Source organism: Anastrepha obliqua, chromosome 3, assembly GCF_027943255.1.
Source record: "Anastrepha obliqua isolate idAnaObli1 chromosome 3, idAnaObli1_1.0, whole genome shotgun sequence".
In the NCBI taxonomy this organism is placed as follows: Eukaryota; Metazoa; Arthropoda; class Insecta; order Diptera; family Tephritidae; genus Anastrepha; species Anastrepha obliqua.
The window spans coordinates 82,258,305-82,316,245 of NC_072894.1; the positions used below are offsets into that span (position 1 = coordinate 82,258,305).

General features: G+C 36.0%; 2 protein-coding genes across 7 annotated transcripts; one reads left to right on the forward strand and one right to left on the reverse strand.

Moving 5' to 3' along the window:
* Positions 1 to 1,568: 1,568 nt before the first annotated feature.
* On the forward strand, positions 1,569 to 49,679 carry LOC129241816 (uncharacterized). Of its 6 annotated transcripts, none has more exons than XM_054878335.1 (9): positions 1,569 to 1,657; positions 2,639 to 2,928; positions 29,404 to 29,456; positions 30,943 to 31,064; positions 39,065 to 39,162; positions 40,166 to 40,280; positions 45,862 to 45,995; positions 46,053 to 46,337; positions 46,423 to 49,679. In XM_054878335.1, exons 3-9 carry the CDS (start codon positions 29,420 to 29,422, stop codon positions 48,617 to 48,619), a joined length of 2,988 nt encoding a protein of 995 aa, XP_054734310.1. In that variant the 5' UTR covers positions 1,569 to 1,657; positions 2,639 to 2,928; positions 29,404 to 29,419; the 3' UTR covers positions 48,620 to 49,679. The 6 variants fall into 6 exon arrangements, with proteins under 6 accessions (XP_054734310.1, XP_054734311.1, XP_054734312.1 ...); XM_054878337.1 differs by lacking the exons at positions 1,569 to 1,657; positions 2,639 to 2,928 and having other exon boundaries at positions 46,423 to 48,208; positions 48,507 to 48,621; positions 49,243 to 49,679; XM_054878339.1 differs by lacking the exons at positions 1,569 to 1,657; positions 2,639 to 2,928 and having other exon boundaries at positions 46,423 to 48,208; positions 48,507 to 48,621; positions 49,435 to 49,679.
* LOC129241815 (helicase POLQ-like) lies at positions 49,675 to 57,191 on the reverse strand. Its single transcript, XM_054878332.1, has 9 exons — positions 56,051 to 57,191; positions 55,803 to 55,981; positions 55,459 to 55,732; positions 55,167 to 55,372; positions 54,955 to 55,100; positions 54,432 to 54,885; positions 53,360 to 54,241; positions 53,163 to 53,297; positions 49,675 to 50,229 (listed from the first exon to the last, which is right to left on the reverse strand). Exons 1-9 carry the CDS (start codon positions 57,132 to 57,134, stop codon positions 50,161 to 50,163), a joined length of 3,429 nt encoding a protein of 1,142 aa, XP_054734307.1. The 5' UTR covers positions 57,135 to 57,191; the 3' UTR covers positions 49,675 to 50,160.
* Positions 57,192 to 57,941: the final 750 nt, after the last annotated feature.

The window sequence follows — 57,941 nt, forward strand, 5'->3', positions numbered from 1 at the left end:
ACCATTCATAATTATAATAAATTAGGTTAGGTTAAATTACAATGTTTATCCACTCAGGCTCATAGTCCACAGTGATAAAGCAAGGGGAACTTGTCCTCATCTCCCTAGATTGGGTTATGTTGAAGCGCCGTCCCACTATGGACACACTCAGGCTCATAGTCCATTGTGATGCCGCGAAGGGAAGTTCCCCTTATCTCTCCTAAAACCAAAACCAAAAATTTTAGAAGAAAATTCAAAATTTAAGTGAATCTGCGCCTGGATAGAGCTGAGCAGTGGCACGCAAAGGGTGAGACTGTGTCTTCCTCTAATGCTAAATTTGTGCTGCTGTGCTTTTAGCATTGAGAACAATTATCGAACAATTAATTCTGCAAGTGATTTTCTTAAACATTTCTCAAGAATAAATAGCTTCCATATTTGTAGGGTAAACCAATATTATTTTCAATATTCTTGTTAGAAAATCAGTCAAAATATTGCTTGTACTGCCCAATGAAATGGCTAGGGATTCTACTAAATCTCTTTTAGTCCCTTAATGATTTTCCAACACTATATCCTGTATTGTTTCCACGATTTCTGGAGATGTTGCTGTTTTTAGACATCCTTGACGTGGATCGTCTTCACGACTTGTACGACCATGCTTGAATTCAGCAACCCCTCTTTCTATGTGTTAATTGATGGCGAAGAATCCTTATACACTTTCAACATTCGTACAAAAATTTCCTTCGCTTTCAAACCTTCCAAAAATAAAAATTCAATCACTGCACGATACTTGATTTTTTCCATTGTAGAAAATCCTGTGGCCCGCGGATACCAAATGGCTGGTAAACAAAGAATGAATGACTTCTTGAATTGAAACTTCAGATACGTTCATATGAAGAGTGTACCAACATAACAAAGAAAGATTTAGTCTAGTAGCCACACCCTCTCTTATCTTTAGTATTTAATTAGCGTATAATTTTGTATCCACTTTATAACAATTTCCCCTGACTGGTTTTTAAATAATGAAAACATCTTTAAATATTAAAAAAAATATATATATAGTATATATATTAGACATTTGTAATCGATTGATTTTTCCATTTGAGATTATCAATCATTTGCTCGTGATTTAACGCTATCTCTGGCGATCTGATAGTGTTTTCGGTAAAAATGTAGCTTACAAATAATTGGAGATAAAGAAAACAATATTAATTAAATCTACAAAAACAGTGTATTGCGCATGCGCAAAATTAACTGCAAAGCCGCTGCATAACCGGTTGAGAGAGAAAACCCACTCGGATGGCGAGAGCTGAGGGAAAAAGCTAAAATTATACTCATACGCTAACATCGCTGACTACGAGTGTAACGAAAAGCATTTTTGTATGGCTGACATGTGTGATTTGACAACAGCGCGCATGCGTACTTTGCATTAGCTCAGCTCAACACAGCGTCGTACCATTCCAATCAATTTGCATGGGAGTAAGTAAGTTTTGCTCAATTGGTATTCGGTGTCAGCAACTTCCAATGGTGGTGGTAGCAGCAACAAGTGAACATTTTTTCAAGCCAAATGGCAGTTGGCCAATCGTTGGCTAATTTAGTCTGCGCTTGAGCAGCACTGCGAACGGTACACACAATTTCAAACGAGTTTAGTGTATTCAGTGGGTTGCAAAATAAGGAAAAAGTAAATGCATAAATATATTTGTTTTATTTTTTTATTTTTCTAATTTATTGTGAACATTGTGAAAATTGCTTGAATTGAGCCCAGCATATTCATACTCTTGTGCCATAATTTTAATTTTAGTCTAAATTTTAGTATATAAAATGTCTTGAAAAATTATTCAAGCCAAAATTAATTTCGTAATCTAAATTTGGTGTCATTTGCATACCTTTGTCAGGCAATAACTTTGAGTGTTTTGCTATAATGAGTTTTCTACGTTGCCAAGTGAATCTTTGAAATTTAGTGATTGAAATATGAATAAATTTTATTTAAAAAATGTTTAAAATATAATGAAAACACAGCATAAAGATGTAACCACCTTAGTTAAAACTAAGAAAAAGCAGCAATAAAAACAGAGTGCTTAAATGCTAATACATTTCTACCGTATGGGTATGCGTGCTTTTTTATCGAAATTTGCTTGTGTTTTACGGCTACAGTGCAACATGCAACAAGAAAAGTGTCTAGTTTCGCACACAAACACATACACTTACAATAATTACTAAGCCACTAAATACACAGACACACACTACATGTAAATGTATATATATATATATATATATATATGTATATGTACATACACTATAGGAGATTGGAACAAAGGCGTGATTTTTTGTAGTGGTAGTTTCTTATTCAAGTGCTGTTGCTTGCATGCGAAATTTTATCCGTTCATGCGGATACTTTTTGCATTTGTATGCATAAGTTCGGTTGTGTTGTTGTCTTTTTATTTTCTTTTACTAACTCTCTTTAAATCGTACAAGTATTTTCCAATGCCTTTTCTTCATTGAATGCTCATTTTTGCCACGAAATTTGCTTATGTGTATTGCAGACTATACATTCACGCATATACATACATATACATGTACATGTAGACATTTTCTATACAAGAAGAAGTAAAAATATTATGTTCACGTTTTTTTTTATTACTCTTCATTTACATTTCAACAGTTGCTTTATAACAATACAAGCTAATAGAACCATTATTAAACAAAAAGACGGTAGACAATTTTTTGTTAACAGTGCAAGGAAAATGTTAAATTAAAGCTCCTACAAATAAAAACAAAACACAAAAAAAGTGCAATAACAAGTCAGGTGAAACGAAAAGCTGTCGAAAGCAACAACAGGAAGAGATTTACCAGAAAGGCAAACTAAACGTGGAGCAGCAACGAAAGACTTCAGCAACGAACTTGGTTTTGAAATACTTTTCATAAACTACGGCCATTTTGATAAAATTTCAAGTAAGTTTTCATATACAATTTTGCTCACTAATATCACGCAGTAACAAAACCCAAACACCATAATATTGCAAAACAAATTTAATGACACAATAGGTTTATTTGCATTCTTTTCGCCCACTCCCTTCATTACCGAAAATACCCGCGTTGTAGTTGCGAAAATGCAAATTATTTACCAGTAATTTTCGCCGCTTGCTGTCGTACTGGTGTTTGCATTATTTCTTGCACAACAAATACAACAGCACAATAAATACTAAACAATAAATATGCACACGCACACACTGTTAAATGCATATGTACATAAGCATATCTACATAAAAACACATTATATGCAAAGATAAAAACAATTGCAAGCCTATGTAAATTCACATAGCCACAATACCTTGCAACAAACAAAAGCACACACAAAAGAAAAAGATTTCGAAATATTTCAGGCATTGCTAATTATGCCCCATTGTGTGGCACTAACTTCCCGCCACGGTCACTCCGTCCCTCAGACTATTTCGTTCGTCTACGTTTCTCTATGAAACTAAAAACGTTCAAAAACCGTTTATTTCAAAATCGTCAGTTTTAGAGTGAAGCAAAATTAATAGCTGTAATATCGAAAACTGCGTCAGTACTTGCATACATATATGAATTCATTGGAGCAGCGTTTTGTGTCAGTTTTTGCACCAACACCAATAACGAACAGCACGTCATCATAGTTATCAAAATTGCAAATGCCTGGGGCAATAGCAACGGCGGCGGCAACACAAACCACTTTCGGCTCCGCCTTCTCTGATGCGCAACAAGAAATTGTAACAAATTTTCGCCAATTTTACTTTCAATCGCGCCGCGCTTTCCTACTCACTTTCATTTGATATTTTTCATTCACTTACTCGCTTAGACGAATGTGTACACATATCTGTTGTTATTTTAATTTTCTCTTTTCCCCCCGAGGAGTTTTCCCCCTTTTGTAAGCCTTCGCTATTGTTGTTTCTAACTTAGTCTTATTTTAATTAATACGCATTGCAAAAAGTTTGATTTTGAACGCTTCTCATAATTTGATGCACGATTGCGTAAAGGCGTTTGTACTTTTATTTTTCTTTTCACTTATATTGTAGCGAATTACAACAATAAGTGTTTAATTGAGTTGTTAAATAATTTCGACCTTCTGTACTTTCGGTCAATGTGATTTATTATAGGTAAAGAGATACATGTCTATATACATAACGAAATAACTGTTATGCGGATAGTTATTGATTTCGTTTAAATACTTTTAATGGCGTAAAGTACATAAATCAATAATACCAAATCTTATAATTTGTGTTTTTCTATTGTGTTGACTTAACATTTTTATAGAATTTTTACTCTGAAATTAAATAAGGCTCACAGTAGGAAGGTTTGTGCGGGACTACCATTCGGGAGTGCGTAGGTTCGGATCATTGTGCAAACAAAATGATAGAAAAAGATTTTTTCTAATAGCGGTCGCTCCTCGGCAGACAATAACAATCCTCCGTATGCGTATTTCTGCCATGAAAAAGCTCCTCCTCAAAAAAAGCATTTGCCATTCTGGGGTAGCATAAAACTTGCACTTCCTCCATTTTGAGAGCAATGTCCAGATGCAGTCCACAAATGGCAGAGAGGGTCGGCCAACACTTAACAAAGGCCGACACACAACATGTCAGTTTTGTGTACATATACAGATTCGCATGATTCCACTCCCTATCCATGCCTAGAATAACTTGGTGTCATCTTGAAGAACTTCCGCTTAGTTTTTTGATCAGGAATTCCAAACAACACAAGATGATTCGTCTGTGAACATAACTTTCGCCCAATCACGATTCAAATTTCCATTTGACCATACTAATCGTTTTTGAATATGCGCTTCCGTTAAAAGAAGGGTTTGGAGTGTTCCACTTCGATTTCTGCTGTCAGATTCCTCCAATCTCCGTCCGTTTCTACAAATAGAAATGTCTATGCTTTTTGACGAAAGCTTTTATTCCCTTACCTCAGGCTTAGGATAGGATTTTTTACGAATAAATTTGCAATGGCTTTGTTGTCGTTTTTTGAGGTTGCTTTAGTCAATACCATTACTCTTGAAATTAAAGTTCCACTTTCTTACAAGTAGGCTTGCCTATTTTAAGTACGTAGCGGCTTCGCTAGTAAGTATTTTTGAGGCTTTTGGACGACTTCCCAGAAACACAATTTCAAAACGCGTTTAAATACAGCACTCATAGTCTTAGCAAGTATCCACTTAAAATAACAACACACACATGAAGGGCTCACTGCACTACTCAATTAGAATTTACCGGCATCAAGCAAATTGCATATAGTACCACGCAAATCTCTTTTGAGAAACACCTGTATACATAAATAGACGGTGGAATAGCGATGACTTGCAAGCTCAATAAGTGGAAAATAGCTGTAATTCGTAACAAAGTTCCGTCCCTCCAATAATCCGTATCTCATCATCTACGGAAAAGTCGGGCTTTTGGGTTGAAATTAGACATGGAGATTTTTATTTTTATTTTTAGTGGAGGAGTTTTAGCAATTTCGTCTATGAAGGGAAAAGGATATGTGAAGTTTTCCGACGAATGCATTGTTTGCGCTCGCAGAGTTTTTCTTAAAACTTCTTTTCTATTTAACTTTTGTACATATCTTGATTTAGTTCGGTTACCATTACTCAAACAATTTTAAGAGAGAGAAATTTAAAATTGAAATTATTGTAATCATTCTATGTTCTTGCCCTGCATTAGCTAGAACCCGAATGAAGTGTTCAGTAGCTCTACAATATATATATATATATATATAATTGGCGCATACACTCCTTTTGGGTGTTTGGCCGAGCTCGTCCTCCTATTTTTGGTGTGCGCCTTAATGTTGTTCCACAAATGGAGGAACCTACAGTTTTAAGCCGACTCCGAACTGCAGATATTTTTATGAGGAGCTTTTTCATGGCAGAAATATACTCGAAGGTTTGCCATTGCCTGCCGAGGGACGACCGCTATTAGAAAAATGTTTTTCTTTAATTTTGGTGTTTCACCGAGATTTGAACCTACGTTCTCTCTGTAAATTTCCAATGGTAGTCACGCACCAACCCATTGGGCTACGGCGGCCGACTACAATATGATAGGTTAGAATATCTCTCGGGGTTAGAGCTTCAGAGCTTACTTAGATTCGCAAAAAACGCAGGCTTGTTACAAGAAGCCTACTACAAGGAAACGTAAGGGTCAACCTCCATCTGGAACCACTAAGGACCAATAGGTATATGTGATGGCTTTCAGCCAGCCAGGTCAACCTAACCTAACCTATTGTAATCGTTCATCGAAAGGTTTAAGATTACAATTACTGTATTTTTAATTAAAGACTCAAAGTCGACTATCAAGACTAAAGTAATTCTAAATTAACAAATTTTTAAAATCTTTAAATTTTTAAAGATTAAAATCCTTATCACCAAGCTGCAGTTGTGCCTCGCGCTATTGAAATTTAAATTTGAAAAGGTCGAGCCAAGGAGCACCAGGAGATTTGGTGGCTCCTAAAACACTCAGGCTTAAGAGCCCATTGTATTTAAAGCTCTGGAAAGGGGGTAGATAGTCAAGGAGGGAAGGAGAAAAGTATCAGGGAAAGAGATAGGAAAGAATAGAGACAGAGATAGAGATAGTTAGTCCTGTGAGAATTTTCCAGATTCTTTGGCGAATCTGTAAATATCCTCCAGTTTTAGAGAACGAATATTACTCATTCTCATGACATCGGAACCCAATACTCGTAGCCTTGCTCTAGCAAAGGCAGGACACTCACAGAGAAAGTGCTCAGTGCTATCCGCCTCCTCAAAAGCATGACAGGCATACCGGGTTCTCGATGATTCCTATGGTGGTCATATGCTGACTCCATGGGTTGTGTCCTGTAATGATGCCGACCATCAACCGAATATCTTTCCTTCTAAGTTTTAGTAGAAAGTTTGACTGTTTTCTATTCGCGCTATTAGTCTTTAATTATTTTGCATTAAATGGATGATCACCAAATCCAAATATTCTATGAAACCTCCGAAAACTAAATACCTAAAGTGCATCTTATAAATTTATAAAAACTTTTCAGTTTTCTCGCCAGTTTCTTGGTGTAAACCATCTGCCGTTCTGTTCGAGTTAAAAATGTGGAATATTTATTTCGCTAAATCTATGAAAGCTTAAAATCTCACTATTATCATGCAAATCTTCCGACTGCTATCATAACTTCTGCTGAACGCTTTGGGTTTCGACTTCTTTATCTTCTTCATTGATTTCACTGCTGTACACAGGCGCAAACATCTTTTATTAGAAGTTTCGTCGAGCTTTTCCTCCTTTTCGTGGTGTGCGTCTTTATGTGATGTTTGCTATTATATGAATAGGGGCAACAGCTATTACAAATAAAATTTCCTATTATTTAATTTTTCATGTCCCCAGTGGCCATTGTCCCCGGAACCAACCGTTGCCCTACAGTTGCCCTCAATGGAGAAGTACTCCTTCATAATTTAGGTATGGGCTGTGGATTGGACACCATGTCGTCGTTCTTATCATATCTTATTTCTCATTACGCTCTTTTCAACTCGGGACAACTCTCCCCCATAGCTAGCGTTACACGCGATCGTAACGTACTCTCCAGCCGGCATATTTTTTTCGGCTGCATTATCGCAAATTGAAAGTTTTTCTTTTGCATTCACTGTAATCGAAAAAATTTGGCTGCGATACGTAAAAGCGAAAAATATACAGTCATGTCCAAAATTAATATCGACACTTAGTGTAAAATATTTCAAAACCTAGCTCTGCTTTAATTCTTAGAAATGAGTAAGAACTAATTATAATATTTTTTTGCTTGCTAGTATGTCATTGAACCATTATTAAAGCACCAATACCTTCTTTTGCGTCGTTTCAACATTTTCGATAATTTTGGGAGGTAAATTAATTTTAACTTGTACGGATGTAATTTAGTCTCGAAAATTAAATTAACAATTTGAAATATGATGGATTTTCAAAAACTGTAGAGGATAAAGATATTGTATGTAAGATAAGGCATAAATATACATTAAACAAATAATCATGTAACATAATTTAGGTAATCACAGTGGGCAGACGAAAGCATTGCAGCATACAGCTTCGAGAAGTTAAAGACCCTTCGAAGTAAATGATTTTCGTACCTAAACATTGATTTGTTAAGGTTCACCTTACGACTGAATACCCTATGCTAATGCAACTGAATGGTAGAAAATGCAATCAAATATAAGCCACAAGCAAAAAAACACGCGTACGAAGACCATAACCTGGAAAAAATAAGAAGATTAAAATGTGTGAAAAAGAAGTGTGAAGAAGTGACATTAAAAGTGAATTTTCTTTGAATGTCGACACCTCCATTATTCGCAAAAGGCGGAGTAAAATTTAAAACCAAAAAGTGCAAGAAAAGTAACACTTCTATCAAACAAAATGCTACCAAAAGGCTAAATGCTATTGCACTTCGGTGTGTGTTTCAGTCAAGAAATGGTTTTTGTATAACAAAATCAACATATTAAACTGGCCTGCCCATTCACCGGATGTAAATACCATCGAAAACTTGTAAAAAGAGATAAAAATAGGTTTAAAAGGTAATTTGGAATGCTACTTTCCAGGTCACATGCCAAAAATCGGTTGAGTCTATGACTTGCCTATGTATGGCTATTATACAAAGCAAGGCTATGAAACGAAATATTAATAAATCAAAATACTTTAATGAGTAAATAATTTAAAAATGTTTAATTTTTGCAAGTGTCCATAACGTAACATGACTAGAGCTAATGGAATTTTTTTGGCTTGTTTTTGTTTTGTATAGAATTTGAATATCGCTATGCGTCCTTATTATTTTCCACATGACTGTAGGTCCACTGCTTGTGTATGTCGTTTTGTTGAGCAGAATTTGAATTTGAATTTATTTATTACTAGTATAATAATACATTATAATTTACAATAAACTGTAAGTCCTACAGAGACTATTAAAAGTCTGTTCGTAGGCTAGTAGCATTTATAATGACAATCTTAAAAACTAAATATAACATTTAACAAAATAAGGTTTGTATGTAACATACGTAACATACATTTGACTTACTAACTAACTAACAACAAACTTACTTATATCTAGCGGTTCTATGAAGAACATGAAATAATTTTGGTTTTTTTTTTTTTTTTTTTTTTTTGAAGAAGAACTTAATAGAAGAAATGAATAGCCGCACATTTTACGTCATCCTACGTCAAAAACATTAGGAGCATGCCTTTCAGCAATCATAGCATGATTTGCGCATCTTATTGGGTTGTAATCTGGTTTTACGGGGACCATTATTTTTCATAAAACATTTGTCACAAGATTCACCACTTCTCTGTAAAGTGAACTTTATTATGCTTTTGCAACTTAAATTCTATGATACAGCCAGATTTACGATTGTTTTACTTGAGAACAAACTCGTATCTCCCACTTTTTCGGTAGTCGATAAAAGCAAACTGCCTATTACAATTGCGTACTCATACACGTATGATATTACAAGTATGATATTCATGGTCGAATAAGTAAAACCTCATCCAAAAGCTGTTAAATGAGTCTCCCTTTTGCTATGCGTACATACATATTTTAAAAGTTTAATAGTTAAAAGTTAACACGTTTTTCTCTTATACGGAAGTTTGAGTATGCAAAATCGCAAACAGATAGTGTATACTAGAGTGTTTAGCTCAAGATTACACAATGTTTAGGACACAATTTTTTTTAGTAATATTTATATTTTTATCGAGACATTTGTTTCATTATTTGGTGTGGATTTTAGGCCACCTGTATCAACGGCTGCGCCCACTGTCAATTGCTCTCAGCCAAAAATGATCCACTATGCGCCACCTACGGCAAAGTCGAGGCGGTCAATTGCCTAAAAATATATTCCACAGCGAATGCATATAAAAGTAATAGTAAAAACCAACAATTGCTAATTAAAAAAACTTAAGAAACCAATTGGGCAATATCGCTTAAATTTTATATTTTCTCATTCTGTTTTACAGAGTCGCCAAATTGGTGCTTTAAACACTAGATTTAGAACTTTTCAAAATTAAAACGCTACAAAAATGGTTAACGGCTTACTCACCCTTTTAGTGCTTTTTCTGAGTTCATAGATAGTTACAAAATTTGATATATTTATTTCTATTTCAGAATTTTGCAATTCGGCTCTTGTTATTGGTTATCAATGAATATTTTTGAACGCAAGATTCGAAACCGCTGTATCTTCTTTCAGTTAATGTATTATATATTTGAGCCTTTTAATTCTATATTGAATATAGAGCCTGTTGCATTAATGCATTTCTCCACATAAAACAACGGATTAAAAACAAAATTATTGTGACAATTATAATAGACCAAAGTGGCCTAAAAAGGTGAAATAAGTATATGACATTTAAACTTTCTGCAGGCTTATTTGGCATGTATGACGTTTTTGACTTAACCCTTACCTACTTTACTGTTTTGAATAAAAAAACAATAACAATTATAACGCACACTAGTTGTTTATGCAAGGGAACTTACCGAATAAATATTTTCTTTTTTAATTTATTTGTTTATCAAACACACTACTATTCTTAATAATATCATAGGTAACATTACATAAAGGTAATGTGTATGGAATTAGCACAGGGACTCAGTAGGATACAAAATATAAAATAAAATATGTTGAAGTTTGGAAAGGATAGAAATAGAAGAGAAAAGGTAAAAAGAAAGATATACGTACACACTCGTATTAGCAGCATTTGGCAAGAAATTAATGTATCAGTTCACTTCTAAAGCGCGGTGTGATTCTGATTATTTTGATTTTCAGTGGTAAGAGTTTCCAAAGATGAACAGCAAGAACAATGAATTGACGTTCTGATTCTAGCCAACTGTATTTCATACTAAGCAAGATGAGAGATCGAGACGATTTTGCAAATTGAAGCAGTCCATAAGGTATTTGGGCTCCAGAGAAGTAATGACTTTGTGGAGAAGTGTTAAACATTTTAACTTTAGCAAGTCATTAAATCGTATGGCGAACATTAGTTTAGAAAAATGTGGATATGTGCTCGTGGCGTTTTATACAATTCACGTATCTAAATATAATGCTCCTTAAGCTTACTACTACATAGGCTATCAGAATCGGCATACAGTTCACAACCATAAAGTAACGTTGGTTTTAAGAACGTTTTTGCTAAAGCAGTCGAATTTTCACTGGGGTGAAATGCTGAGTAGTCCATAATGATCCTAGCATACTATATGCTTTGCCTAGCATACTATATGCTTTGCCTATTGTACTATGTTTGGTACGGACTCACCACTTACGGACACTCGCACTTTGACAGAAAAGGTTAAATATGTCAATGTGTCAATCCGATAAAGTTTTAGCTTTAATATTCATGAAAATATTCAAATTTATATGAATGTACTTATAATTATAAGTTCGGCAGGCAATCGATAGTGTAGAGGTTCGAAATCCTTGACACGAAACACCAATTGATAGAAAAAGTTTTTTTTTAATAGCGGCAATGACAAACGTCCGAGTGCCAGAAAAAATCTCTTTATAAAAAAACAATCATCTGCCCTTCGGAGGCGTCATTTGAGGAAAAACTTCACACAACTTTCACTCCATTTGTGGAAAAACTTTAAGAAGCACAACACAAATTCGAGGAAGAACACGCCAAGAACCGGAAAAGATGTAAGCGCTAATTATTTATTTTTTATTTTTTAATATACATAAAGCAAGTGGCTCAAGTAAAAAACATAAACGAATTAATGTACACAAATAAACAAAGTATTGTCAAATAAGCGTACGTCAGATACTTTTCCACTTTGCTTAAAACACTTTGCAATGTACCAGATCATGTATAAGCAAATTGTCACATCAATAGTAAATACGTTTATTAAAATTCAAAATTCAAATATAACCTGAAGTAAATTTTATGGTCACAAGTTGAATGTTATGCGGAAATAGAATTGGAAATAAATTTATAATACATATAACTTGTAAATCCTAAATATATAGAGGCCCATTTTTTTTACAAAATTATTATAAACGCATAAAGTTTGTGTTATTAATTGTATGATATAATACAAGTTTCCTTTTTACTTTTGTTAAATACAAACTCTTAAAAAAACTCATAAGAAACGTAATCTTCGATTTTAGAAAAAATATATTATAATATATAATTATTTATGTATGTTTTCCTTTAACTCCTAGTGGATGATAGGACGTCTTGTCGATTCATCAACAATTTAAACTCGAATAGTTAAGTTGCTAGCCCGTCTATCCTCGTTTGGTGATACATGAAAACTACCTACACCTCCCGTTTCGGTCCGTAAGTGGTATTATTTCCCACCTACCCTGCACATCTGCCGAACTTCCCTCTATCCTGCAATTTGTGCCAATTACCGCGTGCCATCAGCTTTAGACCTGGTAAGTCTACCATCGACCAAATATTCACAATATGCCAAATCTTGGCAAAGACCCAGGAAAGGAGAATTGACACACACCTTCTTTTCGTCGATTGCAAAGCTGCATTCGACAGTAATGCGGCTTTGCAAGATGGCGTTGCTCAACACCAGCAGCGCCCTCAGAATTGGGTAGGACCTATCCGAGCCCTTTGATACCAAACGAGGTTTCAGACAGGGTGACTCGCTGTCGTGTGACTTTTTTATCCTGATGTTGGAGAGCATCGTACGAGCCGCAGAACTTAATCGCTCAGGCACAATATTTTATAAGAGCGTAGAATTGTTGGCGTATGCCGATGATATTGACATCATCGGCCTTAACAACCGCGCCGTTAGTTCTGCCTTCTCCAAACTGGATAAAGAGGCAAAGCGAATGGGTCTGGTGGTGAACGAGGACAAAACAAAGTACCTCCTGTATTCAAACAAACAGTCGGCGCACTCGCGTATCGGCACCCACGTCACTGTTGACAGTTATAATTTCGAGGTTGTAAAATACTTCGTTTATTTAGGAACCAGCATTAACACCGATAACAATGTCAGCCTTGAAATCCAACGTAGCATCTCTCTTGCCAACAAGTGCTACTTTCGACTAAGTGGGCAACTGAGCAGTAAAGACCTCTCTCGACGAACAAAACTAACACTCTACAAGGCTCTCATCATGCCTGTCATAACGTATGGCGCAGAAGCGTGGACGATGACAAGATCCGATGAAGCGACGCTTGGAGTATTTGAGAGAAATATTCTGCGGAAGATTTTTAGACCTTTGAACTGTATGAATAAAGATCCAGTGGCTACGAAGGTTGTCCGACGCTGGCTGAGTCATTTTGTCCGAATGGATACAAATACTCCAGATCTGCAAGTATTCGATGCGGTACCAGCTGGTGGTAGCAGAGGAAGAGGTGGGCCACCTCTGCATGAAAAGATCAGGTAGAGAAGGACTTGACTTTACTTGGTGTATCCAACTGGCGCGCTTTGTTAAACTCGACCAAAATCGCGTAAGCGGTTATCGCGCCAATTAAGAAGAAGAAGAAACCCTTTCATTTACAAGTTTTTGTGCTTTTTGAACTGAAAAGTTTGCAACATTAATATTTCGGGCGGTCTTAATGAAAACCCCTATATACGAGAATGTATCGTTGAATGCTTACTGTTAGTGAACCCTTCTACAGCAAACACCCACCCGAACCAATGAAACACTTGCCATTTAAAGCTCACCAAAGGTCATTCGCGCAATATTCCACAACGTAAAATTAATAATTTGAATATTTTATTTATTTCTTAAATTTTTTATTATCTGCATAATTTGCTTAAGTTTATTCGCTCATTTACATAACACTCTCGATTTCATTTCGAATTTCAATGTAGCGGATGCTCGCTGATCTAATGCTAAGATGTACACCTACATTAAAAAAACAACAAAACAGTTAATATAATTTTGCGATTAACATTAATTCCATAAAGAGCCACAGACAATAGATCTCAGCAGGTATTAGGTAGAGGTAAGACTTATCTACAATAGTAATCTGCTCGAAGAAAAGTGTGCCATCCAACCAGTTAATTAATTAAGCAGTCTAACCCGTTGCTGAATGGTGTTGATGTGGAACGTAGAAACACTAGCTTAAATATTTTTAAAGCGATACTAGTAAATCATTTGATTTCAATTTGTTGGTATATGAAGGTATATCAATTTTTAAACATTTTACACAAATTTACGGAAAGATGCACTTTTCCCATAGGAATCCAATAAAAATTTGCAAAGCTTTGGTAACGCGGGTAGACATTGAAAAAAAATTAGGGGATATCATAATTTTTTTTTTTTTGGATCACCCTAATACATACGTGAAGTTTCGCAATAAGTAGTGTTGGCGCGACATCGTTAAACCGAATGTTCTAGGCTCTGTGCTTCCTCTTCGCTTAACACAACTTTTGCTTTTGCGATTTTAGGCGTTTCACGTTCAACATGTCATAATTAATTATCATCTTTTAGCATCTTTATTACCATATTAGCTGGGCGGGAAACATGTTTTCAATGAACATCAATTTTTTTTTTTGTTGTATTCTTCTTCATTCGATCGATATTTCGTACCACTGCTCTAATGTGAATATATAATTTCAAGGTTGTCATCGTCATAAGTTGACATTTTATGACTGTAGCTTGGAACTTTATTTGCTTTTCGAAGATGCTGCCCGCGGTTGCTATGATGGCTATGAGTGCTGAAATGCGTGAGGCGATTAGTCTGGCTAGCTAACATCGATCATACGGACAACTTTATTCGAAACAGCTTTGATAAACAAGTTTTACTTTCTTTGAGAGCTTTTAATCTTACAAAAAAATGGTAAATGATAAACGATTCGACTTCTTCAAACTTTTTCGTTCACTTTGATAGTCTACTGTGAAGCACAATATCACAAATCTAAATGTCGTCCTGATTATTTTTTGATCATTTATCACCCATTTACTGGAATACCAGCATAATCCTATGTGTTTAGTTATGATAAGTATCTAGAAATGATCATGACGATATCTAGTAACATTATTCCATTAGAAAAAAATTTTTGTTTATTTTTACTTAGCGAAATATAGTAAAATGAAAGCTTTGAAGTCATTTTTATCGAAAACAAATAAGCAAATTATCTAAAATATATATTAAAATGTTTATTCAAATGTTTATCAATTAACTCAAGCATTTCTTTTGCCTGCCTTTTTTATCACTCTGGAGTACCCATTAACACGTTAATTACTACATATACATATGACCCATCTAGACTCGTCGTGGAATCCCTGTCTTGCAATAACATCTTTGTGATTTATCTCTGTTTTGTTAGCTGCGGTAGCTCTTTGAATTCATGATGTAATACATTAACAATAAACACATTTCGTTTCCTCGAGCGCTTAGTAAACTCTCGGGCCGATACATTTCAAGGTCTATTTAAAAATTTGTTTTACATTTGTTTACAAATAGTATTTGTAGAAATATTTGAAATTAATCGTCTGGAATTGAAATGCTTAAGTTTCTCTATTTAAAAAACTGAACGGTATTTTTAGTACATATACTTCCAATTTTTTAGAATTAACTAATGTTTTCACTTCCATATAATATATATATATATTATTGTATGTATTGGTGCTTACACCCTTTTACGGTGTGTTTAGCCGAGCTGCTACTCCTATTTGTGGCGTACGTCTTGATGTTGTTTCTCAAATGGGGAGACATACAATTCTAAGCTGGTTCCGAATGGTAGATATTTTTTACGACGACCTTTTTTGTAGCAGAAATGCACTCGGAGGCTTGCCATTGCCTGACTGCTATTAGAAAAAAACGTTTTCTATCATTTTAGAGTTTCATGCACGGAGATTGGAATCTAGACATTCGGCTACGCCGCCGTTACATTATATTTTAGGGTGGGGCCTCATGTATCCTATCCCTAAAAGATTCCTCGTCGTCGTTGTTTTCGTCTTACCCTTTCAAAGGTTCTACATGGTTGTGAAGGTAGTAAAGCTGTCTAATAGTACGGCCTAAAAGTCAACCGGGCCAGATTGCTAACAAATCCCCGACCATCTTTAATTCTTTGTTATACCCTATGATCTGAAAGTACCGGGAATGTTTAAATAAAACAAATTTATTTTATCTACTTCAAAATATGACCCGTCTGAAGCAACACGCATGCGCCAACGTTTAACCCAGTCTACCATGCACCCCTGGTAGGCCGACTAATATACGACGGCAAATATAACCGACGATGAAACAATGAGATGTATGAGCTTTACGGCGTCACAAATACAAGTATTAGTGCAACGAATGGAAATCCAATGGCTTTTATTGTAAGGTCATGTCGCCCGAATGGATACTAATGCTCCAACTCTGAAAGTATGCGATGTGGGTGATAGCAGACGCAGAAAAAGTTCTCCTTTGAGTTGGAAAGATCACGTGGAGAAGGACTTAACTTTACTTGGTGTGTCCTACTGGTGCCGACTAACCCGGGAAAGAAACGACTGGCGCACTTCTTTAAGTTCGGTTAAAACTGCTTAAACGATTATCGATTATCAAATCAAGAAGAGTAGGAATTCATTACCATTAAACTCTAATTTCATCAAACAACACTACTGTCCATATAGAAGGCTTAGTTAGAAATTCTCCTTTAAGAGATTCTACTAGTGAGATTGCTCTAATATTCTATGCATATGGTTCTTGCAACTACTCAGACTTTTAATTACATCTAAGTGTGTTTCTAAGGCTAGTCCTCAGCTCTAATCATTACCTTCTATACCAAATAATTTAGTCTTGGCCAACTTTCTTATAACCTCACTTGCAGTTGAACTTAAACAAGTGCTATGTGGATGCAGGTTCTTTATAGCCGCCTGGCCCAATTTGTGAAAGTATAATTTAGTCAGTGGATTCTAAATTCAAAACTGAATTAAAAAGCGGTGTAGTTTGAAAAATTCCTGTCATAATGTCTGAATTTCCGCTATAAAAAAATTTTCTTAAAGATGATTCCGAGAATATACCTAAAATAGATATGAAATGACACCTAATTATTTATTCAAATCACAGAATAGTTCGCTATAAATTATACATACATGTAAATATTACCATTGGGCACAGGCAAAGGCAATTTTTAATTTATTTTCTATTTTTATTAGCAAGCATTGACTTTCGGTAAAGTTCTATTGAAACTAATTTTTGTAATAAAACCACAATTTTACATGATTTGAAGGCAATTTTTGTTTCAGAGATTTTTAATTATATTCAGTCGCTATCCTCGGCTATAGGGAGGTTATATTATTATAGATTATATCACTCCATCTCCCTTTAATTTGGTTCGTTTTTATCATAAATCAACAAAAAAGGCGGATTATTATATAGCACTGGCTATTTCTTCTTCAATGTCTCCATCAATCGTCAACTGTCAGAAAGCAATTAACTTCATTTACAATTCGATACCGTACAATGTAGCGAGTGGTCGTTGCCTCGGGCGTGCAGCTCGTCGCTTACACTGCGAATGGATATCCGAATTCTGCCGGTTGTTCAAGTCACGAACTTAAGAAACAAAAAACTAAACACCCTTGAATTTGAACTTGTTTGCAAATTATAATGTGGGATGCATTTGTCGTAAGCGCAGAAATCGCTCAGCCATAGTTTACAAACACATGCATACACATATGCATGTATGTATAAGTAAAAATGAAAATACTTGGCTGGATTTATACCATATTTATTAACATATAAATCAAATCAAATCACATGCATTATTGCTGTTGCATTTAACGTCCTAACAGGCAGTTATTGTAATTTGAAATCTATTATCAAAAGGACTAAATTGATGGCTTCGAATCAATGATAATTTGTGAAATTTTAGGAGCGTTTCAAGTATTTTCTGTGAATTCCAAATGAGAGCTCACTACTTTTACAATTGTCATTGGACCATTCGAAAAATAAAGCAACTTCAGACTGCAAATAAACAACCTCGATCTTTGCTAGGCAGACATCGATTTCGAAGTTGTACAGGGCTTCGTGAAAATGAACGGTGCAACACACGGTGCATAAATACCGATAACTACTTGATAAAACTCGTTCAAACTTGGTATACTGATTGCTTCCCACATAGTTATATCCGCCATAAGTATTATTGAGATCCGATAAAAATCCACCATCACTTTTCATATGGTAAGGCTAAATTTCCGACAGTCCATCTGATGTTACAAGCTATAACTCTCATTGCCTATGAGTTTGTTTAATTCCAAAAGTTAACATACAGTCAAAATTAACTTCTACTAAAAAGGGCACGGGTATATAAACATTGAATTTAGCACTTCCTTTCTTTTAGGGGCACGAAATTCCATAAAAAAACGGAACCAAATCGATGATTCTGATATTCGATACCGATATTTTTTGCTCGATACAGACTTTTAAAGCGATATTTTTATGGATTTAGTACTTGAACCTCAGTATCTTATCGAAATTTTCAAGAAAAACATATCGAATATGTAACTAATATAGGGTGGGTCATGTAAAATTTGCTTTTTGAATCGGCTATAAAAAAAAACTAATCAATATTTTTTCCAACTTTTTTTTTTATTTTGAAGATTGAGCATTGTCATTTATGAATGAAAAATAATATCGTTCAAATGACTGCTACGACTGGCTTTACAGTAGGCCATTCGATCAACCCGATTTTAAGCACATTTTCGATTGTTTGGGCTCCAATTTCATGAAAGGCAGCTTCGATTTCGTGTTTTAAAGCATCAATCGTGTCTGGATGGTTCGCATAACATTTGTCCTTAACGGCTACCCCAAAAAAATAGTCCAACGGGCTTAAATCACAGCTCCGAGGCGGCCAATTGATATCGGAATTTCAGCTGATTATTCGGTTTTCAAAAACGGTAGCCAAAAGTTCGAGTGTAACTTTGGCAGTATGACAAGTTGCACTGTCCTGTTCAACCCAAATGTCATCCTCTTCAATTTTTGGAAACAAAAACTCGTTAAGCATGTCACGGTAACGCTCGCCATTTACGGTAACCGCGGAAGAAGAAGAAGACTCACCACTCAAGCGTATAGCGTCCCATTTCCTAAATGTCAAACCTTTGAGTAAATTATGAACTCATTTGACATGTCATTTGTGTTACCATTCTCAAAAAAATAGGTGGTTTAAAAAGCAAACGCTATATGGCCCACCCTGTATAACCAAACTAAAAGAAAAACCAATATTTTGGCACATACGATAATTTCGCTCGCAATGTTCTGTAAATGTAGTAGCAGAAAGTAGACACGTTGTTTTGCAGTTTTCTATTACACTGTCAAATATTCGTCACTGAACATGAATAAACACCAATAATTGGGAAAAAGTTCATTAAAAAGGCAATTAAAAAGGCAGTTAAATTGATTGTCAAATAAGGAAATAGAATTTCATCCTATTATGGCGTGACATATAAGGTGAAGTCCAAAATAAACAAGACTGAGCTGAAATATAGACAACAGGAGCTTTTTTCTGATAACTTCGAGTTTATTTATTCAAAATAGTCCCCTCTGGCACAAGCTTTTTGGATGGCCCCTATGGACGCAACTTTCACGGTCAAATGTAATTTTCCGAATAGGTAGAAGTCACAGGGAGCCATATCAGGCGAATATGGCGAGTGATTGATGGTTAAAATGCGATTTCTAGACAAAAAATCAGTCCCAAGAGTGGATCGATGAGATGGGGTATTAACATGCAATAAGCGCCAGCTTCCTCCTTCGCGGTATTCAGGGCGAATACGACGAATGCGATGCAACAAACGCTTCAAAACGTCAAGATAGAAAATTGTATTGACGGTTTGGCCCGTTTGGTAGACAATTCGCTTGGAATCGTTAAAACAAATGAGCACCGTCTTGAATTCTGAGCAGTTTTTGGTCCTCAGTTAACTTGTGCGGAATGAAACGTGCACAGGTCTTTCGTAAGCCCAAACGATCAGTTAAAATGCGATCAATCGATGTTTTAGAGATATTCAACTCCGAATCCATGAATTTCAATGATGATTTCGGTTCATTTTTGATAAATTTACGAACAATTTCGATGGAGTTTTCAGTGATTACTGATTTTGGGCGACCCGTATGTTTATTGTCATTTATATCCTCCCAACCATCTCTGAAACGTGTAAACCACTCATCAATTTTTTCATCAATTCAAATGCTTTGGTGAAGTGTTACCGATTTTAAAACAAAATTTGATATTAGCTCTTTGTTCGAAACTCGTTTTTGTACCGATGACACAAAACTACTGACACTTTAGACACAATAACTTCGTTTTTCCAATTAAAAATATTAAGTACTACAATAAACAATAGTATAGGTAAGTATAGTAATGATGTGTCGTACAATGTCTCTAGACGAGCTCTCAAGTACCTATATTATCTGATGTCGAGTAACTTTTCCTTAATATTGAAATTAATTTTGTTTTAACTTAGAAATTATTAAAATATTTTATATCTTTGATGCAGGGAAAAAGGGAACAAAAACGATGCAAAAACGATTATTGTTTATAATAAAAGGCTTAAATGTAGTAAAAGAGGTAGTCAGACTAGAAAGGTGGTGTGAGTTAGTGTTACGTGCCATTTGTTAACCACCAGCAGTTTTTAAGTGTAAGGGTGGATTCGATTTTGTTGCAGCTTGAAATATGTATATGTATCAAAACGTTGATTATTTGCATTAAGTGTTTTTGATGTTATTATTATTATTATTTTTTGTCGAGGTATAAGAAGGATTCGGGAGGTGCAAATCCATTAGAAATAGCTAGTGAAAAATAATCGTCGCTTTCATAGTAAAACGCTCTTATTAATACTCGTATGTTATTGGTATTGTATAGGCAACGCCGGAAATTTATAATATGGCAATCATTTCTGAGCACTTACACCGTGTTAAAAAACTTTGAATTCGAGATGCATTTGGTATAGTTACTATTTTGTGATCTGTATAAGGAAGTACATGTTCGTAGTATTCTTCTCTCAAGCTGCCTTAGCCGTTCCATATATGAGGGTGAAATGTTGTGTCAAATTGAACAACCAAATGTAAGTATCTGTCTTACCAGGGTTTGATACATTAATATTTTGACTTTCTTGTGCAGTAGTTTTGATGAAAACATTTTTTTAACGCCAGTCTCGTTTATTTTGGACTTCACCTTGTATTTAAAGCAATTTTATTGCCTTAAAATTTATCGGGCTTCGATTAATTAATTTACCTTTAGAATTTAGTTTCATATATTGTATGCAGCTACATAATTTTATTTTTGTATTTATAATATTTATTTATTTACTTTTGTGATTTGGTAAATTTTTTTTTATCATATCTGCATGCATATTGTTTAATCATCATTAAAATGAAATAAAAAGAATAACCTGCTTGCTTAATAAAATTAAAAATATAAACAAATTGCTGTTGCGAACTGCAGCATGGTGCTAACTGAATGAAATACCTAATAATGTTCCTTATAATAAGCAATCAGCCCAGTTCGATTAAGCAAGACCATTTGATATACCATATATATATATATATTCAAAAAATATGAAATTGATTTGCCCTTCATTAATTTTAACGTAATTATTTGTGTTTCTCTTCGCTGTCCCACGAAAGTAAACAAATACTACTGAGTAATACTCGGCACCTTATTTCACACAGCAAAAAGTGATTGCATAAACGCCTCAGCCATTGAGCTGTCGCTGCATAAGTAAATATGAATACACTGATTCCATTACACAGCAATAATTTGATAAAAGAAATGAATTTAATTCATAAGCTTAAAAAAAACAACTCAAATTTGTTATATAAGAATTACATTTATATGTACATATTTACAAAGAGGTGCGTAACAGATAGATGAAAATTGTTTGTGCCATTTCGCTTTGAAAAATCATCTTTTTCTACTCACAACATTGTTGGGTGGTACCCATTTATAAATAACTTTCAACAGGAAAAACTCAATTCCCAGTTATATGTTCACTGATGCCCAGCAACCGAGCTTCAAGCCAATACTTTCATTTCAAGTAACTTAAATGAATTTTTAATCTGTATAAATAACCAGTAAGTAGGGAGCCAAAGACAAAAGACGGTCAGTTATTTTGTAATAGCAAAAATTGGTTGGAAATTGCAATGTCAAAAAATATAAAAACAACAATGAAAAGGTGTGATGAGTTGAAAATATTGCAAGATATCAAATAACAGTTTGCATTTTTTTATCTGTATATCTTTTCGTTACAAAAAGTGCAATCGATAAGCTGGCAATGCGTTCACTTTTTTGAAATTCTGCTTTCGATTCGCTTGAATTGGCCGGTTTGATGCAGAATTAATAAAGAAGCAATTAGATGGCAACACTTGAATAAGTTTTAAAAATGTATCAAATAAACAATGATTGATTTCCGATACCGAGAAATGATGCGTTTTGAGACCTTCAATGGATGAATATTTTACGATTTATCTAATTATTAATTATTATTATTAAATAATCATACATTTTTTTTTCATAATTTGTGATGTCTTGATTTAATTCCACAAATGATTGGTAAATACCAAATTCCACCTTCGAACAGTAGTTGGATTTTTTTTTTCATATTAAGTGTACTCCATAATAGCGGAAGCTTGCGACAGCATGCAGGGGTGCTATTTTAGAGGTGTGCTATTCAGAGGGCCTTATTCAGTTGATGAGCTGGTGTCCCTTGGGATGTGTTTAACAAAATTTACCTTTTGTTAGTGTTATACGAAAAAAATCAACCAATGACACTTCATTGCCATCTGAACAGCGACTGATTGAAGGAGTGTGCGAATATATGTGAAATCATTGTGCTAATTTTGGCTGGCGATGCGATTGTGTTAGTGATATACGAAAAAACAAATCAACCTGGCGTTCTGTAATGTTGCTTCGTTGCCATCTGAACAACGACTGATTGGGCAAGTGTGTGAATACATGTGAAATGATCATGTAGAATCTCCCAAGTGACGTGCAGCCAAAGTTCCCCTCACAATTTTCTTTTTCTCCATAGCAAAATAGCAAGCCCGGTAATCTATCATCCTTGCGTACATCATAGCCGTTGCGTTGGAAATATAGTGCGTCATAACTAGAGAATGCCCGAGCCGAATATTTTTTATTAATAAAAAAAGTAAAAACGATACGTAACTTTCAGTCACATTACAATTGCTCACTAGTCACACTCGATGGAGATATTTCGAAGCAAATCTTTTCAGCAGAAAATGTAGGTTTTTAATACATCTATTCAAAATGTTACAATTTCTTGACTTTTTTACGAAAGCGAACTGAACTTTTGTAGCCGAATATGGCTGAGTGAAATGAAATATTTTCGATAAAGTTTTGATTATACATTTGTTATCACTGAAAAAGCAGTAATTTAAAAATTGGTTGAAGACCAACAATTTTTTCAGAGGCGGGTGTCCCGCGCTGCGAGAAAATGAGTCGATCATCTTCGTACCATAAATATATCAAAAACACTTCAATTAAGCCTTCCGTCGATCACAACTGGAGGTTAGTTCGTGGTGCCGATTTTTCTGGTTGTTGGAAGAAAGATCTCTTCGTATCAAAGCCTATCATTGAAACCGCCCAGCTCACGGGCAGCATTTGTAAGGATTCTTTCGATTCGTTTGAAAACACACTCTGGGGAATTACGTGAAGCTTTTAAATAAATAGAAAAAAGAACGTTCCTAAAAAATGCTAGGTGACCTGTTCACATTGTTGGCCTTTTCATCTGGCTGAAGTTGACATTAATATAAGGAAGAAGAAATTAAGACTACGATTGTAAGCCTTCAGCTGATGAATTCTTGATGTTTGATAAAGTTTTCAACTTACGGGTTTTCACTCAGTGTTTCCTACTTTTCAATGAAACGAGGTCGCATGCCACTCGAGGCCAGCATGCAAATAGGCGACACGTCCTTAGCGACTCAAAAAGTAGGGAAATATTTAGGTATTCAACTTGACTGCAGGCTTACTTTCTGGACACAGAGACGGCATTCGGCTACCAAAGCAGCAAAGGTCACGGGTAAGCTAAGTAGATTAATGGCAAACATTGGTGGGTCAACACAGAGTAAAGAAAGGCTAATAATGGCGGTCACAAACTCAATTCTCCTATACAGAGCATGCTGTGGTGGCGAAGCCGATGGGTCACTGAACCAAGAGGCAGATGAACGGAGAAACTTATTCCATCAATTGACAAATGGGTCCAAAGGAACTTCGGGAAAGTGAACTACTTTTTATCTCAGATTCTCTCGGGCCACGGATACTTCCGGAAATACTTATAGGAGAAGAAGAACCGTGGGTTAAACGGCTAGCTTTTAATTATGTTGTTCGAATTTTGACGAAAATTTGTTAAATTTACTTTTAATAATCCAATGTACATACTATATAAATATCTTCCGTTAAAGCGGAAAGTGTTGTCATCTAATTTTAATCAAATTGTATATGCTTGACCTCTAATACAATGGAAACTGCCTGTATAATAGGCATAATTTAAAGATATGGAAGGGCGGACGTGCGTATAAAGCAGCCAACCTCTCACTTAATATTTCGAAAAACCCAAATTTTAAATGCATGTAAGCATTAGGTAATTGTTGGCAACATAAAAACACGTGTTTAATTAAGTACTTAGTTCATTTCGACATCTAGATCATACTGGTTAAAATAATGGAGCTCCAAATATGAGATAGCGATCCGCTAACTGTAACATGTTTTCAAACAACTGCGGGCCGGCTGTGAAACCCTTACTCATGTGGACATATTAGTATATAATAGTATATACTATATGTATAAGTACATATACAAATGAACATAATAGTATATTTTTCAATCTACTTGTATATCACATTATCCGTTTAACACACACAATTTCGGTACTATTTTAATTGGAGTTTGTATATTTTTAAAATAAAGTGGATATATTTCCCATTACAAAAGCATAGGAAATTTGAACTTATAATACATTCATAATTAAACCGCTAATCGTGAGCGAATTTCCTTTCTAATTTCAATTAAAAAAATGTGTAAGTACATACATAAAACCCCGAAGGCAGAAAATTGAACAGCAGCTATTTAACAACTTCACACACACTTCACTGATTTTTCCTTGAGGGCATTTCAAGCGAAGAAAATCCATCTATTTCCGGTTGCTTAGCTGCTGACGCTTTTGCACTTCTAACAACTTGCAGTGGGCTAATGAGCAACTACTTGTATGAGCGTCACCGAGTACCTTCGAGATGCCGGTAGCGTGCCATAAACTACCGAAGACAATGAAATGCTACATTAAATATGTAAATTACTAGGTACTCCTCTTTGCATATATATGTAAATATGTATGTATGTATGTATATAAGTATGTACACATTTTTAACAACCTTCCTGGCTCACTGAAAGACGGCAGACATCAGTCAAAAACTTAAACTCGTAAATTTTCCAACATCGCACAAAGCGACTCACCGACTCACTTTTGAGTGTTTGGTTGACAGTTGGAAGAAATTTCCAGCATGCGCTTATACCCACTTACATGCATATATACAATAGTTTGCATTTATAAAAGTGCATATAAAACTTCGGTTTCTGCTTTAATACAATCAACGCTTAAAATCCTAAAGTGAGCCTCTGAAAACACTGCGGCAAGAACGCACACGCACAATCTTGAACCACAGCGCTGATACTCATAAATGAGCAAGCGCACCCACTTGTTGCTTCGGTGCTTCGGGCACACCCTGGTGAATTATAAGTACACAACAGTCGTCTGCACGTAAGTGGATATTGTGACGTTAAACCGTAGTTTAAAGACTTGGTGCGTTATGGTAAAAATGTGTTTCGAATTATAATGAGTCACATAAAAACCATAGAAAAGACAAAAGCAAACAAAGAACCGTCGTAAAGCCCACCTGATGGCATGTACAATGAGGAAGAAGCGGCAACAGAAAAATTGCGAAATTGCTTCGCGACCCCGTTACTTACACCAGCATTGTCCGTTTAGGGATCATTGACACAACACTGTCGCACAATATTTGTAATTTTTTATCAAAACAAATCGAAAACTTTTATGGAATCAATAAATGCAAATTTTCGGTTGCTTCTTTGTTATTGAAAGGTATATTGAACGAGAAATATTGATTGAAAGCACAATTAAGCAAATTATTTTTTTTGTTTTATTTGACCATTTGCCGAAAATTCACGCATGGACGAAATATAAAAACCTACTATAATATGCGTAGTATTTTGCATATTTAGTCATAAGAACATTTGTTCGTATAAGCAATTAAACAAATGAACTAAATTATGGATCTCTCACTTATTGCTGCTTTATATTTTTCTTGTTAAGCCCTTTTCTTTCTTCAAACTTTTTAAACTGGTTAAAGCAGTAGTTCTATTAGATAGTCAAATGTGAACGAATGGTCGGTATTACAGAGCGAAAAGAAAAAAACACACAAGAAACTTTTTCCAATTACGCCGTTTTCCCAGTAAGAATCCTTTCAGAAAGTTGAATTATCATCAAGACTAACTCAAAATAACAGATTTATCAAATAACAACTAAATATTTCAAAATTTTCCAAGTTTCACTCCTATATTTACAGTATTCTTCTAACTCTTTTCATATTTTTCGTTATATTTTTCTGTACTTTATATTCACATTTGTTTTTCCTCATGGGAAATTTTCTATATGCTAACAAATACTCAGCCAGCCTTGTTTTGCCTCTAAAGCAAAGATATTTCGTAAATTAAATGGATTTTTTTTTTTCTTATCCATCTGATTTAGTCTCTAGCAACCAGCATGATTTCATGCCTGGCAGGTCAGCTATTTCAAATTAAGCTTGTATATTCTCTGAATTCTGCCAGCATGATTTCAATGATGGTCTTCAGGTTGATACTATCTATGCTGACTCTTGTTGCAAAGCTTGTACAAATTATCAAATCACGGCTTTCATTTAACCTTTTTCTTGGGGAAAATGTTATCGTAAGTGTGTAGTCACTTCAGATGATAATTTGTCGTTCATGATCCTCAAGACAACATGCACTACGAAGTTTGGTCATCCGAAGCAAAATTGTGAAATTAACTTCGGTTGTCATGTCATAGAAGATTCGGCAGTAGAATTATGCTCTTCCAATCAGCAGTTATTCATACGGCAACGAATTAACATGAGCAGTGACTGCGTTGATTTCTTCTCATATCACCAACACAACCTCTAATTTTATTCACCTCTTTTGTAAACAAGCCGCTGTCATAGTATGTATGACGTCAGCAAATCAGCTGATTCTTTAAAAATCCCTGTAATCCCGTTAACGCTCTGGAATGATAGAAAAGTGAAGTATTCGCCAGATTTGGCTACCAGCGCCTACTGGCTGTTGGCAGACCTAAAAAATGCTCACCATTATGAAATTTCGCTCAAATGAAGAAATTCTCGCTGAAACTGAGAACTATTTTGAGGCAAACGATAAATCGTTCTATAAAAGTGGTATTGAAATATTGGATCGGAAATTACGTTGTTGAATTAAAGCTGAACTAAAAAGAACGTGTTTTCTTCTCCGTATGTCACAGTCAAATTCGGAATGCATCCGCGCACTTAATTTCGTTTTTCACACAAAATTTAATAAAAGTTCTTTGATCCATCTTTTTGAATAGGTAAAATCGAAGACGAACCAAAACAATGGCCGAACTCGTCGGCATGAGTAAGAGACATGAGTACCAACATATCGCCTCAAAAAATCGAAATTCGAATACACGTAACCTGCAAAAATTCAAAATTCACGATACTTTTGAACACACCTCATAAAGAGGTTCTCGCTGAAAATGGGACCTATTTCGAGGCAAAAGATAAATTTTTCTACAAAAGTGGTATTGAAATTATAGAGCGGAAATTACGTTGATGAATTAAAGCTGAACAAAAAATAACGTGTTTTTGTTAGGCCCGGGATTTTTTAGCCTCTGTATTATTTGCCATATTTTTCAATGATATGTCATCGGCCGCCGTAGCCGAATGTGTTGGTGCGGCTATCTTTCGGAAGTGCGTTGGTTCGAATCTCCATGCATTAAACGGTAAAATGATAGAAAACATTTTTTTCTAATAGCGGTCGGCCCTCGGCAGGCAATGGCAAACCTCCGAGTGTAATACTGCCATGGAAAAGCTCCTCATAAAAATATCTGCCGTTCGGAGTCCGCTTAAAACTGTAGATCCCTCTATTTGTACAACAACATCTAGACGCACACCATAAATAGGAAGAGAAGCTCGACCAAACCCCTAACACAAAAGTACGCGCCATATCATATAGCTTTGACTCTTCTAAATACATTTTTTATACTGATTATTTGGAAATCTACACTACAATATCTGGTCCTTCCGATGTCATAAGTCTCTAGAACGATGTTAACAGTGTAACTGAATTGCATTAGTAAAATCATGTAAAACTTAATATTAATAAATATTTTCAATTATATTTTTTTAAATTTTGCTTCCAAATCTGGGGCTCGAAGCTATCTAAATAGATATTTCTAACTTAGGGGTAATCTTCGATTCTAAGTTCTTATTTTATAGTCACCTACATCACACAATTGTCAAGTCATATTCCATTATTGCCTTCATACACCGTTTTAGTAATGACTTCACTGCTCGTGCACTCTAAAAATACGTTCATTGCTTTCATTGGTTAGCCCAGATTAACGATTCTAAATCAAGGTAGGTTTTATAAAATTTTAAATAATAAAAAAAAAAAACAATATAGAGTAATGGAATGACTAATAGGGCTTTAGATGTAACAACTTGCCTTAAAATTGAGTACTCTCTGGAGAGCTAGAAATTCTCTTTTTAATGCTTGTCTTACCCAGCTGGCATCGTCCGTAAACTTTACTGTATGGGTAAGAACATAGATACATTCCACATAGGTAATTAACTTTTTGATATATGTTAGAAAAGTTAATTATATATAATATACTCGTATATACATGCGAAAGGAGGGTGAGAGGCTGATCAGAAATATTTTGGTTTGAAAAAACCTCTTTTCAGTTTGGCAATTAATATAAGCGATAGCTATAGGCTTCAGGTTAAGCACATTTTCCTTTTACTACTTTCATTCCGATAATAAATTATTTTTACTATCTTGAACAAAAAACAAAACCATTTAGATAATTGGTATACTTGCAAGGTGTGGGTGAGGTTACGCAACTAATTTCATATATTCATTTATTCATCTTCTTCCTCATCGTATATTTATGATTTGATCCTGTTTACAATAACAGTTATGGACTATTTTATATTATTTTATATGCATGTATATCATATGCATATCTAAAAGTATGATTTCGATGTTGATAAGACTTTCACACTTAATATATAAGAGAATGTCAACCTGTATATCACCCATATAAATATTGAGTAATTATAATATTTCTACATATAAGAATCATTCAAGAAAATTTTGATTATTTCTCTAGGAAACACTTTACCTGTATTACACAACTTTATATAATTTAATATATTATACGATTGGGAATAAATAAACGATTTTCATTTCTTTCAGCCATAAAACTACAGACATGAAAAAAGCCAGGCGATGGCTGCTAATAACGGCGTGTAAGTAATTATAAAAACACCATAGCATAGTATATACAATTCAAAGTACATGTACTTATACTACAGTTATTTTCTTTTTAATTTATTTCAAATATTAAAGGAATAAAACTCGTCAAATCAGATATTAAAATTTTGTGAATAGTATTTGAAAAGCCACTTGAACAAAATTTTTTTCACAGGGTCTAATAAATAAAATTAACTTTTTTTCCATTTATTTTGTTATGAGAGTGGTTTTCGATGTACCTATACTTGTCTCCTGAACAAATAGTATAAATATGAAATTAAGCTACGCTCATAGAAATTACTTCTCGGGCGTTTTAGGGGTCGATGATTAAAAATTTGGTGACAGTTTTTCAAAATACAAAATACCGGATCCCGAATTCCGGACAAAAATGAAAGCTAAGATTCTGCAAATCAGGTATTTTGTAGGTGGCTATCAATATCCTTTATATTCGAGTGTAATAAAAGAGTCGGTAAAACGCCCAAAAAACTTGTTTGGGGTGTGTTTACCACTACTTTTCTTAAAAGGCTGACGCTATTTTATTTTCAAATTTGGAACTTGCATTTGTAGTGCAAGATTTTACCACTACATACTCGTGATTGACTATAAACACGTCAAGTTTTTGAGAAAAGTAGGGGTAAAAACCCCCTAAGTGATTTTTGCTTAAAACCATGACATGAGCAGTACTTTTGGGCATAAAAATCGTGTTGAGCGGCCAAAAATACATCGAAAGCTGATCACATACCTATAAAAAAGAATTACTCAAACAATGCCAATAGCCTAGACAGACGGTGGCGTTAATTGGGATAAACTTCTTAATTCGGAATTATCGCAGGAATTAAGTGCAACTAATGCGTATTGATAATTAGTCTTAATTCTCATAATTTAAGTGAAATTTTCGATGGCAAAATTTCCGAAAAATGGCAGTTAATATCTATTGTGAATAAAAAATAATGAAACTTTTAAAGAAAGAGCAAGAAAGACTACCATTCGGAATCCAGAGAGAACGCTGATTTTCAGTTTTTGTAGAAGATTGAAAATATAAAGTAGAAGCAACTCTATGAATATGTTGAACACGAGAACTCGCAACTCTTGGTGCAGCCCAGAATAGGTGCAACATTATCACGAGAAAAAAAACTCTATAAATGTAGAGCTGCTAAGATTGGAAGCTACGCCTCAAGGACTGGACGCGTACTGTTTTTACGAAAACGAGATGGATGCCTGGTTTACTCAAAAATATAAAACCCAATGCTTACGATATATTCACAAATTGCCTGAGAGTTTGAAGAAATGTATGCCTAGCAATGAGAACCGTACTGAATAAAATAATTTCGATGAATTTTATAGTGTTCGATGAATAAATTGAATGAATATATTTGAATATGTACTTTATATTATATAAATCTGATTTAAATAAGCCTATTATTTTCATTAATCTTTTAATACCATTCTCATGAAGGCTTTTGGATATAATTATATTTGCAGCTCTGTTAATGCTGGTGACAAACACAGCAGCAGTGGCGCCGTTCAAAAAAGTTTCAATTGCTACAACATCTGCGACTACAACAACTAGCACAACAACGGAAGCGCCGAGCAGTGAAGCGCCTGTACGTACATAAATTTGTTAAAAGTTCAATATACATACATTATGACATAGTAATACATAGCATATATAGTAGTATAAACACGTAAATGCATAACATTTATATTCTTACCCTTAAAATTGAATGCGCTATTAAATAAGGGCTACTGCTTTTTGATTAGTAATACTATCAACCACTTTCTTACTTTTCCGCATACATTAAAATAATTATACGAGGATAGGTCTATAATTACCTGAAATTAAAACAGCATCTCAAAAAAAACAAAAAAAAAAACGCGCCCTTAATTTCTGATTGAACGTTTGGCACTTTTTTTGTGGCAACCATTTGAAACATGAAACATTGTGAAAATAGTGAATAGTGAATTTCGTACGACCCATTGAATGATCGCACCAGCCAAATAAAAGCATGAAAATTGTTAACTGGCCACTAGTTTACTCAAATTCTATGCGGTTGTACTAGCACAAGTGAAACCGAATGTTCCGATCCCCCAATTGAAGGCAATGTCTCAGAAACGGTCTATAGAATCCAAGATATGGGTATTGGACGATCGACCGGAGAAGTTGTGCAAAGTTGATAAGTTTGGACATGAAAAAGTTAATCCTTTGTTCAATTGTTTAACGGCTTCAAAACAGCATATGGCGATATTGAATCCCAACTCTACTAAGTTTTTGCGAGGCTTTGTAACGTATGGAACAGTGTTTCAATTCAACTCACTCCCGAAGAGGCAGTCGTGACGAGTCAGCCAACAAGGTCAAGTCAACAGTTGTTTTGCATCTGAATAATACAGACCGATTACCCTGAAAAGTTTGAAGCAAAAATTGTCATACCCTTTATTATCTATTTCCAATTAGAAAGAAATGGCTCAGCGTTGAAATATTTATTGATGTGAAAGAGAACAATGTTTGACAATAAAACTATTCCTTACTTCAATGTTTAGAAGCTTATTGGCTCATTTTCATAGATATGCAGTTTTCTTCAATTTTCTGCCGCCTAAGCAGAAGTTCGCACACACATACATATGTACATATATTTTAACATAGCTTGACATTTCTACAGTTTGGCTTCCTTATTTCTACTTGCCTTTCTCTAAGTTTTCGTATCATGTTCCAATTTCTTCACTTGCCATTTAAGTACGCCCTCAAATATGGGCTTCGTCGCGCCCTTATTGGCACAAGCGGCGAAAGTTTTTATTTATTTCACTTTTAAATTCATTCTTCTGAATATGGCGTAAGTTATTTGTAATTAAGAATAATTATTTGCGAGAGATATTAAATACAATAAGTCTCACAACTTTTACATATTCTACCGAATACTCAACCGAAAATCTTTGGCATACTAAATTTCGTGTACCCAGCACAAGGCATCAGTATATCTAGATCTATATAGTATCATATCTAGTATTGCATTGCCTCTCTTTTAATGCTAGGAGACGAAAGTTGTTCAATATATTGGGAGGTTGAATTAGTTTTAAAGGTTTTTTTCGAAGATTTGGGGCTTTATTGTGAAAAAACGGTACAAAATATTTTATTCGAAGTATTGGCCATCGCTAGCTACAACTTTCGCCCATCTTTCGGGCAATTTCCGGATGCCGTTTCTCCAAAATTCTGGCCGCTGCTGGGCTATCCATGACTCAACCCATATTTTGGTAGCCTCGTACGAGGAGAACCGCTGGTCCGCCAAATCGAGACTCATATGCCGGAACAAATGATAATCGGAGGGAGCTATGTCTGGACTATACGGCGGGTGGGGTAACACTTCCCAGCCAAGCGTTCCAAGGTATTTTTTGACAGGTTGAGCAACATGCGGCCGAGCGTTGTCATGTTGCAAAATAACCTTGTCGTGCCTTTTTACCGTTTCCGGCCGTTTTTCTTTCAATACCCGGCTTAAACGCATCAATTGCAGTCGGTAACGATCCCCCGTGATTGTTTCGCCCGGTTGGAGCAGCTCAAAATATACGACGCCGACCTGATCCCACCAAATGCAGAACATGATTTTCTTGCCGTGAATATTCTGCTTGGCCGTCGACGTTGATGCGTGGCCGGGCAAACCCCATGATTTTTTGCGTTTTGGGTTATCGTAGTGGATCCATTTTTCGTCGCCAGTCACCACCCGATGCAAAAAACCCTTCCGATTTTGTCGCTCGATCAGCAATTCGCACGTAAAAAATCGCCGTTCGACGTCGCGCAGCTTCAACTCGTACGGGACCCAATGTCCTTGCTTTTGGATCATTCCCATCGCTTTTAGACGCTTGCAAACGGTTAATTTATCAACGCCCAATGATTCAGCAAGCTCTTCTTGGGTTTGGCACGAGTCCTCGTTTACCAATTCCCCCAATTCCGCGTCCTCGAACTTTTTGGGCTGGCCAAGACGCTCCTTGTCTTCGGTGTGAAAATCACCACTTTTGAATCGTCGAAACCAGTACTCACATGTTGAAATCGACGGAGTATGGTTTGGGTAGGCCTCCTGCAGCAATTCACGGGCTTGGGCTGTATTTTTTTTTTCAAATTGAAGCAGAAAAGCAAAGCTTCCCGCAAATTGCGTTTCGACGGCACGAAAGTTGACATACTCGAAGCACGAAAACACTGCGTTGTTTATACTTCAGCGAAATGACAGATACTGATAAACAAAGCCTAGGGATGAGGCTTTGTCATGAATATATATTCAGTATTGCCAACGCGATGAAGTGATAAATAGCGCCATCTGTGTGTCACCTTTAAAACTAATTCAACCTCCCAATATTAAAATTATTTAAGTCCTTTCTGCCCTATAGTTAGTTAAAAACTCTACGGCAAAATAATCAAACCCAATATTTTGTGACTATTTAATTGTGAGGATACAGTATTGTTAAAACATGTTAAAGGTTCACTAAAAGTACTTAAACTAAAACTATTCGAATTCTGTACCTGATGATAGAGCGGCAAACATTCTAACTTCATCCTCATCAAGACGCATAAATACTCGTACGTACTTTTAATGACTCCCATTAATTAAATATTTCAATGGTATTTTAATGGTATTTAATTCCAAACGAGGGTTTTAGTCTGAATTTCCGATCATCTCCTAATACACATTTGAGAATCTGCTTGAAGACTGGTGTGCTTTGATTAACATCTTCTCATTAGCTATAAGGATTTTGGTAGACTGATATAGAAATAAGACGATACAGACTTTATTTTGTTTTTGTCAGAGGAGATTGCGGAAGCACTGTGATTTAAAATAATTCCTTTACCAGTTATATAGCGGTTATCGTTTTCTTGCTCTTGCCATTTGAATGGGTCTACTAATCGAGGAGAGTGGGCCTTTGTTTGTTATGGAAATTGACTTTGTTATAGAAATTGGTAAGCCCTTCCTACTTCCTTCGCATTTTTCGGATTCTTTGCCGATTCGATGAAATACATATTAGATTACTATATGAAAAAAAGGTATGTTTCTATTGAGATCCTGGGATGCTTACAAATTTTGTATTCAATTGAATTTAAAAAGTTAATTATGATTGTTGAAAAAGTAGGCGGATAGTAAAGTAAATAGTGATCGAATTTGATATATTAACAGAGAGAGGGCGAATAGAAGTTTTCGGAAAGCATTAAACCTCCTAATCGGACTTTTTATTTAAATTTCAATCGAATTTGAACCCACATATTTTTTCAGAGCACACCGCTTAAATCATTGTGCTCCTTACTATCTGTCTCTGTAACTAGTTTTCCATTATTCTTCTTCAAGCCTCTTTCGTTTGGTTCCTATTCATGATAAAGCTTCGAAAAATTAAGATAAAAGCTGCATAAAACTTTTATACTTTACAAAATTACTTTTCCTTACAAATTTTAATTTTTAAAGCGTATTTAATTTTTATGATTTGGGCGTTCAAACTTTATTGTAAAACACAAGTTTAAAGATTCTGATTTGAAAATTTTGGTGAACACTCTCTGAAATGTGCAAAATTTCAGTAAATTTAGCACAAAAAAAATTTATCATGAAAAGTGTTGCAAATATTGAGAAAAGATAGTGACTTAATTATGTGAGCACAAGTGTATATTTGCGTATTTGTGTTGACGAAGCTTAAATGAAATTAGAAATAGAAAAAATAGAAAAACTATTGAGCGGTTTTTAGTGCTTGAGAACTTAAAATGATAATATGTACAAACAGAAGTATTGTTGGAATGAATTTTTTTATTATTATCTGGTAGATAATTTTCTGATATGGTTTTATATGATATCCCGCTATCCGGCATATATCCGCCGCGGCTACGAGTTCCAATAAATCTGGCCATATGGCGCCAATGGTAGTTTGAATATTGCAATAAATCGATTGTTAAGCGCTTTGTATGGCAAGTTCCGCCGTCTTGTTGTACCCAAATGTAGCCGATGTTTAGCTGATTAAGTTTTGGAAACAAAAATTCAGTCAGCATGGCTCGATAGCGCTCGCCATTCACCGCAACGGCAGCTCTTTCCTCATTTCGAAAGAAGAAGGGATTTATTTTTTTTAAGTAAATTTCTACCATTTGGAACCGTTGTTCTGACGTTAAACAAGTCATGATGACATACCAAACCTTACTGATTAGAAATGTCAATACAGTGTGCTATTTCCAGCTGTCAAACCTTAGTTATGGATATCGATAGTACTCATGCAGCTAAAAAACACCCCACTCTGAATATAAATATTGTAATTTTTATTTGTCAACTTAATGCATAAATTAAAAGCAGGTATTGGCATAATTGCAAAATCACTTTCAATATCGGAAATTCAAATCAGTGTATGTTGGGAAGCGCATTTTCAACTATGTGTGAAACCTATTATCTTGCTTGATTCGCTTTTATAATACATGGCATTTTTTTACATACATACATCCTACCCTTGGGAGATTCGCAGGTTCGAAACCCCGAAACCACCTATACATTACATCTAGTAAAACATAACGAAATTTTATAGATGTAAATTGAAATGAAATTGATAATAATATTTTTAATGAAAAGAAATTTGGCATTGAAATATTATTGAACAATTTGTTCACCTTCTACAAAAATCTAGATTTTACGTGTATTATTTATTTATTTATTTATTTAGAAATCAGTAAACAATTGTTCTTACTGACTACTTACTACAAAAGTAAATTTAACAAAAAAAATTACGTTAAATTACAATTTAAATACTATTATACAAAAATATCGTTATTAAAAAAATTTAATTACAATAGACAGTGTAATTTAACAGAAAAATATAGCTTAGATAAAGTAAAATCAAATTCAATAGAATTCATGATCTCATTGAGTTCATGAAGAGAGCGAGCAGTAGGAGCATTGCAGGCATAATTTGTTTTGCACTTATATAAATGGAATGGATATTTATTACTTAAGGACCTGGTAGGGATCGAAAAGTTAATCATTTCTAGAAGAGAGGAACTGTCAATTTCCCCCTAGCAGCGAACTGATTTTAGCGTTTTCATTTTGATAATTTTATTCACTAAAGAAGTCAATGATTTTTGGAATTTAATTAATTAAACAGATACTGAAAAAGCTTGTCTGGGAAATTTTACAGCTAACATAAAGTGCAGTCCTTGCACTCTCAGAGTATCATTTGTTTTAGTCTATGCACAACTCTCTTAGTGGACTAAAGTCGAATTCAGTAGCGACCTGCCAAATACGCATGAACCAGTTCTACCACAAAGTTGACACAATTAACTTTGATATCATATTCTTTGTTGGGTGCTTGGCCAAGTTCTGCCAATTTGCGGTATGCGTCTTGATGTTCTCCACAGATTACCGAATATAGCATATTAGTTACGATAAATATTTTTGGGTTTTCACCAAAACGGATTGTCTCAATTTACTACTTTCTATGTACTTTAAATGCTGATTTATAATATTGCATAATATAGCACATGCTGTAGTAAGAGTCATCGCAATAAAAGTTGAGTTATATATTTTGATTCATTTTCCTATGTAAGATCAGAATTTATTGATCCACAAACAAATCCAGTTAAAGTCAAATAGATGATTTTATTAAGAGCCGATCAATAGATAAAAGGGCTTATACAAGTACAAGTATATAGATATTGAAGCAAGTGCGGTTTTAAGTAAGGCTCGCCTATTTGTATGCTATAATATTGTGTTTTATTTAAAGTTACCGAAACATCACAATCCTCTAGTAGTAGCCTTACTGCAGACACCCACAGCCACCAGGTTGCAAAGAAAAAACACAACGAGCTTATAAACTAATGGGCATAATATAAATAAATTACTTTACTAAAAACTAGTATATATCTATGTTATTTTAACATAAAGTAATAGGACTATGGTTAAGTTCGTGCGGTTTTTTTTCGAAATTTGAAACTTTATTGACGTAAAATGGTTACAAATTTAATATTCAAAGTATTGTCCATCGCTTGCTACTACTTTTTCCCATCTTTCTGGCAATTCACGGATTCCCTTTGTGAAAAATTCGGTCGGTTTTGCCGCAATCCACGAATCGATCCATTTTTTGACTTCATCGTAATTACGGAAGTGCTTGTCAGCCAGGCCATGTTGCATCGATCGGAAGAGATAGTAATCGGATGGCGCAAGGTCTGGACTATACGGCGGGTGGGGTAGGACATCCCATTTGAGCGTTTCTAAGTATGTTTTGACCACTTGTGCAACATGTGGCCGAGCATTGTCATGTTGCAAAATAACTTTGTCGTGTCTATCGGCGTATTGCGGCCGTTTTTCTCGCAGTGCTCGGCTCAAACGCATCAATTGCCGTCGGTAGACATCCTCCGTAATCGTTTCATTCGGTTTCAGTAGCTCATAATACACAACACCCAGCTGGTCCCACCAGATACACAGCATAACCTTCAGGCCATGAATATTCTGCGCCGACGTCGATGTTGAAGCATGGCCAGGGTATCCATACGTTGCCCGACGTTTTGGATTGTCGTAATGGACCCACTTTTCATCGCCAGTCACAATTCGATGCAAAAAACCCTTTCTTTTGTGCCGTTGAAGCAGTTGTTCGCATGCCATAAAACGGCGTTCAACGTCTCTTGGCTTCAATTCATACGGCACCCAATGGCCTACCTTTCGGATCATTCCCATGGCTTTTAAACGTTTGGAAATGGTTGATTGATCAACTCCCAAAGTTTTTGCAACCTCTTCTTGCGTTTGAGCCGGATCTTGATCGAGCGATTCCTCCAATTCGGTATCCATGAACTTTGGCGGCGCACCCTCGCGTTCTTCGTCTTCCAAGCCAAAATCACCACTTTTAAAGCGTGCAAACCACTTCTGGCACGTTCGCTCAGCTAGAGCATGCTCACCATAAACTTCCACCAAGATACGATGACTTTCGGCTGCTTTTTTCTTCATATTAAAAAATTCCCCGCAAAAACACATTATTTGGCACGAAATTCGACATTTTCAAGTGTGGTAAAAATATTGTTGTTTACGCTTCAAATAAAAAACTTATACTGACGTTTGTGCCTTACGACAGTAGCTCTCCAATGAATGTTTGGAAATGTGGATCGATGGAATAATAATCAAGTTACGCCATCTGTTGTAAAACCGCAAGGAACTTATTCATAGTCCTATTAGCAAGAATTATGTGAATATTTATGTACTTGGAATTTTATTTACACTTTAACTATCCTGTCTATAAATGCAATGTCACTTTGCGGAGTAACACGCATTTCTTGTACCTTAACATCTCATTTACTTACTAAATTAAATTATTGTACATAAATTCAATTTGAATAAAAAAACACAATCAAAAAATCCAAACACTAAAGACATCAAATGCATTATTTTATCTTTATATTGCGTGCATTTAATCATATAGAAACCACTTGTTTGCATAGATATTATCAACTCGAGTTTGTGTCTTAAGTCTTTTGTTGAGAACAAGTTTCAATTGGTTGCTAAATCTTTGAAATACTCGGTGTTTGCTTGTATTTTGTCTACTACAATACACAATTTTTACTACATACTAACCCAAAATTATATACACATTTTTGATACTTACATATGTCTAATTGCAGTCTGAAAATTCATCGGGCACTACCAAAAATTCAAAATTAACTGGCATCCCACAAATCGACTATATCTGGGATCCAAATCTACCACGAGAGCTACGAGGGTAAGTTCCAAACAAATGTGCTACTTGAAAAATATATACTACTGTGTCCAAAAAATAAGGTGACATTTGATTTTAAACTGCGCGCTTTGAAGGATTAGGAGAATTCTTTTTTTTTTTAGGTTGGTAGTACTGTGAGTGACATCTATGTCAAATTTCATGTGAAATATTCATTTACTGTTTGAGATACGCGTCGTTTTGTGAGCTGCTAAAAGTGAGTTTCTCGTTTTTTGCAATGTCGAAATTTGTTGAGCAAAGAATTTGCATTAAATTTTGTTTGCGGAATCAATTTTCGGATACGTTGAGGATGGTGCAGAAAGCCTTTGGTGATGAGGCTATGTCTAAAAAAAATGTTTACAAGTGGTATAGTGAGTTCCAAGCCGGTCGTGAACGTGTCGAAGACGAAGAGCGTCCTGGGCGACCATCAACCTCAACTGACGAAGCTCACGTCCAACAAATCAAAGATTTGGTGTTGAAAAACCGTCGATTAACGATTAGAGACCTTGCTGATGATGTTGGCATATCGAAAGGCTCAGTCAATACCATTTTGAAGGATGTTTTGGGCCTCAAGCGCGTCAAATCTCGACTGGTACCGAAAACATTGAATTTTTTGGACTCGTAATTCGTGATCATTTCATCAAAAACTCAACCCATATCGTTCCGCAACCACCGTATTCACCTGATCTGGCACCGTGCGACTTCTGGCTGTTCAGCAGGCTCAAAAGACCGCTCCGGGGACACCGTTTTGACACGATAGAGGAGATTCAAGCCGCAACGAAGACGGAACTGAAGGCCATCCCGGAAAGTGACTAAAACCAGTGTTTCGAAAATTGGAAAAAACGTTGGCATAAGTGCATTGTGTCGGGAGGGGATTACTTTGAAGGGGATGAAATTGATTTGGAAGAATAAATAAAGAATTTTCAAAATAAATACAATGTCACCTTATTTTTTGGACACAGTAGTATACTCACAACTACATTTATGTATATATACTTTAAATCGACAGTTACAACCTCTCGAGCTACCCATTCTTCTCGACCGTACCGCCTGAGGATGACATTCACTTCAAATGTGATGGTCTGCACGATGGTTTCTACGCTTCCATTGAGCACAAATGTCAGGTAAATAATGTTTTTCACAACATAAACTAAAGTTACATCATACGTGTCTGAGTAGTGTAAGTAATTATATAACTTTAAATGACCTTGACCCATTAATATGACGTATGCAAGAGATAGATTTATATTTACACAAATATATATGCTAATTGTTCAAAAACAATTAAACAACCTATTCTGAACTCTCGAGAAATCATAATGTTAGTAATACCTCCCCATATGGAAATATGGTGAGAAGTGATAGCAATTTTACTTGTTACCAAATTATCTAGTAAATTCGAAGCCCAACGCTTTTGCTATCTCAGCTGGTATACATTCGTGCATGCTTATTCACTACGCGCATACTTTCGAAATTATTTCATACTGGCAATCAGCAAGCTATGCGATTTAACAAAAAGCAAATACATATCACATATAAAAGTACGCATTAGTCTGGTAGTTGCCAACCGACTATTGACTATGTCAAAAAAATGCTACCAAGTTGATCATGACCTCAATACTTGTGTACCTGCTCACACTAGCGTTTTTCGCTATCATTCGTGTATCAATGTTGTTTTCAACTATATAAATATTTTGCTAACTTCGTCAACAATTTTTGATAATGAGGAAAACAGGTTTTGAAAGATAAAAAAGGCTGACAGTTTGCAAATTTGTTGGTCTAAATTGGATGAAGGATAATACATGTTCTCAGCATGTGTAGGTGTAAATACGAATGAATTTCCATGTTCCTATATGAATATTTACATACTTGTACACACAAAATTTCCATGCAAAAACAGATACACTATTGGCACCCAAATATTGTATGTATGCATGTTGTATTCAATTCAAAGTAAAAAATATGTGAAAATAATACAAAATTAATAATCAGTTTAATAATTTTGCTCTATATGACCACCTTTTGCCTTGACTGTGGCCTTGAGACGGTCGAGAAGCGAATCGCAAGCTCCCCGGATATGACTTGCAGATATTTTGGCCCACTCGCGGACAACGGGTTTTTTCAGCGCCTCGAGACTGGCGCCTCGGACCTTGCTCTCCCAAATGGCCCAAAGAAAATAGTCCATCGGATTCGCGTCTGATGAATTTGAGAGCCATTGTGTGGACTTTATGAAGTTCAGAACGTTGTTTTTTCGCCTTTATTGGTTCACTCGAGATTTGTGAGACGGTACTGAGTCCTGTTGAAACGTCCATAGTCTGTCACCGAAATGTTTGTCTGCCCACAGCTTCAAAGCATCCTCCAGAATACTTTACCGATAATATTTCGCATTTACCTTGACACCAGGCTCGATAAAAACGATTGGAGAGCGCCCATCTGCGGTTACAGCGGACTAAACCATTACCTGTGGGTGCTGCTTCCCGATGGCCAATCGATGCCTCAAATTCTCATATGAACAGTCGGTCAAATAAACCCTATCGTTTTGGGATTTACGAATTGCTCAATTTGAAAAATTTTCTCTTCCGAAAACCCAATGTTCGGAACTTGGCCAAGCGAAGCAACTCCTTCTCTCTCTCAAGGCTGACTTGTTGCTGCTCTGGTGTGAGATCATGCGCCTTTGGGATCTTGTAAGGCTTGAATTTGAGATCATTTTTCATAATGCAGCGGAGCGGTCAGATATTTTCAGTTTTTTCACCATTTGATTGGCAGTTCGTAGGGAATTTCGCTCAAGTCGCTTCTTCACTTTTTGAACCATTTCACGTGACGTTTCAGTGTTTTGATGACCACCTCCATGACGTTTCGCGATGCTACCACTGTCTTTGTAAGAAGTAATGGTGTGATAATAAATGGGGCTCGAGCTCACGAACAATCGCTAGTTATGATTTTCCAGCCAAATATAATGCAATCACACTACGACGTTAGAAATCCATTACTGATTTTCTTTTTTCGCGTTTACTTTCGGCAAAATACTTCCGCGCGCTTGTAAACGATATTCTGGGCTGTCATTTAGCCAACTAACAGATAGCTGGTGTCCGTACATCAGATGCGCGAGCGGTCTGAAGTTGGTTACAGTTCGAGTGCAAGACCTTGTAATATGGGACGCCTGCCTACTGAGACTAAAGATCGTCAAAGATCATGTCTTAAATTTCGGTCCACTTCTAAAAGCGCACCAAGCCTTCCATCTCAGCTTATTCATATTCTTGATAATCTCCTGCGAAAATATAATTTTTACGCCTTATTGTTGAGATAGTATTTCTACTAAGCCAAAGTAGCCACACTCTCAACGTAAAGTGTGCCGTGAGTTTTGAGTGGACCGAATTGTACACGAGGTTTGTTCAAGAAATAAGGTGAATTTTCAAATTTCTCGGGCTACTTACATTCGACTTTCGATTACCATTTTGTATATTGGTACACTCGTCTCGAGTTTTAGCAATATAGCATGTTTAGTTTGTTTGTGAGAGGCATAACTTGACGTAATTCAACAATTTTTGAGCGATGCTCATGCGATGTTGTTTTTGATTAGATTACATGGCATGCCACTCTCAACATTTCAAGTGTTTTTGAGCACTTAATTCCAATTTTTTACACAAAATTTGATGCAATTCTTTGATCCATTTTTTCGATAGCAGAAAAGGGTCGAACACGCAAAACACTTTGTCTTATTTATGCCTCTCACAAGCAAACTAAACATGCTATGTTAAAAAAAAATAAATAATTGGCGCGTACACTTCTGTTAGGTGTTTGGCCGAGCTCCTCCTCCTATTTGTGGTGTGCGTCTTGATGTTGTTCCACAAATGGAGGGACCTACAGTTTCAAGCCGACTCCGAACGGCAGATATTTTTATGAGGAGCTTTTTCATGGCAGAAATACACTCGGAGATTTGCCATTGCCTGCCGAGGGGCGACCGCTATTAGAAAAATGTTTTTATTAATTTTGCTTTCACCGAGATTCGAACCACCTCCTCTCTGTGAATTCCGAATGGTAATCACGCACCAACCCATTCGGCTACGGCGGCCGCCTTACATGCTATGTTACATAAAAAAATATTAATCGAAAGTCGAATGTACGTAGCCCGCGAAATTTGAAGCCTTCACCTTATTTTTTACACACACCTCGTAAATGTAATGGAAGAATTTTTTCATTTCTATCTTATCTGTATATTTTAGGTTTAAGAAGTTACTAAAAAAAATATTTTAATTGTTTTAACTACTTACAGAGGAAAAAAAATTACAAAAAATTCGTTGTTTTTAATTTTTTTTTTCTTCGAAAAATGATATGCTGGCATACTGCTTATGGGAAGTTTTATTATCTTTAATTTGCTTTAATCTTATGAAGATTATTCAACTGGTTCGTAAGCCATGTGTAACTAAATGTAACCATTTTAGGTTTTTGGCTGAATAACAGCAAATTTCAAATATCTTGACAGCTGGTATGTAAATCAAAATTAACTCGATTTTCAGGGCTTCGAATCACTCGGATAACTTGAATCAGCGGGCGACTCCATATAGAAATTGGATGGTGGCATGCGGTGCCCAAAAATAAAATAAAATTTGTGAACCACGTTATTTGCAAGTTTGTCTTATTTTAAAACTGTCTGAAGGGTTTTTATGCCGTGGTTGTGAATTCCTTGCGTATGAGAAGGAGTTGATTCCCACGACAAAAGTAGGTTTTTTTCTACTACTGTGGGCAAAAACTAAGGTGAATTTGGTTGTAAAATGAAAAATCTTTATTTATTCTTGTAAATCAATTTCATCCCCTTCAAAATAATCCCCCATCGATGAAATACACTTATGCCAACGATTTTCCCAATCCCCGAAAAATGCCAAATAGTCCATTCCCGGTATAGCCATCAGCACCTTCTTCGATTCAGCTTTTATCTCCTCAATCGACTCGAAACGCGTTCCCCGAAGTGCTCTCTTGAGTTTTGGGAATAGCCAGAAGTCACACGGAGCCAAATCAGGCGAATACGGTGGTTGCGGAACGATATGCGTGGAATTTTTGGCGTAATGGTCACGAAGAACGAGTGCAGTGTGAGACGGTGCATTATCGTGATGCAAAAACCAAGAGTTGTTGGCCCATAATTCTGGTCTTTTTAGAGGAATTGCTTCACGTAAACGACGCATAACGCTCAAATAATATTCCTTATTAACAGTTTGGCCAGGTGGAAGGAATTCATAGTGCACCACACCACGAAAATCGAAAAAAAACTGTCATCATGACCTTTATTTTTGAACGACTTTGACGTGCTCTTTTCGGTCTGGCCTCGCCTTTAGCACGATATTCGCTTGATGGTCGGTTGTTTCAGGGTCGTAAGCATAAATCCAAGTCTCATCTCCCGTAATGATGCATTTGAGCTTGTCCTGATAGTCTGAAAGCATTGTTTCACACACATCAACGCGATGACTTTTTTCCAAGAAATTGAGAGTTTTCGGTACCAAACGAGATTTGACTTTTCGTAGGCCCAAATGGTCTTTCAAAATGGTTTTCACAGATCCTTCTGATATTCCGATCATATCAGTAAGGTCTTTAACAGTCAACCGACGATTTTTGAGCACTAACTCCTTCACTTTATTGACGTGCTGGTCATCTGTTGACGTCGATGGTCGTCCGGAGCGCTCCAAGTCATCAACACGTTCTCGACCCTCTTTGAAGTCTTTGTACCACTTATAAACATTTTTCTGCGACATGGTCGAATCACCAAATGCCTTCTGCGACATGCTAAACGTTTCCGCAGCCGAAATTTCATTCCGCAAACAAAATTTGATGGCACTTCTCTGCTCAATCAAATCAGACATTGTTAAAATCGAAAAATGCATTCTTGGTCGTTTGGTAAACACAAGCGTAAATATATTACTGATAATGACATTCACATGAAAGTTGGCCCAGATGTTATTAACAGTGCTGTCAACTCATGAAAAAAATAACTAGAGCGAAATTTTAATCCCGCGAAGTTTGATAAATAAATTCACCTTACTTTTTGCCCACAGTAGTATGTATTAGATGTCTTTTTCTTATTATTTACCTTTACACAAAGGTCATTTAAATAGACCCGAAAATTCTCCTACAAATTTCACCAAGAGTGAATACGATTAAGCCCCAGGTTAGCGATTCTTAACCAAGGGAGGTCTTGTAAAAAAATTATTGTAAATAATGAAAAAACAAGAAATAAGAAAATATAGTAATGCAATGACCAATAACGCTTAGGATGTAGCCACTTACCTTAAATTGAGTACTCTATTCGGAGTAGAAATACTCTCTTTTAATACTTGCTGACATCATCCGGAAACTTTATTGAATGAGTAAAGACCCAGATACACTCCACATCGGTAACTTTTTTATATAGGCATTTTGCTGCGCTATAGTCGAATGGGGTGGAGCGTGACTACCTTTCGGCGGGATCTGATGATGCAAAAGATTTTGAAAAATAAAATGTCAAAGACTTCAAACCGCACTCCACAATTGGAGGAGAGCTTGGCTAAGCACATAACAGATGTCTACGCGCTAATTATATATCATACACATGTTTTGCTGTGTCTGCTTTTTAAAATTTTGAATACCTGAGCGTAATATTTAGTATTATTTGTAATCTCTTCGAACTATTTCAAGTTTATTAAACCTGCCTTACATATTCATTCTCTTATATTTCAGGTGTATCACCACTGTGTCTATGGTATCAGACACGATTTTCTCTGCGCCAATTTCACTGCGTTCGATCAACGAACTTTTATTTGTCACTTTGTTTCCGATGTTGACTGCGAGGGTTCGAAGAATTACTGGAACAGGTACTGGCCCAACTGATATCAATATATAATAAAGATTAATTCATCCAAGTATTTCAGAAATGATGATCTCTATATGGCCACGACAACCACAACGACGACAACAACTACTACAGAACCTCCTCCAACGCCACGCAGGCGGATAGTACGACCGTTACGGCCATTGCGGCGTCCGATGAATCGTCGTCCTATAGATGATTATTACTACGAAGATGAGGAGGAACCGTTGGCAGTATATGAAGATGATTATTATGAAGAACGTTTGAATCGCCGACGAAAACCTAGACCTCGACAACGTCAACCAGTAGTTGAGTATGAGGAAGACTACAGCGAAGATAAGCCGAGGTAAATGGAGTCATAATAAAGTAATCTAAAACTACTGAAGAGACCCATTTGGTAATATATATTTACAATTCTATTTCTATTATAGGCGTCAAAACTCACGAGACCGTTTCCGTGATGAAGAAGAATTAGAAGATGATGACGATTCTGATCGGCGTAAACACGATCGGCATAATGCACGAAACAAACCAGCGGACAGACGAAAAAGCGGAGGTCGTAAAACGAGTGCAGGTCGCTTAGGTGGCGATGAGCGCCGCAGTTTCAATGATGATCGCATGCTGCCGAATCGAAAGGACAAGGCACGCATTTCCCCGTCAACAGATTCAGTTGATCCTGTAGATCCCCCTCCCCGCCGTCTTACTGGAAGACGTCGAATCAATGAAAAGCGTATACCCTCTTCAGGTATCGATGACTTAGATGATTACGAAAAACCACAAGCGCATGCACCGGACCAGGAGGAGGCTGCTGAGGAGGAAGCGCCACCCAAAGTAAAAACCACACCTAAGCCATTGGAAGAATTTATCACGCCCAAAGCAGGTAGTGGCTCCGTGTATGCACGTCCACGTGCACCACCAAGAATTGCACGCCCGGTTCCTCTTAACGAAAAGAAGAAGTTCCAGTACCCCGTACAAAAAACAGGAACCACTCCCAGCCCTGAAGCTACACACGTAACTGAAGAAGATTACTATGAAGATGAATCGTATGATGATGTGCGGGCACAGCGTGTCCACCCACGTAGACGTGTCACAGAAAGTAAGTTTGATGAAGATGATGTACCTAGTTCGAGGAGGCGTAATCAAAATGACACACCTTTAATCAAGAAAAATATTTCACGAACAACCATTCGTCGTCCAACTACTGAAAAGAAGCATTTAACCATCGCCGAAGAAGATGATTACGATAGCATTGGTGGGGCATCTAACGAACCTGTCGACAGTCATACCAGTAGCCGTCGACGACCTTTCACCACTCGCAATCGCAGCTCTTTTGGCCCGCCCGTAGGTCGTGGCGCTGATGATGTAGACTTTGTTGATGATGACTATGAGGAGCGACCCCTTCGGCCAGTTCACCGACTAAGGCCGAAATCAGCAGCACGTAAAGGCTCAAAGAAACCGCGTCGTCCAATAGAAGAAGAAGACTTTTACGAGCAAGAACCTGAGCGCCAAACTCGGAATCGTGCAAACTCAAATCGATCTAAAACAGGAGGCAGTGCCCGTTTGCGGCAATCTTCAACTACAACGACATCAACAACTCTAGCACCAATCGAAGACGCAGCACCCGAATCAGAGCTAGAGGAGGAGGACGAGCCACCGGTGCCTGCATCGTTGAGCAGAGGTTCTGCCAACTCGCCTTCAGGACGCACAGCAACGGTACGTGTTGTTAAACGACCATTCTTGCCTTCACGCGGTGGCAGTCCATACTTGCCACGTGGCTTACAACCGGTTGGTGTGGCTCTTAAGCCACTTAGCACGCATACGACTGACAGCACTCCAATTGACATGGGATCGACAATATCGGGGGTGCGCCTGCTCGAACATGGTGCACCAATATTGCGAGATTCTGGCAGCGGTTCAGCGATTGCGTCGGTTCATTCACATCTACATGGCTCAAACGGCGACGAGCGCGAAAGTAAAAGTGAAGTAAAATTGGCACAGATTCATCGTACAACATTGCCGCCACGTAGCGCACTGCCAGAATCTCAGCCGCGACCAGAGCCGCAACCCAAAATCACATTAGACGAGCTCTATGAAAACGACTATGACGTCACTTTAAACGACGCACTCAATCCAACGCTTAAACCGCTTGCGCCGCATTACAACAATCATCCAAATCACAATAGCGCTTTCCAGAATGCGTATGCTTCCGAGCCGGGCGTCAGTACATTTGTCAATAACAATAAGTCACCAACACTTTATCACAATAACAATAATCAATATCAACAACAACATCATCAACAAAATTCCTATCAAACTAAACCTCAAGCCTCGCTTAGTCAATCACAAACTCATTTAGAACCGCATCAAGCTTCAATATCATTGCAATCTCAAATTCATCAGCTACCCGAACATTCGCATTCACAACAACAAACAAGACAACAACAACAACAACAACAACAACAACAAAGTGTTTATAATGACTACAATAGTGATGATTCGTATTTCTCACCAACAGATATCCGAAGGCGCGCGGTTGTCGCAGCGCCACAACCGTATTCCAGTCGAACGGACTACAGGGGAGTCAGCATGAGAATAGCCCAGCATTTCTATGATGATTTGGAATACTAAAGGTTAGAATCACGAGCAATAATTTAGCAACAATGGCAAATGTATTCGTACGTTCATTCTTTCTATGTCCCTATCTATATATGTACATACATACTTATCTACATTGTTATGTATGTATTGTCAGCTTCTCAGCATTCAAAGGGATTCCAAACTCTTTTTCATACTTTCATAAATTATATATTCGATACTAATTTGGTGTTGCATTATTTCGCATTTCACTTATACTTAAGTAATAATTAGGTAATATCATCAATCAATTAAAGGGATGATAAATTGGCAATTGTAATTCCTAAAACTTTAATAAGCCCACGAAAATATTATTTATTATTGCCATTTTATAGATTTTGCAATGCGACACATTACCTTGCCTCTCCAGTACGAAAAAACTCAATAAAAATGCATAGTTCTGACTTTTTTCAAAAGTTGCTCATTCATTATCGTTTTCTTATTTCGCATGTTCCAGTTCTGCTCTAAAGCTTTACATTGTCTCTAAACTTTTGAATAACCTTTTCCTTCATTACTTTTTTCGTTCAGTTGCAAATCAATGCAATCTCCAACCTTTAGAAGTAAGAATGTTTAATAAAAATATGTAATATGAAATTTGCTATTCATTCCTCTTTAAGGTAACTCTAAAAATGTAAATAAGTGTATTTGAAAACAGCCACACTTCCTATCAACACGCACACAAACACACAGCACACGCAGCGGCATGCTAATTAAGGTCATGAATGTATGTCGTATAGTATACACTCGCATATGAATACCGGTAGCTGCTTCCAAAGAACACATTCTACGAAATTTGATATTCATTTCAGCCCTAAATTACAAGAGATTGAAAAAATAGCTGAAGTTATGCACCAAGGCATCAGGAAAATGGAAAATCAGAAGAAAGCAAGGGAAGCAATGGTGGAGTACATGTATGTGTGCAATGTTAAGTTTTAGTTAAAAGTAACAGCAAGTGAAACTAAAACTTTAAAATTATTAAATACTCAAATTTCGTGATAGCAAAAGGCAGAATTCTATAAATTTTGTCATATAATTAAAATGAGTTTTTTGTTTATATCTTTTCTTTATTTTTTATTTTAATTATTGCATTTTTGTATACAGGAATTCGTAATGCAACTTGTATGTTTTCTTTGAATTGGTTGTTTTAGAGATTTTGGCTAGTTTTGTCGAATTCGTTAAATACTTAGTACATACTTTGTAAATGGTATTGCATCGAGTTTAACTATAATTATAATAAATTGGAAAAAACCTTATCTTATATGTGTATTGCCAAACAGTGGAAATTAATTAATTTAAAATTACAATTTATTTCTTAATTCATATTCTTGTGTTGAAAAATGTTCAAACTATGAAAATTGTAACAATTAGAAATTAATTTTTACATACGTATCCATTGGAAAGGAAAGCAAATTTAAAATAAAATTATTTATAAGAACAACAATTGCATAGTGATTTCACACTTTACATACTATTTTGTTTTAGGTAATTATCGACCATATACAGATGTATTTTGTATCTATAATCCTAGCGTTATCCTATTTCAGACACATTTTTAGTGCCTCAGCCTCTTCTTCGAGATAGTCTAACTTCTTCATTAATATAATCTGCAAAACACAAGCAAGGGAAAAATTACTATGCATAAATTTTTGGTTATACTATTATAGAACTTAAATAAATAAAAAGACTATAATATTTATTCTAAAAATTATATTTCAATTTCCTATAGTAAAATATAAATTTATCGGAAGTATTGATTATATAAAAAGTTCAGTAAAAATATGACTTTTTGTGATGTGATTTTTTGTGCATTGAGTAAAAATATTATTAACATTTCTGTCACATTTTAAATTTTTGCGGGCGAAAAAGGTAATAGAACACAGGTTATCAACAAATTTATCATAAATATCATGTTTCTAAGATGCGCAAGATGGACATTGATTTTTTTATACCCGCGCACCAAGGTCGAGCGTATCGTAATTTGGTGTACATAACCGTGGTATGTAACAGCACAAAATAATCGAGATAGATACCAATACCAGACATATACCAAAATGCTCAGAATGAGGAGTCGATTTAGCCATGTCCATCGAGCAAAATTTAATATATTTCAATAAAATTTGGTATACTCGTACTCGTACATATCACACTTTGTCCAAGGTAAGTTATATGCTTAAAATAGACGAAATCAACTTATAACCATATAACGACAGTTTTCAAAAACGAAAAAAACGTGACATCTATAAAGTTTTGAAAAACTGCTACCAAAAGTATATTAAACAAAGCGAAATAAGTATATGTTATTTAATTTTTCTATATGCTTATTTGGCATGCATCTTGTCATTAACTTAATCAACCCTTTTTACTTTGTTTTTTGATTAAAAATTTCAATCTTGAAATTGAAAACTAGTAAAATTACAAAACGAATAAAGCAATTATTAAAAAAAAAAAAACAATATACTTGTATATAGTTATTATGCCGAACACTTGTTGAAATAATTATAGCATTGAGTTACAGTATTTTACAGTACTAATGTACTCAGTCGTGCCATAAGTTCTGTTACAAGTTAAGTCCGTTAGGTTTTTTTAATGAAGTTAATTTTATTTAATCATGCAAATATTAAAAACGTACTATTATTCAAATGGTAGCCGTTTGCTTTTATACAAGCCTTCAAACGATTAAGCCATTCAGCTATTCCAGCACACACGGTTTCCATGGATATTGACGTCGCTGCTTGAACCAAATATAGTTTGAGACTCTCCAAATTCCTGTGAGGCCATTTTCTCCAATTCTGACCACAAACTGTAGCTCAATGGATTAAGATCTGGACTTCCAGACGACCAATCTTCAGCCGCTATAAACCCAGGAATATTGTTTCTTAGCCATTGCTGGGTGGTTTTCCCCTATTGGGCTGGAGCGGAATCTTGCTGGAAGATCCAACGCTATCTATTGAAGAGATTAGTGCTCAACTACTTCACCACACTTTCTAAGACATCCTTTTTTGTATACTTTTGCCCCGGTCTTAACTCGTTTTTCGCCGAAATGAAGAGATGTAATGCCTTTACAAGATACTCCTCACCAAACCATTACGGAGACTGGACGGTGGCCTCGCTGAACACTTGGAACAACATTTTTTGCGTCTTTAGAAGTTTTAGCATGGATTTTGGCGTTTTGCTTATTAAAAACTTCTCCAATAGGGAACATTTTCTCGTCTGTGAAAAGAATATTTTCATGGCCGTTGGCCGCGTGCCACCGATGAAGCAGCTTGCATCTGTCGAGTCCAATTTTCTTCAAGCGCGTTGTCAAAAGATGACCAATTGAGCGGCGGAAGTCTTTCATGTGGAGATCAGCTCTAATTAGTCTGCACTTGGATCTGATAGATACATTCATTTCCCTGTACATGATTTTCTGCTTCTAAGAGGATTTCTGCGAATTCTTTCTCGAACGTCTTTTATGGCTGCACTGGTAGGAACCACGCGAGGACGGTCACTTCTTTTTCTGTGTGTCCCTTCAGACGCTTGGGGACAATGATTGATCGTGCAGTAATCACACGTTCTCTACATATTAAGTTTTTTCATCAATTCGTAGATCTCACTGGCACTTTTACCCCACTTTTGTAATGCAATCACTGCAATGCGATTTTCCTTAGTTCCCCACTGCATTGTTAAAAAGTAAAATTTGCCTCGAATCTGAGTATAATTTATGAGTAAACAATGCATACGAACAAAAGCAAAAATTACCGAACTTTTTTGTGCGAATTTGTTCTCGCCGTATGCATTGTAAAATTTGTCACAGAATTTATGGCAAGGCTAAGTACATGCATATGTACGTTTCCACGACAGTCGGTTCTACGTTACCGAAACGACCCGGATTTATATCCGACCAAGGACTGTCACTCCAGCAGCAATCCCCGTATGGAAATATGGGCAATGTTTATGCTGCTACAACAACAACAACAACATGCATATGTAAAGCAAATAGCTTGTGATACCACCTCAATGTTTTTCAGATCGCTTTTTATATGTTAAGACTAAATATCCGTCTAATATAAAAGCTATAACTTTCATTGTCATGAGTTTATACGATCCAAAAATGAAGAGTGAAAATAACTAAATTTCACTAAAATATGCGCGGGTATATAAAGTAGGGTCACCGTAGCCGTAGAAAAGATTTTTTCTAATGACAGTCCTCCGTTCGCAGGCAAAGGCTGTATTTCTACCACGAAATAGCTCCTCATAAAGAACCGTATGTTATTCGGTTATCAAAAATGTTTTATAATTATTATAAATAATAATAAAAAAAATCTTTTTGTGATCTTACTTCGAATTGTAGAGAGAATGGAATTACAACTCTTCAGGCAAACAGACTATAATTACACGCAAACGATTGGCATACATACATCATTTGAATCTAAATTAATGTGTATAAAAACTGACTTAGTTCGTAAAGTAAAATCATACACAGGGCTTTACTATTAATGTAGATGCATATGTACATATACAAATTCATACATATTTTCGTATTTGCTGAATAATTTACCTTTGCTGCCGAAATAATCTCTTTTGCTATTTTCATTGGCATATGCTCAACCGAACTCGATAATTGAATGGGTTTACATTTCGCTATAGCTTCGATTGTCTTGAAACCTGCCCTATAGAGTTGTTTAGCACGATTCTGAAAAAATGTTTTAATATTTAACATATTTGAAATTCTTTTTATATCCACTTTGCATATACAATTTTAACGGACGGTAGATCTAGCAACGGTTCCAATTCCATTGTACCACATCGATCCAACTTTGCGCCTATTCGCTCGAAGAGTGCTTTGAAACACCAAAAGTAATCAAGCTGTTCGCAGAGTCGCACAATTGCACTGGCCGCGGCAATTGACTGATTAATAAGGGTCTGAAGCATGCCCCGCTCTACCTGGTATCGGGACGCCACTATATGCAGAGGTTTTAAATTTAAAATGTCAATCAAAACCAACACTTTATAGAGACGATTCAATTTCAATTCAAGCGGCCCTTGAACGGACAACGTTCTTGCCATTTTCACTGCATTCGATTCAGTAAATCCAAGAAGTTTGAATAGTTCCTGCGTAGTGTCATCTAATGACATATATTGCCGATAAAGTATACCCGCATCGGCGGGAAATAATTCATCACCCTTCACATTTGAATTGAAAGCTACCACAAGATACAGGAGGTGTGCATAGTTCGTCAATATTAGTTGTTTTTGTGCGAATTTTAGCTCCGCGTGTATTGCGTAGGTCCGTTTATAGTCAATGCCAGCTTTAAAAGCTGCACGGCCAATATTAGTTAACTGGAAACGTGTTGATTTGCTAACAAAAAGCCGACGATGTTCTTGTGATGCGCGTTTTGTGGCAGTACCAACATCCTGTGTAGTAAGTATGCTCGATATGTTATCTTTTACTGCTGCCGTCGATGCGCACTCTAGTACTTTGTGTTTAAACATTTCACGAATAAGTTGCAGTACCATTTCTTCTGTTGTAAGTTTTAACTCTGGAGCTTGAACTGAAAGCAAAGTGCTACCCACAAGTCGATACAAATCAGAACGGCATGTAGCAATTTCCAAACCAATCGCACTTAAAACCAAACCCTGTGAATAAAAAATTGTCAATAATTTGGTGATTAAACATACTTACGAACACATGAAACTAAACGAAGTGAAAGGTCTTAAATCAAATTAATTTTAATTAAATCTAAATCTAAATATTAACCTTTGCACGCACAATATACCTATATAACTTAACCCCAGTGCAACTGCTATAAATGGCATAATTTCATACCTGTAAACCGATACAATTTTCGTGGTCTAAAGAAGTTATGGCTTTGTCCATTGGTGAAAAAAGCATTTCGCCAACACGTACATTGTTTTGACTAGTTGTAATAAGAAAACTTTCACCGGCTTCACCCATGCCGGCACGTCCAGCACGTCCTACCATTTGTTTATAACGGCAAAGTGTCATAAAGTCCGAACCCACAAAAGGTGCACGTATGATGACACGCTTTGCAGGGAGATTCACACCAGCTGCTAAAGTAGATGTGCAACAAATTACGCTTAATACTCCAAAGCGATATGCGGTCTCAATGAACTTCCGTTCATCAATAGTAAGACCAGAGTGATGGTACGCTATGCCATAAGGTATACTCTTAGCTAAGACATCTCCAAGCACACCACACACCTTATCCAATGCATCCATTAGATCTTCCTTTTCACGTTTTCGATGTTGGACAAATTTTCTGTACGGATTGCAAGAGGTTATGCAACTTTTACTTAATGTATTTCATATTGGTGCAATATTCATATACTTTGGTAAAATACGGCTCAACAGCAAAGCGACATTCTCGCAGTTCTTTCGCGATGGACAAAATACAAGCACACAATGTTCGGGAGCGCATTCTGCAACCAATCCAGCCAGGTGATCCGGGTCGGATCGTGTTAAGGATTCGCTGTACTGAAAAGGAGAATAAATAAATTGGCAAACTTCATAATATAAGTTATACTCATATCATGAACTCACATTAAAATTAACGCTACGGCTGTAAACGAAAACTTCCTCCAAGGTTTTGCCTGCCGTATTTATCTCCAATATATCATTGCCACATTTTATAAACTCCCTTAGCTCAACAGGGCGAAAACTTCGAGTATATATATCTGCTTTTAAGAAGGTAGAAACTTCTGTAAGATTTCCAATAGTTGCACTCATGCCCACAATTTGGATATTAACTGAAAAAATGTAACATTCATATTTGCATGTGTAAATTGCTCGCAGTCAAAATGGTGTATTAATAACTATATACAAAACACTTTACCGTCTATGAACATAATCTTGGTAAGTAATGCCTCCAATATGGCGCCACGTCCCTTTTCACCTATTAGATGTAATTCGTCGACCACAACCAACCCTATTTCATCAGCCCGTTGCGCCTCGATTAAGCTATCTATTAAAACAGCACCTTTCTCTATCGAAGCTATAAATATACTTTTACGTTTTTTCCGCTTCATTGGTGGGCATTTTCCTTTTCCGGCGGTGTATTCATCCACGATAAAATTCATTGCTATTGCAAATGGAGACATAGCGCTGACCTAAATTATATTATTCGAACGCACATATTTATTATTTAAAGACAAAGTTATCAAGCAACACCGCATTAACCTTTTCTTGTACTATTGAGACGTAAGGTAGTATAAAAAGTACATCCTTTTCTCGGCACAACACCTCTCTCAGCATTAATATTTCAGCAACAAGCGTTTTACCTCCGCTCGTTGGCAGAGCATAGATCAAGTTTTTGCGCATATGAATAGCTGGCAAATTTAAACATTCTTCCTGCCATTCTATTAAATATAAACAGCTTCTATTATATATGTAAATATTTTGTTTTATATAATATATTTAATATTTACCATATAAATTTTGTATACCCTTATGTTGGAAAATCATTTGCTTAACTTTTTCTGGAAGCCCAAAGAAGTCACCTTTGCTTGGGAAATCATTTTCGAACTTATCGGAAAATGCCTGAGAGTCCCAGTCCAGCCGTGAAAGGTTCGAAAGAGCCGTATTATTTACCAAATCACTGCGTACCACGTACTGCGATCCACGCATAACACCGTCACGCTCTTGAAGGGTATTTGATTTGTTTTCTATTGGCTGTACCATGCGTGGCACCTTAAATATCGCAAGGTCATCTAGAAATCTTTGGGAGTTTTGAATCCCCGTATCATTTGCAATAACTTCTGTAAACAGCTCTCTGTCATCTTCCTTGGTCAAGTCTTCTTCTATATTTATGTTCGCAAATAACGTGTCATCTATCTTTAACTGCTTTTGGCTTTCATCCTCTTGCTCAGTATGTAAGTTAATGGTGTTAAACATGCTGTCATCAGCGGTATTATGATGGAAATTGCAAGCATTTTCAACATCCAATGGAGCAGTATCCTTCAATTGATTTTTATCTATATCGTTACCTTCATTCGGGCTCGAAAAAAGCACTAAGGGAGTGTCGCTAAGTAAATGTTCCACTGCAGAGATAGTTAAGAAACTCTTATCGTCCGCGGGTTTAGATAATAAATCGTTTTCATAATTCTTATTCTGAATAGTTTTTTTACATCCTGTCATAATGTTATCCAATACAGATTTCGATAAAAAAGTTTCTTCATTGAAGTTGCTTAATTGGGGAATGTTATTTTGTTGAGTTCCAGAAACTTGTTGCTCCTGATTAACACCCAAAGCTGTTTGGGAACAGAATAAGTTGGAATCTCTTTCAAGACTAGTAAAATCTGAACTGTTCTTTTCACCAAGTATATTAGTGCAAATTTTATCATTTATCACCGAGTTCAATTTCGACACTGTAAAAAAACTATCCTCCTCATCTTCCGGCCAGAACAGATTTTGGGTTTGATGCACTGTTTTTATTAAATTTGTATCCAAGCATTTTCGTTTGGTCGTTAATTCAGGAGAACTCCATTGGACCTTACGCACTTTTTTCGACATGTTAGTTTTTATGATAACCAGCACTCAAAAGAATTTGGTTTAAAAATTGCGCGCCTTTGAATTTCATGTATAGAAATAAATAGAAAACATCTGATTGTTGAAATACGTGTGGATGCCACGATGTACAAAATACAGATGGTGGCGCCTTTCGAAAACCGCTACTTTATATTTTGCGATTTTGATGGTGTGACGTTACTTGCTTACGATTGCACCTTCTGAACTCGCCGTCGTAAGCGTCCATGAATAAACATCTCAAAGGAAAGGGAATAACTTGTTTGCGAAGAAGAAGAGTAGGCGAAAGCAATGCAAGCAACCAAACACAATAAATTACGCTCACAAACGCACTTTCGTATCACGGCGTCTTACGCATAAAAACGCAAATAAACTGTATTTGGAAGCTTTATATTAATTTGTGCATTCACAATTTAATACACGGCACTTCGTTTTCATTGCTTTGCTTAGTTTAAATTTCACAAATCACAATATTACCAAGCCCTTCACTGAATTTTCACAAACATGTAATTTCTCCTAATTTTGTTTGTTTTGTTCCATTGTTTTGTATTGCGAAGGGAGCTGACGTCCAACTTGTCAAAATCGCGAAAAATAAAGTACCTGTTTTTTAATCGCGCCACCTTAGATATTCAATTCTCCTTGGTGTGTGTACATAAAGAAACAGAGCCCTTTGATATTCAATTCACCAAACCGGCGACACAGCGAATTAATGAGGACCAGTGTCCACTTAGAATCTTTCTTGCCAACAAGTGCTACTTTGGACTAACTAGGCAACTGAGCAATAAAGTCCTCTCT

Excerpts from the sequence above, each read along its gene's own strand:
- LOC129241816 (XM_054878335.1), top strand. The coding sequence starts at position 29,420 with ATGAAAAAAGCCAGGCGATGGCTGCTAATAACGGCGT. Across the intron at positions 29,457-30,942 it reads ATGGCTGCTAATAACGGCGT|CTCTGTTAATGCTGGTGACA; the intron begins GTAAGTAATTAT and ends TTATATTTGCAG. Across the intron at positions 40,281-45,861 it reads CCATTGAGCACAAATGTCAG|GTGTATCACCACTGTGTCTA; the intron begins GTAAATAATGTT and ends CTTATATTTCAG.
- LOC129241815 (XM_054878332.1), bottom strand. The coding sequence starts at position 57,134 with ATGTCGAAAAAAGTGCGTAAGGTCCAATGGAGTTCTCCTGAATTAACG. Across the intron at positions 55,733-55,802 it reads TCTCAATAGTACAAGAAAAG|GTCAGCGCTATGTCTCCATT; the intron begins GTTAATGCGGTG and ends AATATAATTTAG. Across the intron at positions 55,101-55,166 it reads GCCGTAGCGTTAATTTTAAT|TACAGCGAATCCTTAACACG; the intron begins GTGAGTTCATGA and ends TCTCCTTTTCAG.